Consider the following 72,089-nt stretch of genomic DNA (forward strand, 5'->3'; position numbering starts at 1 on the left):
TGAATAGCTGGCTTTATTATTCTATTTATATTTTATGTAAAGAATATATTTTCCCTTTGCATTTCATATTATATTTTCTTGCTTTTAAAAGTATGTTGCATGTTTTAATTATCAGCATAAGCATGGACTTTGGAGAAAGATGGACTTGAATTAAATTCCAATTCTGTACTAGCAAGCTCTGTGACTTTGGGTAAGTTACAATAATAATAATCTCTAACTTATAGGGATTTTGTAAACATAGTGCTTGGCACTTAGAAAATGTTCAATAAATATTGGCCTTTTGTGATGATGATGATGATTAATGATGCCTATGATGATAAAAATGACTGATGATGTGAGGCTACACTTCTCTTTTCCATGCACCTTCAGTTATATGGAAAGATAATAAGATGACTAACTAGTGAATATATAAAGTATCAGAAATATGCCTATTCAATAAAATTAGAGACAAATGTTATAGTATATATCCTTTTATTTGACATAAACAATTTGGGTCTAACAAAATCGTAATTTAAAATAACCACCATCTTATAATGTGTACTGACTTAGATTTTAAATAAGGCAATAATAAGTTTTTGAGAATTTGGTCTTTTGATTTGAGTACAAATGCTTATATGAGAAAAAGTATTCTCACTTCATTTTATTTTTTATTTCATAGATAACTCTTTTATATGTGAGCTATGTTTCAGTCTTTTGAATTCTCTGTGAGTTTCCTGTTTACATATTTTGCTCATTTATATCTCATTAATATTTATAGTTGTATACTGCAGAGATTAGGAAGGACTCAGGTATCCTGAACTTTACTGGAATGAAATCCCTCCCATCTTGTTAAAAAGCTTTAAACTGTTTTTTGACACAATTTGTGCTTTCTGGGATTTGGAATTTTCTTAATCCCCAATCCAGTGGTTTCTCTAAATTTTTCAGCCTGTGCTCAGGGATTAGTGTTCATTTGCCCCCATTCATTTAAACAAGGTGTAGGAGAACAGAGTAGGACAGACGACCAGTGGTGGAGGTGATGCTCTGAATGCTACTCCCTGGGTCCACACGTGGTCTAGTGATGTGGCCTTTCCTGCTCCCCAGGCTGCAATTTGTGGAGATAAACTACTGAAAAGAGGAAGTAAAAAAATGTAATTTTGTTTCAGAATTAAAATTTCTGTTAGCAAAAGTTGATTACCCTGCTTTATAAGGAGGTAAATCCTGCTGTAGAGAAGACTATTATACTTCTTTTTAAGACTGAGTGCCCTTAATAGTTCAGGTATTTGGATTTAATACCATATGTTTCAAATGTGCTTGATTTGTGTGATAGATATATTTAAATACAATATGCCTCTTCTCTGTTTCCCCATGATTTTGAACAGAGGTGATAAATTCTTTTACTCATTTACTTAACACACATTTATGAAATGCTTACTGTGTGCAGGTATTATTTAGACTTGAAAATCAGAATTCACTTAAAATCAGTCTTTCAGAGATCTCAAATGGGTCCAGTGCTTGCTATTGAATATTTAGTATAGTGAGATGCTTCAGCCTACACAACACACAAAGCTGCTGCCTGTGGCAGAGCAGTTATTTAGCATTGCCTTTTTTTTCTCCCAAAGGTAACCACAGGTTTGAACTATTTCATCCAAGCTATCAGTACTTAGGAACAGCAGTGAGAATGTCCCTGGCTAGGTACAGGGGTGAAATTCATGGCTGTAGAATAGGACAAAGGCAGTTGCTCTTAGGACCGGTATTAATACTGTGTTCTAATCAACTGAGCTAAACAATCTCAGACTTTGCAAAGAAGATGCTTCTTGATTAGAAGAGGAACAAACTCAACAGATTTCACAAATTTCAGTGGGTTCTATAGATTTTAACAACCCAAAATTTCAAGGTCAACCCGAAAACAGCTGTCTTTGTCTTATAGCTATTAATCTGAGTCTGCACTTCGGAGGCTATTTTATGTTGACTTTGAAATAAACCATCATCACTGATGATAAATATACACTTGGACCTGACCTGGCTGTACAAATAAAGTCCACTCTCCATAATAATCAGGAGCAGCAGTGTCTGACTGTGCAAGGTAGCTAGCCACATTCACAGACCGTACAATCTAATTCCTCCTTCCACAAATGTTGATTACACTGAAAGAGGATCCTTTGCAAAGCTAATTCAGTAGCACCGTCTCCTCTCCCAAAAGGCTGGAGGATGATCTCACTGTCATATAAGGCCATTAGCTTCCCCTGCAGCACAACTCGCCATCTGGCCTGGATTCTGCTGATTGGTTGGGAGCTTTTCTGGCAACCTTACTCTTCTGGTGGTTGGCGTGGGAGGTGGAAACTGGGAGGGGGCAGCTGGACAACATATGACTGCTGTTATCTCTTGGGGAAGCCAGGTGAGCTCTGAGCACTGTCTGATAGCAGCAGGACATGCCTGGTACTGATTGTTCAGCATTCGTCACAGATGACCTGGTCATTTATGATCAACATGGCATGGTGGACAGGTGAAAAAAGCAAAACAAAACAAAACAACTCTTCTTAATAACACTGGAATCTTTGACTTTTAATCTTGTCATTAGACAGCTGATCTAAGAGAGTCACTGAAGCATTGCTTTTATTAGCAATGCATCTTTTGAATAACAGCCAGCCTAAGCCTTGAATCAAATCTAAGTTTACTCCATTAATATTCTCTGTCAGTTCTGACAGTAGTTCCTGTTTTTAGCATCTCTTGGCATTACAGAGTTAGAATTCTGACTGAATTGTTGGGAATAGGGGGCAAAATTGAGTATTGTGTTGCCTTTGTTGAATTGCACTCAGGGTTAATTGCTGCTAATTATGCAGCTGCTTTTTGGGGCAGTTCTATCCAGTTCTATATCTGAACACTGGGGAAGGCATACATAGGGAGGCTCTGGAAAAAGTAAGACTCCAGCAAAACAGCTAATCATAGCTCACATGTAAGACTGAAAATGTGTTCTTTCTTTTGCCTTTATTTTATATTTTTTAAAGATTCTGGTTCTTAACGGAGCAAAATGTTAGTAAAAGCAACAACAACATTCAGTTGTCAACATCTGAGAGGGGTTGTTATGGCTACTGTTGAGTACAATGGCTAAGAATTACTTCTGTAGCGAATAAGACAATGAGTCTAATCACTGAAGACATGAAATAAAAGAAAAGGATAGGGAGGCTGGAAAAGGGCTCCTCAGCTGGTTCTGAGTGCTGTTAAAAAGGCCATGCTGACAAATCAGAGACTCAGTATCACATGTTCAGCAGTTTAGGTTTTGAATGCCACATGGTAGTTTAGCTTAATATGTTTGACAGAAAGTAGTAAGTCTTACTTGTTTGGCAAAATGATAAGTGTTCCCATTTTTTTGGATTGTATGTTTCTTCACTTAACTCTGCATATCAAGTGCAGGAGAAATAAAGTTCATGCAAAATTAAGCATCGGTAATTAGTGACTCTACTGTAATTGAATCAGCGTTCAGGGTGACATACCTAAAAGACACTGTGGGTTTTCAAAACATTAATTTACAACAAGGGAGGAGAAAAGGATGTATGGTAGAGACATCAACATGCTTTACATAGATGCGGTGGGGGAGAGGAGTCTAAATTGGCAGGATCCTTCCACTTTCTTCACTGTGCTCATTCTAACCTCACTCCAACGTGGCCTCAGGCTCTGGATTCAGTTCACATGAGAGAGGCTTGTGATGAGGTGGAAGCGGTTCAGTCTTGTTTTTCCCTCAACCAAGCCAAGTATTGTAGTTACGTAAAAGTTTATCCAACTGACAGCCATCACTTAGGGCCTCCTATTTACAATTCCAGGACAGGTAAAGGTCAGTTACGGTCAACAGAAATTCAGCATTGCTTGTGGCAAAGGCCGAACTGACCCACTGAACAAAGAGCTGTATTATCACCAATGGGAGAAAAGTACAGTAGCTCCAACTGAATACTTGACAAGTGAAGGAATGTGGTGTAGCAGAGAGCCTTGAATGCTGCTGCATAGCCAGTCAAGGATAGTTTTAGGAAAGGAGTAAATTTTAAATAGGATTTCATAGGAGGGTTGCCAATCCTAAGTAGGTAAAAAAAGGTTTTCCTATAAATGAATTAGTAAGCATCCATTGAGTGACAACTATATGTTAAGTGTTATGAGATTTTTCTATTCACTAACTCTTTTAATCTTTGCCATAGTCCTGTCAGATAAGGATTATTAGTCTCATTTTACAGAAGAGGAAATTGAGACTAAGATATTTGGTATCTGGGTTAAATGGCTGGAGAGGGATGGAAATTGGAGCCCAGGTATTGGCCCTTGTAGCTCTGTCCCCGTTCCACTTCCATTGCACCACAGGGGCCTGTCCTTGTAACAACCAAACAGGAGTAGTGCCAACACTGGAAAAGTGGAAAGCTAAAACATGGACCCTGATGTTTTTCCTGATCCCAGGGCACCTGATACGTTCCACAGTGTTTACTGTCGTCACTACCATTTCCTGCCCACTCTACCTCTGCTGGTCATAGAGGAAGCCATAGGTGTTCTCATACCCATGGGTTCCCCTGTGCAGGCACTGACAGAGCTTGATAAGTTGATTCATGCTCTAGAGCTCTCAGCGGCTCTCTTCCTCTCAGCTTTCACCTTCAATGTTCTGCACAGCACGCCTGTGGCAGCTCTGCTAATCTACTGTCAGACAAAGGAGGAGGAAAAAAGCAGGATGCTGACACAGAACTCATATTAGGAAAATCTTTCCCCAGCTAGTTCTTTCTATCCTTGATTATTTTGTGAACACAGATTTCGTTAGAAAGCGATTGATCTGAACATCTGGGGGCTCATGCAGCGACAGTAGCTCCTTCTAATTGCTAAGATGTGGTTTCATTCTGATTTCTTGCAAGCAGTGCAATCTTTATGCACAAACTATTGATAAATTACACATTTAAGGCATTTGAGAGTATCAGTCGAGTGCATTTGTGGTTCCCGTGGATTTTCTTCTTTATTTTCCCTGCCTGAACTTTTCCTTGTTCCTTCACCTTCCCACCACCTATTGCCATTCCAATTAGTCTCCAAAGCATTCACTTAATAAATAGAAAATCAGCATTGTGCTTTACCATTTATCTGCTAACTCACGCTGGGATTTGGGAGAGGGGCTAGTGTGAAGGATGACTCCAAAGAACATTATTTTTTCTTCTTACTGAATAGTCTCATGGAAATGCTTTTGGATGTGAGGACAGTATTTATAAACACCCATGGCCAGTTGGCTTAGCAGGTTGTTTACACGTGGGCACACGTGTGTGGCTTGTTAGTGCAGGGCTGTGCATTCCTCCAGGAGAGGTTCTGTTGTTATGTGTGCTATGAAATTTCAAATAAGGGAAGAACAACAGCTGTAATGGGCCCCATCCAATGATGGCAAAAGGTGAATAAAATTATTCCCTCTGGGAAGTAAGATGCTCATTTAGTGGAGGGAAATTATCATTTCCAAGTAGAACATTTGGCTTCCTGAGAGTGAAAGTGGCTGCACGGCTTGATAATAATAACACCTTGGGCTGTAATAGTACCCTTTCGCCTCTGAGAACTAGGCTCTTTGCTCCTAAATTCATCTTTACGACATCCTTGCAAAGTGGGTAGGCTCAGGTGTTATTGGCCATCTTTTATGGATGAAGAAACTGAGAGGCTGAAAAATTCAGCAATTTTTCCTTGGAAGCCCAGAAATCAATCTTCAGATTGGGGTTTCTAACCTTGTCGCTTTTGACATTTTTTGACCAGATAATGCTGTGTTGCGGGGACTGTCCTGGGCATTGTAGGATTTCAGCAGCATCTCTGGTCTCTATCCACTAGATGCCAGAATCACCTCCCAGTTGTGACAACCAAAAATGTCTCCAGACATTGTCAAGTGTCCCCTAGGGGGCAGAATTGCCTCTAGTTGAGACCCCTGATCACTTGGTCAACCTGGACCACCTCCTGTAGCCTGTAGGAAACCTTAGGCAAAATTGGAAATCATCAAAATTTGCTTCGACATCCGTGGTTCCTTCTATCTGTATTAACAGTACTTACGTAGGATTCACTGTTATAAGGACTTTATTATATTAATTTATTCCATTCTCACAGCCATCCTATTTTAATCTCATTTTACACCTAAGGAAACAGAATCATTAGAGAGATTTGCTGCCCATGTTTACACAGCTAGGCAGCTGGGTTGGCTTTATGAGTGTGTGACCTGTACACAGGGTCCATGTTTAGAAGGGCCTGATGCTAGGTTTAATGGTCTGCTGTTGCCATATTGAAATTCTTAATCATTTTTGAACAAGATACCCCACATTTTTATTTTGTATTGGGCTCCATAAATTATGTAGCTAGTTCTGCTAAGAGGTGAAACAACTAGTATTTGAATCCAGGCTGTCTAAAGACTGTATGTTTAATGTTTTCACCATACTGCCTCTTACTCTCTTCCTTGTTCATTCACTCATTTATTCATTCAGTAAATTGTGCTATGAGTTGATTATGAACCAAGAACTAGTCTTGGCAGTGAGGGAACAATCGAGACACAACAGATGCTGTCCCTCCTTTCATGAAGCTCAGTCTCAGGAGGAATATAAACCACTAAACAGGCATTTGCAATTCAGCATGGTGTGTGTTATGATAGGGAAGGCCCGGGTGCTATGGAGCATATAGGAGGGCACTTAACACAGTCTAGGAGGATCAGAGAAGGTTTACCAGCTGAGGCATAAGGACCGAATCAGATACACTATCAAAAAATGGAAACAAGTATGATCTAAGTGAACGAAAATGGTAGCACAAATGCCAGAAGTGTGGGGAAGTGTAACATAATTAGGGACTTAAAAATAGCTTAGTGTGGGGCTTCCCTGGTGGCGCAGTGGTTGAGAGTCTGCCTGCCAGTGCAGGGCACACGGGTTCGAGCCCTGGTCTGGGAAGATCCCACAGGCCGTGCAGCAGCTAGGCCCTTGAGCCACAATTACTGAGCCTGCGTGTCTGGAGCCTGTGCTCCGCAACAAGAGAGGCCGTGATAGTGAGAGGCCCGCGCACCGCGGTGAAGAGTGGCCCCCGCTTGCCACAACTAGAGAAAGCCCTCGCACAGAAACGAAGACCCAACACAGCCATAAATAAAATAAATAAAATGAAACTTAAAAAAAAAGAAAAATAGCTTAGTGTGGATGGAGTGTTGAATTAGTCAACTTTCACCATTACAGTGCAGTAACGACCTCACCATCCCTGTTGTTAACAACAAAGGTTTATTTGTCACACATGTTGCAGATGCTCCGCTATTGAGTGGTGGTGCTGCTCCCTGAGTCTTCATTTCAGGACCAAGTCTAGAGGGACAATTCCTAATTGGACATGACATTCTCACGATTGAGGAAAAAGATAGAAATGATTAAGTCACAATCCCATTGGCTCATATTCCATGGGTTAAACAAACATGTGGCCAAACTGGTCACGAGTGAAGCAGGCAAGTATTTCCCTCCCCTAGGGGGCACTACAAGTCACATGGCAATGGATGGGGATGTTATCAATATATTCCTTTTAATGGGAGGGCAGAGACTAACTGGGAACAATAATAGATTCTACCATGTAAAGTGAGAGGGAAGGAGTAGCAAGAGATGAAGTTTTGGAAATAAGCAGGAGCTAGGTTATGCAAAGTCTTAGCGATCATGTTAAAGAGTTTAGGCTCAACCTGTTACTCTTTTCTCCACTTTTTATTAGGTCCTAAGTGACTTACTCAAAATCTGCCTTTAGATTCAACAGAAATCATCATCAACAACAGCTATAGCAGCAATAAATGAAAGAAAAACCAAATATGATAAAATCATTATACATTAAAGTACAAATGATTCATATAGGATACTTATGTTTTTACAGAAACAAAGAAAAGACTCACTAATTGTGGAATGTCAGGCAATAATGTACAGGTGAAGGGTGCATTTTTATTTTATCTGTGGAGGAGGGAATTTCTTGGAGTCTCAGAAATGATACCTTTCTACTGCTGACTTCTAAGTGTGGTTCTACGGATGAAGACAGGTCCATAAATATTAACTGAGTACACTATATGCTTTAAAAACTGGTAATTGCTGAATATACATCTTCGAAATGCAATTGAGACTGATGAGACGGGAGCCTGGCACAGTGAAAAGAGTGTGACTCTTGACCTCCGAGAGACTTGCATTTGACTCCTGATTCATTTAGTTAATATCTGTTAATTTGAACACATTGCTGAACATCTTTGAACTTTGGTTTTCTCATCTGTAAAAGGGAATTTTAATACTTCCCTTCTAACCACAAATCCCACAGTAATAACAGCTAACTATTATTGAGTACTTCTTCTGTGCCTGGCACAGGGCTAAGAACTTTGTATTATGATACTTAAACTTTATCACAACCCAATGAAGTGAATGTTGTGATTGTACAGAGGAGGAAACTGAGAGCTAAAGAGGTTAAGCCACTTGCCCAAGGTCAAACATTAAGCAAGGCTTGGAATCCGAAAGTGAGTTCAGTTACATGACTAAAGCTCAACTCTTTATTACCATGTAATAGCAATAATGGTGATAACGATAATAGTAAGCCAGGCAAAATTCCAAGCTCTTTTAAAAAAATTAAGTCATTTAATTCTCACAAATACCCTTTCAGAAGCTGCAAGTGATATAGAATCTCAGTTTTAATATTATACGCATGTAACCATGTATGTATATATTGTTATCTGTGTATATCTCTTTGTTAATTAAGCATCTTTCTATTCTTGGTCTGTGATTGTAAGTAGGTGAGGTACATTAAGCTGTCCAATTTGTTAGACATAATTTTTTCAATGGAAAATGCGAATCTGCAAGCTTGAGAAAAACCCAATAGACAGCTTGTTAGTATTGTCCCTAAAATTAGAGTAAATAAGCTTTGAGTAAGGATGTCAGGTCCTCAGTCTCAAATTTAAGCTATAAATAATACCAGGTGGATTTTATCAAGGACTTTGACATCTCAGAGGCCTCTTTTTACTCCTTCTGAGTTCCTGGCTGTGTCCTGGAATATTTGAAATATTAGGTTAAATGACCTATGGATAAGTTAATCACTAGTGTAAGTTACTTTCACAACATTTTCTGGGTTCTATTTCTGTGATTTTTCCCAGGATTCAAGGATAGCCCAGATACATGTTTTCTTTTGCCTCTCTATTGGATTATCTGCACAGTAGAAGGTCACTGGCTTTGTCCTATTCCCAGGCCCATCTAACAAATTGAGTAACGTCCTATATTTTGCCTGGCATTATTTGAGATGTTCTGTGAATGGTTTCTCTTTATATGTGTTTTTTCCCCCCCAAAATCAAATGAAAAGAATTTCCAAGTTTGTAACAATCAGTCTGGATGGAAATGTTACTCATCTTTCAGCATAATATTTGACTGCGATTTTCTAATTAAAACATGTCTTCCAGAAGAGTCCTCTTATGCCTTCAACTAATTGGCTCTTGTGAGCTTCTTTTATAGTATCTTAATAAAAACTGAGGTTGAATAACTAAAATTTTAAGATTTAGCTATGAGGCTAAATGAATATTTATTCCACCTTCAAGCAGCCCTTCTGTGTTTAAAAAGGAGCATTATATTTTCCAACCCACAACAATAAAATGAACATTAATGGCTTCTTTTACCCATGCTAACAAAAGGATTCACCACAGCTTAGTGGGTATTTACTTAGAACAGACAATGTCTCCATCTCAGATCTTGAAGAGTCAATGATATGATGTAGTCTGTATTAAACCCAAATTAAAGTGCCTTTCGGGTGGTCCAAAAGGGTTTCATCATCATATGGCCGTGTTTCTCAGAGTGGTTGGCTCACCACCTGTGCAAGGATCACATTGAGGTGCTTGTTAAAAATCTAGGTTCTCAGGCTCTCCTCCATCCTACTGTGTCAGCCTTGGAGATTTGGACTTTGTAATTTGCACCTTTAATAAATTCCTCTGGAGATTCTTATACATGCTGATATTTGAGAAGCACTGTTGAGAATTCCCTGGCAATGTAGTGTTTAGGACTCAGTGCTGTCACTGCCGAGGCCCGGGTTCGATCCCTGATTGGGGAACTGCAATATCCTGCAAGCTGCATGGCCAAAAAAAAACCACTATTATGGGGAACAGGAAAAGAAAAAACATTTTGTCAACAGAGATTTAGCAGCTATTCTGCTGCTTGCATTCTTTCTCAGAGATTTTAGTTAAAAAATGTAAACCTTAGATGCTCCATTAAAAAAATAATTTTACTACTTGTTGTTTAGAGTTAAAAAGGAGTCTGAAGTCTGAGTATTCAATGTTTTGATTAGGTTAATCTAGAAAATTCAGCAAATCAATCACATAGGGCAGGGGGTGCTGGTCATCTTGTAAAACAGTGAAAAAAGTCTCCTGGGCATGTTCTAACATGTTGCATCTCTAAGTGTGGTCCATGGATCAATACATCAGTATCACCTGGGAGCTGATAAGAAATGCAGATTCTCAGGTCCCACCCTCAGTTACCAAAAATGGATGGTCCTTGCAATAACTAAGGCGCAAACAATGAACCCTTAAATGTTAAGATGGTTGGTGTTTAAGGACTGCAGCGTTCATAGTCTAAATTAGGTAAATATCGGAGCAGAATTGACAATGGTTCCACAGAATCATGAGGACAGTCGTTGAATGATTATTTAAAAAATTAAAAAAAAAAAAACTTTCTTCTCTACTGTGGACTATACAGAAAATAATGCATGCTAAATATGGAAAAATCACAGATGATAGGGGTGTCTGTGTGGTTAAAAACTTGGTGAAGGGTATAGAGAAAATGCATAATGGAATCACGGCATTTATGTTGATAAAGGAGAGCTAAAATATTTTTATAGCTTATTTTTTGTCTGATATAATAAAGAGAGGACTTTTGGAGACAGATAGTAAATCAAAATAGTTATGAAATACGATATGTAACGAGAATGAATAATGTGGTCTCGGGTATTTGTATAATCAAAGACAAATATCTCTATTAAATTCAGATCTAAGAAAAATAAAGTGTCAGGGTCCCTCAAGGGATGTAGGAGAACTCCTCAGAATTACTCAAATATGAACTGGAAAATCAGTTGCTTTTGGATACCTGGGGGTGAGCTAAATGTATCCTTATATGGAAATTTGATTCCATTCCACACTGCTCAGGTTGTGTAAAGTGGGCAACACTATTATTTGTGACCATGCAGCCAAATTACCTGGATTAAGCTTCGACTGAAATACTGATTAATTTGCCCTCTCTTGTGCTGGAAATGCTTATGTGAGGAGTGAAATACAGGATTTTAAAATCAGGCCTGTATAAGGCAGCACTCTTGTTGCAGAGATTCTCACAACTCTTCCCCCTTCACTTACTTCTCTGCCCAGCAAAAGCTCTTCCTTTCAAGGCCTGCCTCCCTCAGTTTTCTTCCAAGCCAATGTTTTTGGTAAAACACTAAAGAAAAGTGAGAAGGCTGCACGTAGATAAAACTTGGAGGCATTTGCAGGAAAGGACAAGAGTATTATTACTTAGGGAAGGCCATTTATGATTTATATCTATCACTGTAATTCCTAGTGTGTAATGGAGGGTCATTACAGTACAGAACTGGGGCTAGTTTCTGAACATAGAGATAAAATGTTTTAGTGGAAGCTTTAGAAGCAGGGGCTTGGATTCTAATCACAACTGCTCTTTAGTTTGCTCAGTGGCATTTCTGAACCTCACGCTACTCATATATAACATGGCCTCTGTTGATCTCATATGTTCAGTGGCTCAATATGATAATAAATATATAAATAATTTTAAGAGTCTGAAAGTACTCTTAGATATTAGGATGTGATTATGACTCATGAATAAACTTAAGGAATTGGAAAAAAAAAATCAGGCCTGTAATCACCAAGCCCAAACAACTTCATGGTCATCTGTCTTCAATCTAACTCCATGATTTATCGAGAAAGGCTGGAATATTGGCCACTGTGCAAAATTCAGTGATAAATATTTAAGGATATTTACAATATGGTTTAATTTACAGGTAATTTTGCTTTTTGTAAATCCCTGTTCTTAAGGGTAGTCCGTTTTCAGCAGGGGCTATTAATATGACGAATGTTTTAAAATTTTGAAAAGTAAATCCCTAGACAGGTCATTAATAGGTAAAGCAAAATGTAGATTAAAAACACAAGCAAAAAATATTAGAGCTATTACCCATTGTCACTTTTTCTTGGGAAAGATTGACCTTAGAAGAACGGATACAATGACACTGCAAAGCATAATATTCGTCAGATAGTGGCAGACTGTAGTCCTATAAACGCTGGTTCAATTTCTACTTACTCATGTAGACACTTAGAACTACAACACAAATATTTTCACACTATAGGTGCCTGTTCATAGTTTGTGATTTGATCACAGCAGGAGGGGACAATTTTAAATAGAGAATAAAGAGATATTCTCCCTTCTTCCCTGCTCATTTCATGCCTTCTTGAGTGAACAAGACCCATCTTTTCAGAATATATATTTAATAATATGTAAGTAATACACTCCCAAAGTGGCAAAATAGATAGACTAGGGAGAAGATCAGTCATCCCTGGGAGATCTTTAGACCAGGAAAATGACTTCCTATGCTCCGCCATTACGGAGAGACATCACCGTTCTTACCCCATACAATGCCCTCTCTCTTTTTCCTCTCTTCTACTTCCACCTGTGTCCAATAGGAAGAAAAAAACCCCCACAAAATCCTCTGAACCGTTTTAGAAAAATAATTGTCTTTTCTGGGACATGAGATGAATGAGTTGGCATTTTTATTGTCATTTTGGGTACAGAGGTCAAAGGTCATTTTCTAACAGGCATCCACATGGAATCAATCTCTCCTTCATAGATCCTGTCAGATGCACCTGAGCCTCCTGGGGGTTCATGCAGAGCGCTTCATGGTCAGAGGCAGAAATGGATATTGGCACTCCAGGGGAGGCTGTATTTTTCTGTCGATAGACAGAAGATTGCAGTGTCCTAGACAGGTAATCAGTTATCAAGCACCACGATCAGTTCACGTTTAAACATTAAACAGGTGCGGCAGGAGACAACTAACATTTATCATGTTTACTAGGTTTGCCAAAAACAACCAAAGAACTGCTTTATCCTTTTAATCAGTTCTAATCTGTGCTTCTTGCTATCAGTTTTATGAAGAAATGGAATGATTATTTTTTTTCTCCTTCTTCCTGGAAAATGCTTGGTAGATTCTCAAGGGGTCAAAAGTCTACACTTCTTTAAGTTATAAAAAAAAAAAATTCTTCCATTTCCCCCTTACCTTTCGTTAACTGGATGTTCACACATTCAGAAGTCAGCTCCGATGACGCCATTTCTGCGCCAGTTTGGTGAATGGTGAAAGAAAGAAAATGGAAAAGCCTAAAGCAAGGTTTCCTCTAAGATTGAATAGTGTGTGGTTTGTTAACTTTTTTCTATCCCACCATTAAAAGTAAAGAATAGCTTTTCTTTTTGCTCCCTGATTAGAGGGCTTCACTGGATTTGTGGCAAATAAATTGACAAGTGAGGGCACTGATGACAAGAGGGCAATAATTGATTGTGGCAGGTGGGGGCCTGGTGCTCTGGCATGTCCTGTGGAGGGTGAGCCAAGGACATCTATCAATCACATTGGTGACAGCAGCCAGCGAGACTTAATTGGAGACTCGTTGAACCTTTAATGATGTGACAGAGAAAAATAAGGACTCTTAAAAGGCTGCTGGGCCATTTCTTTTCCTTCATTCCAGTAATTCTCATAGAAAGAGTAGAAAGTGGACACTGCTCCAGGGTTGAACATTCATTGTTTCCATCAAAGTTAATCACATTGTTTGGAGAGGCAGAGTAGTGAAAGTATTTACCATCAGTCCAGTGTGGAATTAAATCTATACCGGGAAATTTAGAGACTTGACTGTCCCACGACTTTAGCATAATCACAAATGCTTAGCAAATGCTAGGATACCATATACTCAACACTGAGTTGCAACTAGTGTGCAGATATTGTCTGCCAGAGTGTGAGTTCCAAACACTATGAGGAAAGAAGTCCTTTCTCTAAGTTAATGATTTTTTCCCTCATTCTTCTAAAGAGTTCCCTGTATTACACAAATATTAAATATTTTTCAATTTTCTTTTTCTTTTTGCCAGAAGGTTCAAAATAATTTTATCTCTCATTTGAGAAAGGAAAGAGCCCTACAAAGGTATTTTCCCCTTTAGGAACAGGGATTTTTCTTATGGTTAGCAGTGAAGGAAAGAAACTTCAGTTTCAAGGCACTGTGCATGGATATAATGTGTGAAAAGATAAATAAGATAGTTTCTGCCATCTTAAGATCTTATATTTTCATATTTAGGAGTATGGACATTTGTGTATTCATTCTAAATTACAATTTTGGACACTTACCATGCACAGTGCTTTGTCTAAGGTCTAATGGGTCTGATTATTACTTTCATGAATTTTGAAGTCTGGTGATGGAAGACAGACAAGTACCTTACAGTGTTACACTGTTGTAGGTCAGAATGAAAGGAGGTAGTATGGCTGCTGCCCAGGAAGGAGGCACTGTAGATATAAAGCCACTTAAGTGACGTTTATCTTGTCTCTTGAAAATTCACTGTATTTATCAGAATGCTTGTTGCAAAAAAGGAGGAAACGAAGAAAATATCCTAGACTGGTTATGGCAGAGATATTACACTTAATGGTGTCCAAATTTAGCAAAATCTGCGTCATCTTATGCATAATAGAGATCATTCCACCCCTTCCTCACACTTTTAAATTCATTGTCGTGCCATAAATTTGTTTTTCCCATAAGTCAGTGACTACAAACATGACCCGTTTATACTCAGTGGAGAAGTAGGAACTAATTGTTAAAAGTTCTTAGAAGATCAACATCTTGTTCTCCCCAGGGACAACTTGCTTTTCCTTCTGCAGAGATCTCAGTTCTACAGTTAACACTTCAAGAATTATGACTGTTTGAACGTCCTCTGGGTGGTTGAACTCTACATGGGTTGCACACCACTCAGCAGTTTCCCCCCAGATCAGTCCTCCTGGAGTTGTGTCTGTTTCCCTACATATTCATAGATGCCTTTAGAAGACAACTCACAGAGATAAAAAGGACAATAATCAGGAAAATGCACCACAGCAAAGAACTTCCCTCATCATTATTGAGAACAGCTGCCACTAGCTCACTATATACTACACTTCCCAGGAAATAAAAAGTAGTCAAAAATAATTTGAGGCAAGTTTGTATCGTAGAAGAAAAACATGTTAATTATAAAATTTGGAGGATACACTTTGAAAAAGAAGACTCTACATTAAAATTTTGTGTTATGTTTTGTTGGGCTATTTTCACTGAAAATTTTGATTTTGAAAGAATTCTCTCATCTCTTTTTTTTCAGGTTGATCAGATATTGTAATTAATTTTCTTAGATCCTAGAACAATCCTGTTCCTAGGTTGGAAAATTATCTAAGGAATATAAGTTGTTCCTAAACCATCAGCATGGGCATTGAGCCATCTCAAGATCTCTTTAGAGATGGAAACAGACTGCCAAGGTTAGAATGATTCTTTATAAGTATTTTGGCCATATCATCAAAGTGGTATTCGAATCTCCTTTACAACATTCCCACCAAGTGGTCATCCCTTCCAAGCTGTACACTTGCAGAAAGGCAGACTTCACCTCATAAGGTAGCACATTCCATCTTTCAATGACTCTATTAAATACTTTTTCTTACATTGGTAGAAATCAGTCTCCTTGTAGCATCCAGTCTCTGGACTGGACTTATCTTCTCTCTTTGGATATTTAGATTAAGGAGAACAATTGCATATGAGAATTCTCCAACTGTTTGAAGACGGTTATCCTATGCCATCTAAGTCTCTCATTTTTTTAAAAAAATTAAACATTCTTATTTCCCTTACCCATCCTTCCCATGTTATGGCTTTAAGTCCTTTTATCATCAAAACTGCTTTGCTCTGTGCTGACCTGATTATGGTCCATTGTCTCTAGATTCATAGAACACCTTGCCAAGAGTTGAACGCAACCCCAGGAAAGGTCTGACCAGGTTTGAGCAGAGGGTAATTTTTTCTCCCATGCAAGCTACATCTCTAAAATTTTTTCGTTTTGTTCAGTTGCAAATGATAGCATGTGTATTTTGTCATCTTGATTGTGCCATCTAATATATTCCCTCTTACCACCAGCTTTGTGTCATCTACAAATTTGATAGCAACAACAGAGTTATGTGTATTCTCACAAGTGTATGAACAGTGAACTTTCTTCATTTTAATGAATATAACGTTGATTTGCTGGAAATGGTTCTTCACAGAGAAGCTTCTACCAATCATTGCTGATGACACTTAGCAAGTGAAGGATTGAGAACATTAACACTGCATCTCAGCTCCCTCTGGTGTACACAACTATCTCAGACATCCTTCAATAGTCTGAATTGCTGAGTACAGCAATGTGTATTATTGATAGAGTGTAATGGGACTTGGCTTACTGCAACCCTCCTTTTTAATATGGTACTTTGATAGCCATGGACTATGATACTCCTTTTGGGATTTTAACTATCCGTGAAACTCTGAGGCTCTCTTTCTCTTCACTGACAATCCATGATGACTTAGAAAAGTTGTATTATGAATATTGAAGACATTTAGGAAATAAATTGCACAGATCCAATGTAAAATAGTAATGATAGATTGTCTAAACTGGAACTAAAAGTAAACCCCAGTGGCTAACAAAATTTTCATTATAATAAGCAGTAATGAAACATCTTGAGTTTTATTTTTCTGATTCTGTTAGAGTTAGAAATCCTAACCTAATGCTTATCTATGATTAAGCTTTTAAAAGGACACGAATTAAACAAAAGAAAAAATCTTAGCTATCAGTAATAAATTTTATTATAAATATTTAATGACAATATATTATGTTATAGACACTACATAAAGTAGTTTACATAGGTTAATTTAAAATATTTTTATTTTATATTGGAGTATAGTTGATTAACAATGTTGTGTTAGTTTCAGATGCACAGCAAAGTAATTCAGTTATACATATACATATATCTATTCTTTTTCAAATTCTTTTCTCATTTAGGTTATTACAGAATATTGGGCAGAGTTCCCTGTGCTATACAGTAGGTCCTTGTTGGTTATCTATTTTAAATATAGCAGTGTGTTCATGTCAACCCCAAACTCCCAATCTATCCCTCCCCCCACCCTTCCCCCGGTAACCATAAGTTCATTCTCTAAGTCTGTGAATCTGTTTCTGTTTTGTAAATAAGTTCATTTGTATCATTTTTTTTAGATTCTGCATATAAGTGATATTGTATGATATTTGTCTTTCTCTCTCTGACTTATTTCACTTAGTATGATAATCTCCAGATCCATCCATGTTGCTGCAAATGGCATTATTTCAGTCTTTTAAATGACTGAGTAATATTCCATTGAATATATATGTACCATCTTCTTTATCCATTCCTCTGTTGATGGACATTTAGGTTGCTTCCATGTCTTGGCTATCATAAACGGGGCTGCAATGAACATTGGGGTGCATGTACCCTTATGGATTATGGTTTTCTCTGGATATATGCCCAGGAATGGGATTGCAGGATCATATGGTAGCTTTATTTTTAGTTTTTAAAGGAACCTCCATACTGTTCTCCATAGTGGCTGTACCAATTTACATTCCCACTAACAGTGTAGGAGGGTTCCCTTTTCTCCACACTCTCTCCAGCATTTATTGTTTGTAGATTTTTTGATGATGGCCATTCTGACTGGTGTGAGGTGATATCTCATTGTAGTTTTGATTTGCTTCTCTAATAATTAGCAATGTTGAGCATTTTTTCATGTGCCTCTTGGCCATCTGTATGTCTTCTTTGGAGAAATGTCTGTTTAGGTCTTCTGCCCATTTTTTGATTGGGTTGTTTGTTTTTTTGATATTGAGCCTTATGAGCTTTTTGTAAATTTTGGAGACTAATCCCTTGTTGGTGGTATTGTTTGCAAATATTTTCTCCCATTCTGTGGTTTGTCTTTTTGTTTTGTTTATGGTTTCCTTTGCTATGCAAAAACTTTTGAGTTTAATTAGGTCCCATTTTTAAATTTTTGTTTTTATTTCCATTACTCTGGGAGATGGATAGAAAAAGATCTTGCTGTGATTTATGTCAGAGAGTGTTCTGCCTATGTTTTCCTCTGAGAGTTTTATAGTATCCAGTCTTACACTGAGGTCTTTAATCCATTTTCAGTTTGCTTTTGTGTATGGTGTTAAAGAATGTTCTAATTTCATTCTTTTACCCATAGCTGTCCAGTTTTCCCAGCACCATTTATTGAAGAGACTGTCTTTCCTCCATTGTATAGTCTTGAGTTCTTGTTGTAGATTAATTGACCATAGGTGCGTGGGGTTTTTTTTCAGGACTTTCTGTCCTGTTCCATTGATCTATATCTCTATTTTTGTGCCAGTACCATACTGTTTTGATGACTATAGCTTTGTAGGGTAGTTTGAAGTCAGGGAGCCTGATACCTCTAGCTCCTTTGTTCTTTCTCAAGATTGCCTTGGCTATTCAGGGTTTCTTGTGTCTCCATACCAATTTTAAGATGTTTTGTTCCAGTTCTGTGAAAAATGCCATTGGTAATTTGATAGGGATTGTATTGAATCTGTAGATTGCCTTGGATAGTATAGTCATTTTGACAATATTCAGTTTTCCAATCTAAGAACATGGTATATCTTTTCATCTGTTTGTGTCATCTTCGATTTCTTTCATCAGCATCTTATAGTTTTTGGAGTACAGGTCATTTGCCTCCTTAGGTGAGCTTATTCCTAGGTATTTTATTCTTTTTGATGTGATGGTAAATGGAATTGTTTCTTTTTTATTTTATTTTATTTTATTTTTTAATTTTTAAAAAATGTTTATGGGAGTATAGTTGCTTTACAATGTTTTGTTAGTTTATACTGTACAGCAAAGTGAATCAGCTATACATATCATGTATCCCCTCTTTTTTGGATTTCCTTCTCATTTAGGTAACCACAGAGCATTGAGTAGAGTTCTCTGTGCTTTACAGTAGGTTCTCATTAGTTATATATTTTATATATAGTATCAATAGTTTATATATGTCAATCCCAATCTCCCAGTTCATCATACCCACCCCCACCCCCAGTATCCATATGTTTGTTCTCTAAGTCTGTGTCTCTATTTCTGCTTTGTAAATAATGTAGTCTATACCAACTGTTCAGATTCCATACATATGCATTAACATACAATATTTGTTTTTCTCTTTCTGACTTACTTCACTCTGTATGACAGTCTCTAGGTCCATCCATGTCTCTACAAATGTGCCTATTTCATTGATTTTTATGGCTAATATTCCATTCTATATATGTACCACATCATCTATATGCATTCCACTGTTGATGGGCATTTAGGTTGCTTCCATGTCCTGGCTATTGTAAATAGTGCTGCAGTGAACATTGGGGTGCATGTGTCTTTTTGAATTACAGTTTTCTCTGGGTATATGCCCAGTAGTTGTACTGCTGGGTCATATGGTAGTTCTGTATTTAGTTTTTTAAGGAATCTCCATACTGTTCTCCATAGTGGCTGTACCAATTTGCATTTCCACGAACAATCTTGCTACAATTTATGTCAGAGTGTGTTCTGCCTATGTTTTCCTCTAAGAGTTTTATAGCATGTGGCCTTACATTTAGGTCTGTAATCCTTTTTGAATTTTTTTTTTGATGTGGTGTTAGGGAGTGTTCTAATTTCATTCTTTTACATGTAGCTGTCCAGTTTTCCCAGCAGCACTTGTTGAAGAGGCTATCTTTGCTCCATTGTGTATTCTGGCCTCCTTTGTCATAGATTAGGTGACCATAGTTGCGTGGGTTTATCTCTGGGCTTTCTATCCTGTTCCGTTAATCTGTATTTCTGTTTTTGTGCAAGTACCATACTGTCTTGATGACTGTAGCTTTGTAGTGTAGTCTGACGTCAGGGAGCCTGATTCCTCCAGCTCCTTTTTTGTTTCTCAAGATTGCTTTTGCTATTCAAGGTCTTTTGTGTTTCCATAAAAATTGTGAAATTTTTTGTTATCGTTCTGTGAAAAATGTCATTGGCAATTTGATAGGGATTTCATTGAATCTGTAGATTGCTTTGGGTAGTATAGTCATTTTCACAGTATTGATTCTTCCAGTCGAAGAACATGGTATATCTTTCCATCTGTTTGTGTTGTCTTTGATTTCTTTCATCAGTATCTTATAGTTTTCTGCATACAGGTCTTTTGACTCCTTAGGTAGGTTTATTGCTAGGTATTTTATTCTTTTTGTTGCACATTATTGTGAGTGGGATTGTTTCCTTAATATTTTTCTGATCTTTCATTGTTAGTGTATAGAAATGCAAGAGACTTCTGTGTATTAATTTTGTATCCTTCCACTTTACTGAATTCATTGATGAGCTGTAGTAGTTTTCTGGTAGCATCTTTAGGATCTTCTATGTGTAGTATCATGTCATCTCCAAACAGTGACAGTTTTACTTCTTCTTTTCTGATTTGTATTCCTTTTATTTCTTCTTCTTCTCCGATTGCTATGGCTAGGACTTCCAAAACTATGTTGAATAAAAATGGCGAGAGTGGACATCCTTGGCTTGTTCCTGATTTTAGAGGAAATGGTTTCAGTTTTTCACCATTGAGAATGATGTTGGCTGTGGGCTTGTCATATATAGCCTTTTTTATGTTGAGGTAAGTTCCCTTTTCGCTCACTTTCTGGCGAGTTTTTATCATAAATGTGTGTTGAATTTTGTCAAAAGCTTTTTCTGCATCTGTTGAGACGATCATATGGTTTTTATTCTTCACTTTGTTGATGTGGTGTGTCACACTGATTGATTTGTGGATATTGAAAAATCCTTTTATCCCTGGGATAAATCCCACTTGATCATGGTATCTGATTCTTTTAATGTATTGTTGGGTTCTTTTTGCTAGTATTTTATCGAGGATTTTTGTGTTTATTTTCGTCAGTGATATTGCCCTGTAATATTCTTTTTTTGTGGTATCTTTGTCTGGTTTTGGTATCAGTGTGATGGCAGCCTCATAGAATGAGTTTGGGAGTTTTCCTTCCTCTGTAATTTTTTTGAAGAGTTTCAGAAGAATAAGTGTTAAGTCTTCTCTAAATGTGTGATAGAATTTAGCTGTGAAACCATCTGGTTGTGGACTTTTGTTTGTTGGAATTTTTAAAGTCACAGTGTCAATTTCAGTACTTGTGGTTGGTCTGTTCATATTTTCTATTTCTACCTGCTTCCGTCTTGGGAGAGTGTACCTTTCTAAGAATTTGTCCATTTCTTCAAGGTTGTCCATTTTACTGGCATATGGTTGCTTGGAGTAGTCGCTTATGATCCTTTGTATTTCTATGGTGTCCGTTGTAACTTTTCCTTTTTAATTTTTAATTTTACTGATTTGAGCCCTCTCCCTTTTTTTCATGATGAGTCTGGCTAAAAGTTTATCAATTTTGTTTATCTTTTCAAAAAACCAGCTCTTAGTCTCATTGATCTTTTCTATTATTTTATTTGTTTCTATTTCATTTATTTCTGCTCTGATCTTTATGATTTCTTTCCTTCTACTAACTTTTGGTTTTGTTCTCCTTTCTCTAGTTGCTTTAGTTGTAAGTTTAGATTGTTTATTTGTGCTTTTTCTTATTTCCTGAGGTCAGATTGTATTGCTATTATATACTTCCCTCTCAGAACTGCTTTTGCTGTGCCCCATAGGTTTTGCATCATTGTACTTTCACTTTTATTTGTCTCTAGGTATTATTTGATTTCCTCTTTGATTTCTGCAGTGGAATATTGGTTGTTTAGTAGCATATTGTTTAGTCTCCACGTGTTTGTGTTTTTTAAAGTTTTTTTTTTTTCCTGTAGTTGACTGCTAATCTCATAGCTCTGCCATTGGAAAAATTGCTTGATATGATTTCAATTTTCTTAAATTTACTGAGGCTTGTATGTGACCCAACATGTGATCAATGCTGGAGAATGTTCCATGTGCACTTGAGAAGAATATGTGTTCTGCTGCTTTTGGATGGAATGCTCTATAAATATCAATTAAGTTCATCTGGTCTATTGTGTTATTTAAGGCCTGTGTTTCCTTATTGATCTTCTGTCTGGATGATCTTTCCATTGATGAAAGTGGGGTGTTAAAGTCCCCCAATATTATTGTGTTATTGTTGAGTTCCTTTTATGGCTGTTAGTATTTGCTTTATATATTGGGGTGCTCCTATGTTGGGTCCTATATATTCACAATTGTTATATCTTTTTCTTGGATTGATCTCTTGATCATTATGTAGTGTCCTTCTTTGTCTCTTGTAGCAGTCTTTATTTTAAAGTCTATTTTGTCTGATATGAGTATTGCTACTCCAGCTTTCTTTTGATTTCCATTTGCATGGAATATCTTTTTCCATCCCCTCACTTTCAGTCTGTATGTATCCCTAGATGTAAAATGGGTCTCTTGTATACAGCATATATACGGGTCTTGTTTTTATATCCATTCAGTCATTCTATGTCTTTTGGACGGAGCATTTAATCCATTTACCTTTAAGGTAATTATCAAAATGTGTGTTCCTATTCCCATTTTTCTTGATTGTTTTGGATTTGTTTTTGTAGGTCTTTTTTCTTCCCTTCCTCTTTTGTTCTTTTCTCTTGTGATTTGATGACGAATTTTAGTGTTGTGTTCGGATTCTTTTTCTTTTTTTTGTGTGTATCTATTGTAGATTTTCAGTTTGCAGTTACCATGAGGTTTTGATATAGCAGTCTATATATAAACAAGATTGTTTTAAGTTTCTGGTCTTGTAATTTCAAATGCATTTCCAGTATCCAGTAGTTGTGCTTTCTTCTTCTCACAATTTTTTGGTTTTGATATCATATTTGTGTGCAGATTATTCCCTCCCTTTACTGTATGTTTGCCTTTACTGATGAGCTTTTCCATTCATAACTTTCTTGTTTTTAGTAGTGGTCTTTTCTTTTCTGCCTAGGAAAGTTCGTTTAGCATTGTTACAAAGCTGGTCTGGTGGTGCTGAATTCTCTTAGCTTTTGCTTGCCTGTAAAACTTTTGATTTCTCTTTTGAACCTGAATGAGAACCTTGCTGGGTAGAGTATTCTTGGTTGTAGGATCTTCACTTTCATCACTTTAAATATATTGTGCCACTCCCTTCTGGCATGCAGAGTTTCTGCTGAGAAATAAGCTGATAATCTTAATTGTCTTGTATGTTACTGGTTGCTTTTCCCTTGTTGCTTTTAATATTTTTTCTTTGTCTTTAATTTTTGTCCGTTTGATTACTATGTGTCTTGGTATGTTCCTCCTTGGGTTTATCCTGCCTGGGACTCTCTGTGCTTCCTTGACTTGGGTGATTGTTTCCTTTCCCATGTTAGGGAAGTTTTCATCTATTATCTCTTCAGATATTTTCTCAGGTCCTTTCTCTCTCTCTTCTCCTTCTGGGACCCCTATAATGTGAATGTTGGTGCATTTAATGTTGTCCCACAGGTCTCTTAGACTGTCTTACTATCTTTTCATTCTTTTTTCTTTATTCTGTTCTGTGCCAGTGATTTCCACCATTCTGTCTTCCATCTCACTTATCTGTTCTTCTGCCTCCGTTACTCTGCTATTGATTCCTTCTAGTCTATTTTTTACTTCAGTTACTGTATTGTTCATCTCTGTTTGTTTGTTCTTTAGTTCTTCTAGATCTTTGTTAAACAATTCTTGTATGTTCTCGATCTGTGTCTCTATTCTTTTTCCAAGATCTTGGATCATCTTCAGTATCATTACTCTGAGTGCTTTTTCTGGTAGATTGCCTATCTCCAGTTCCCTTCATTGTTCTTCTGGGGTTTTATCTTGTTCCTTCATCTGGGACATATTCCTCTGCTATCTCATTTTGTCTAAGTTTCTGTGATTGCAGTTTCTGTTCCACAGGCTGCAGGATTGTAGTACTTCTTTATTCTGCTGTCTGCCTTCTGGGGGATGAGGCTGTGTAAGAGACTTGTGCAGGCTTCCTGGTGGGAGGGCCTGAATCTTTGTGGTGGGTGGAGCTGGGTCTTGTCCCTCTGGTGAGCAGGGCTGTGCTCAGGAAGACTTTAAGCAGCCTGTCCGCTGATGAGTGGGGTTGTGTTCCCACCCTGTTGGTTGTTTGGCCTAAGGCCTCCCAGCACTGGAGCCTACAGGCTTTTGGGTAGGGCTAGTTCTTGGTGGGGGGAATGGTGGCCTCTAGGAAGGCTCACAGCAATGAGTATTCACTAGAACTTCTGCTGCCATTGTTTTTGTCCCCATAGTGAGCCACAGACACCCCTGCCTCTGCAGGAGACCCTCCAATACTAGCAGGTAGGGCTGGCCCAGTCTCTTATTGAAGTCACTGCTTTTTCCCCTGGGGCCTGGTGTGCACAAGACCCTGTGTATGAGCCCTCCAAGAGGGAGGTTTCTGTTTCCCCCAGTCCTGTAGAATTCCTGTGATCAAACCCTGCTGGACTTCAAAGCCAGATTTTCTGGGGACTCCTCCTCCAGTTGCCAGATACCCCCCCACACACACCCCAGTCTGGGAAGCCTGATGTGGGGCTGAGGACTTTTACTCCTTTGGGAGACCTTCTGCGGTTATAATTTTTTCCAGTTTGTGGGTTGCCCACCTGGCAGGTACAGGATTTGATTTTATTGTGATTGTGTTCCTCCTGATGTCTCATTTTGGCTTCTTCTTTGTCTTTGGATGCAGGGTGTCTTTTTTGGGAGGTTCCAGCATTTTTTTTGTCAATCGTTGTTCAGCAGTTAGTTGTGATTTTGGTGTTTTTGTACGAATGGGTGAGCTCACGTCCTTCTACTCTGCCATCTTACAATTCTCCATACATAGGTTAATATTAATGCACTTCACACTAACTCTCTAAGCTAATTTTTTTGATCTGCATTCTATATTTCAGGGGTTAGCAAACTGTGGTTTGATATGGTCAGATCCCAGCTATCTGTCTTGTAGACCAAATATAACCTTTGTGTGGATAGATTTTGCACCCAGTAAGTTCAGAGTGGTTTTTACATTTTAAATGGTTGGGAAAGAAAAGAACAATAATATTTCATGACATGTTAAAATTATATGAAATTAAAATTTCCGTAAATAAATTCTTTTTGGAACATAGCTACACTTATTCATTTATTTGTTATCTATGGCTAATTTCATGCTTCAGTGGAAGAATTGAGTAGTTAGAGTATAGACCAGATAGTATGTAAAGGCCAAATGTTTACTGTCTGGCTCTTTACAGAAAATAGTTTGCTAACCCCTGCTATAGCTGATGAAAATGAGGCTTCACATTTTTAGGTGATTTCTTCAAGAAACATTAGGTTTATTAAACCAATAATTTCTCTGGAAACTGCTTTCTTTTTACATTCCAAGTAATTTTATAATGAAATATCAACTAAATATTAGTATATGTAGAGAGACAGTTGGAGATAGGAAAACAAATTTATTTTTTATACACATTTTAAACCTTAGGATTTACAAGTATTTTGTGTGTGTGTGTGTATACAAGCAGAAGTATATATTGACAGAAAGAGAAGCATCTGGAGAATGTAAGAAATAAAGTGGAGATGGAGTGGCCAGATGTGAATTCTTAAGTCCATAACTACCATGAAGATTTCATGGTTAGTTACTCTGTGTAGTAGGAAGTCTTCTTGTCCTGTTCTGGATTTATGTTTTCCCATTTCTGAACCTCAGTCATTTAACCTTCATAATATGACATTGAAAATGTCATTTGAGAGGGAACATATAGGGATTCTTAGGAATGAATGACTTCTGTGTTAGTAAAGTAGAGATCTGAATTAAATAAGATAATCTATGTTAAGTGCCTGTCAGAAACCCTAGAATAAAGTCACTAAAATATGGCCATCACTATAGATTTAGAAAATCATAGTTGGAATATCTATAATCATCAGGGTATTCCCAAAAATCTAGACACTTTGGGGCAGTCTTTCAGATCTTCAACATATCTTATTGCATGTTGCCTTATGCTAGATGATGAAGATTCAAGATGATTAAAGCAAAGAGAAATTATTTTATTTTATAGGAAAACACTGATTAGATATAATTTTCCTTTTATAAAAGCTACTAACAATTAGAATGTAGACATAAACATGCTCTCTCCTTCTATACTTATTCTCTGGAGCCAGGAAGGATTAAGAAAGAGAGAATTCTTCCCTTAGTTTGGCAATCATACAGAAACCAGGAGTTGGAAGGGGCCCTTCTTATCATTGGGCACAGTTCCCTCACCTGAGGGATGAGGAAACTGACCTAGAAAAGTAAGATAATCTGCCCAAAGCAGAGTCAGAGGTAGCATTGGGCTCTGGATTCCTCTATTATACCACCATGCCGTTCTCTTCCAAATTCTTCTTATGAAGTGTGAGCCTCATTTATCCCTTTTCTTTCGAGTTTCTTAATTGCCATAGGTAAGTAATTTTAGAACCTCTAAGCCTCAGCTAGTGTGCATTGCAAATTCTTTGACACCGTAATGTGCATCTTAGGGCTTCTCCTAGGATGTCCAGTCCTTGATGATAAAACCTAACTCTGGCGCAATAATAGAGAAGGATTTATTTGTACTGGGGAATGCAAACTCAAATACCAAGAGGTACCAGACAAGTAATGACTGTTAATAAATTAGTAAAGGTGTAGGAAATGAAAGACAAGAAGGGAATGTGCTCAACCGGAAAAGAAATGACTCACAAAGGGGCAGCTGTTACTCAGTTGGCCTGATTGTTACTATGTAAGAATGTCATTCCAAATTTGTTAAATTCTCTGATAATTCAAAGACTTTTATATGTGGAAATGTCCTGATTTCCTTGTTACTCTGTAGTTCAAGCAAAACATGTCTGTGGCCCAGTTTGGACCTTTAGGAAGGATCTCTAGCAATGAAAATCTGTGATATTAGCAGAAAAAGGTCAGAGTTTTATATCCAATTTGGGTTGGAGGGTTTACAGTTTAATATTTTATGATTTTTTCCCCTCTTTTTTTCATTCTGGGAACAAGAGCATGCTATGATTAACTTTCGGATTCAGTGTGGTTTTTGTGGCTGAAACGTTAGATTGCATCAGGCGGCTCTGCTTTTGTTTTCTGCTTGATAAAACTGACACTTGTTATGGTTACGCTCATTGTGTGAGCCATCCCCTGTTGACTTCTGGACAATCACTATAAATCTCTGTTATTCTGCTGTTATTGTTATACTAGCGCTGTTGAGGCATCTTCTCAAGGGAAGTGAGCCCAGGTGTGTACATATAGAACAAGGAATGCTCTCCTTTAAACACATAAATAGCTATTTTATTTGGTATGACACACATAAATGTTAGTATAGCCAAAGGAATCTTGAACAGATATTTGCATTGCAAATATTTCAAAAAATGGAGTAAAGGTATCAGAGCTCAATCTGCTAGCCATCTGAGTTTCGTTAGATCAGAGAGTAATCCATCTTTTATATTTTCCCCAGTAATAAGAGTTGAAAGAATTGAAATGCAGTCACTTACAGTTGGGCTCCAAGGCATAAGAATTTCTCATAAAAAAGAATATATTCTTGTTCCCCCATGAAAGTCAGTTATATAGACCTCCTTTTATGGGCACTCTTTCTTTATGGCCTTGTTCAGATCAAATGTGCAGAGTTAAGCTCTTTTTGTGCTATACATTTCATTGTTTGGGTATCAAACTGATGGAAGACTGGAACAGTGCTTTCTCAGATATCTAGACATGATGGCTTGAAGGGCCTAAAAGCAAAGTTATACCAGCTCCGTCAACTGAATGTGTGAACAGGGCTGCCCTTATTTCTGGTACTTGCCAATTAATGAGGTGGCAAAAAAATTTGTATAGAACATGAAGTGCAGGTGGGAGGTTGTATTTTGGAGATATGAATAGAATTTGGGAAATATTTAATAAAAGAAACAGTGTCATAAGCTAAATCTATATTTCTAAGAACAGAGTAAGAAAGAAAGCAGAGCTTTATGAGTAACAAGTTTTCTGTTTATTTATTTATTTATTTATTTATTTTTAAACTAATGAATCAGATTTTAGTTAATGGAATCCATGGTGAATTTCTGACTTTTTTTCGGTCTAACTTTTATTATTTTCTAAATTTACTAAAACAAAAAAAGTAAGTGAAATTACCTATATGCTTAAAACTTTTAGGGAGAAGTTACAATAAACTGAAATTCTCCCTCTCCACCACTATAGTACTATCTCCAAACTCTTTTACATTAATATGAGTGAAAATATACATCCAAACATGCAAATATTTCTTTTTATTTTATGAAAAACAGTATCATCCTGTTTAAATTATTATGCTGTTTTATTTAACATGTAGAATGCACAGTGCTCTAAATTAATATGTATAGAGATGCCTCATTAATGATGGTATTTTATTTTTTAATATAACTGCGGCAAAATAAGGAGCTGTGACCCAGGCAGTTTGGTGACATGAATTTCTATGTGTCTTCTTCAAACCCTGAGTCAAAAGAAATGATAAAAGTCTGTAATCCTCTGACTTAAAAGACTTTGTCCAAGATGCCAGGGCAAAAGAAATTTGAGCACTCTTGCTCTTTTCCATGAGGAGCAAAGAGGATCCACTGGGAAATTTCTGCACTCACACAGGTCTGAGAAGGGAGGGTGAAAGTGTACAGAAATAGAAACTTTAGCAAGCATATCATAGGATAATTTTAGTTGTGATTGTTACGAAAAAATGTAAACATGGTGGTGTTATGGAGGGTGAAGGGGGGTTCTTGTTAGATTGCCTGGAAAGGGAAGGTCCAGTAGAGAAGGGTACACTTATGTTGAATTCTGACTGACAAGAAAAAGCCAGTCAAGGGCATTGTAGATAATTCCATGCAAAGAGTATAGTGCGTGCAAATCCTAATATGAAGCAAAAATCCTAGATACGTTATTCGCAAATAGTATCCAACAATGTATTATTAGAATCATGGCATGTGATGTTATTCCAGCAATGCAATGATTTCATTAGGAAATTTCTGAATGTAACTCATTAACAATAATAATTTAATAATAATAATAATAATAATTCTTAAAAGCATCCAGGGAAAACTAATTATATAGAAAAGAATGACAACTTAAATGGCAGCTGACTCTTCAATAATAACAATGGAAGTCAGATGATAGTAGAATGGTATAGCCCAAATAGGAAGGGATATATCTGTTAATCTAGGATTCTGTACTGAACAAAATCTTATTTTTGCAAACCAAGAGTGAAATACTTTTTCAGGTAAACAAAAACTGAGATTTTGCTAACAATACATTTTAACTAAAAGGATGTCTAAAAAATCTTCAAGAAGAGGGAGAATGATAATTGTGGAAAAATCTGAAATTCAGGAACATTTAGTAGGCAAAATAATGGCAAACCCCTGGGAAAGTCTAAACAATGACTGACTATGTAAAACAATAATGATATTGTCTAATTTGTGATGGTAGAAATCTCAAGGCAGAAATAAAATATTACCCAATAATTTTTTATAAACAGGGAAAGAGTGTAGTTATTGGAATCAAGCATTCTAAAGTCATTGTATTACTCAGAAGGAAAATAAAGATATTATATATTTAGAACTGGTGAGGTTAAATAAGCATGCCAAAATTTCTGGAGACACAACTAAAAAACTAAAAGTATTACAATGTGCTTTAAAATGAGTAGAGGAAAAAATCAAATGGTGGTGAAACCAAATCAATCTGAATAAAGGGAGGAAGAAAGAAAGAAAGAAAAAATAAAAAGAAAGAGAAAAAGAAAGAAGGATGAAAGAAAGAAAAGCAAATAGAAAAGGGGGAGGAAGGACATATAGAGAATACAAAATAAGATGGTAGCAATAAATCCAAATTTATAATCTATATGAATGGAATAAACTTTTCACCTAAAGACTGATCATCAGATTGAATTAAAAACCAAAGTACAGTTACATTCTGTTTATAAGACATACATCTAAAAAACAATACTTAAAAAAATAAGTCTGAACATGTCATTCCATTTTTCAGAACCCTGAGATGCATCTCTAACTTACAGAGTTAATGTCAACACTTTACAATGGCTTACAAGGTCTTACACGAACTGACCCTTCAACTCTAAATTCCTCTCTCTCTTGCTCACTCTCCAACCCCACTGGCCACTTTGCTGTTTCTGGAACTCACCAGGCACATGACATCCTTAAAATTTTTGCCCTTGTTGTTCTCTCTACTTGGAATGTTCTATCCCCAGATAATTGCTTAGCTAACATTCTCATCCTTGGGTCTGTGCTCAAACTTTATATTTCCAATGAAGCCTACTGAGACCACTCTATTTATTCTTGTAACTTACTCCCTTTCACTTACTTCCTACTTTCTTATCCTGTTGTAATAATTATGGGCACCTATCAACTTCTAACATGTTCTATAATTTAACTTTAAAAATTGATTGTTTATTTGCCTTAGAATATAAACTCCAGGAGGGAAGGAATGTTTTTCTACTTTATTCACAGATTCCTAGAACAGTTCCTGGCACATAGTAGGTGCTTGATAAATATTTATTGAAGGAACAAATGAATGCTATTTTTATCCCTAATTTATAGCACAACATCCGACACTGGTGAACACTCAGTAAATCTTTGTTGAATAAAATAATAATTGAATAAATACAAAGCAAATAGAAAAATTTCAACTTCTGTATTTTGTTTCATATTCTAGAATATGCTGGGATATTAGGGTAGAAGGAAGGAATGGGAAGAAGGCAGAGATAGATGAACCTTTCCCACTTTCTGCCAGGTGAGATGGCTGAACTGCAGGTCCTGTCTCCTAGCACTAATGAAGAATTCTCTCATCTCTTCTCTCAGGGATGATCCTTAAAGCAGGATCTATACTATACAGCTTCAAAAATCAACAGGTATATAATAAATTACAGTTTAGAGAATTATGACCTAACTAATGATGCAAGGACCATCAGTTTTCAAGACCTAATAGGAAAATTTGACATGAAGAATTAGCCTTGCAGTCTGACTTGCAGATACAGCAGTTGTCTTCTGCTGTGGGCTGAATTGTGACCCACCCCCTCAAAAAAAAAGTCATATGTCAAAGTCCTAACTCCCAATGTGACTCTGTTTGGAGACGGGGTCTGTGAGGATGTGATAAAGATTTGAAGTCAAATGAGATAAAAATGGTGGGGTCCTAATATGATATGATTAGTGTCCTTATGAGAAGAGACCCAAGAGTGCACCCCCCCCCCATCCCCTCTTCTGCCACATGAGGAAACAGGGAGAAGGCAGTCCTCTGCAAGCCGGGAAGAGAGTTCCCATCAGGAACCTAATCAGCTGGCACTTTGATCTTGATCTTCCCAGCCTCCAGAGCTGTGAGAAAATAAATTTCTGTTGTATAAGCCACCCGGTCTGTCAGACTTTGTTGTGGTAGCCCAACACTTTCTAGGACATCTTCCTAAGGTCTTCATCCTCTGAATACATTAAAAAAGAAAATTCTGTAAGAATATACTATCTAACATATATTTATAAGCAATTTAAGCTAATTTTTTTTCACTTTGACATGTTCAGTATAGAAGTGAATGAGAAAAAAATGCCTTCTTTTCTAATTTAGCACTATCCCACACATCAGAGTTTTCAGCTGCAGTTGGTAAAACTAGCACACCCCACACTCATCTGTAGTAATAGGATATTGAACGGGAAAAATAATGGGAATAGGAAATTTTTGTAGTTCATAAAGATACTCAATGATGTAATACCCTAGAGAATTTTGTAGCTGAAATTTTACTTAGCATTTCACCAAGAATGTGTAAAGGCATTTAAAAAAATGCTTTAAATACTTTTAACTCTCTAAGTTTATCTGTTCTGTGTTTCTCAGAAAGGGTCATTTGCTTATAAAATTGATACTTTTCAGACTTTTAAACAATTACTACTCCTGGGAAAAATATTTTAGTAATACATTCTTACATTTACATTCTAGTCACATTAAATAATTCCAACCCAATTCTTGCTGACACCAAGTACACATCAAGAATATGTGAAAAAAAGTGTTATAGGAAATAGTTTTACAAAGTTATTTACATTTTTGTTAATTAAAAGAAAGAAGAAAGTTTATATTGTTCATGATTTTTCAGGCTCTTTTCCACAGGGTATATCCTAAGTGCTGTGTTAAGTCATGCCTGCAAAATTTTACCTTCAGTTACATATGCTCAGGTGAATCTTTCTTGATCAAATTTTAGGTTTGTTTGTCTTTTTCTACTGTATTGTGATTAGTCAATGCTGCATAGAGAGTCATAGAAGTTTGTGTAACCACAACACACTATATAGATCAAGCTTACCTTAAAGAAATTGGTGAGGTTTGTAAAGATCTAAGCTTTTGGCTTTCACTGTCTTTCAGTATTCCTGCTATGGACTGAATTGTATCCCCCCAAATTCATATGATGAAGCTCCTAACCCCAATATGACTATATTTGGAGATAAGACCTGTAAAGAAGTGATAAAGATTAAATGAGGTCATAATGGTGAGGCTCTGAAATGATACAATTAGCGTCCTTATGAAAAGCGATACCAGAGACCTACTCCCCACTCCTGCGCCCCACCCCCCCAAGTGAGGACACAGCAAGAAGGCAGTTGTCTACAAGCCAAGAAGAGACCTCTCACCAGGAACTGAATCAGATGGCACCTTGATCTTGGACTTGTAGCATCTAGAACTGTGAGAAAATAGATTTCTGTTGTTTAAGTCTCCCAGTCTGATATTTTGTTATGGCAGCCTGAGTAGACTAATACACTTCCCCTGTCCTTTTGGCCATTTTTCAAATGAGATACATTTTGTTCATGGAGCCATATCATATAGAATAAAACTGACAAAAACAAGGAACAACACAAAGTTATATGAACAACTCAGGTTCTGAGATACGTTGGTTCCTTTCTAAAACTGAAAAATATAATTTACCCCAGAGTGATATTTTTAAGAAAAAAGAAAGCGAAGTGAAAGCCGTGCTTTCTAAACTGGAGAGATAAAAATAAAAATAACATTTTTTCCCATAGGTTAAAACGCTTCCAACAAAAAAGTCATATATAGTATAAGCAGTCTATTTTTTCAAAAGTACTTCTCAGCACTATGTATAATTAAAGGCTAATCAGACACTCAGTGGGAATATAAAATACAAGAGCATATTAAGAGCTTTTGATATATTTAACCCTGATCATATTGCATCTGAAGGAAATTATTATTCTGTAGGGAAATCTATGTGCTTCTTGAGGATATCCAAGTAAAAAGAGTATGAGAGTGTGGTAGTTTGTGGAAGAAATGCCCTCCATAATTCACCTCTCTCTATGTACGCTCAGGATTACTCCTTCACATTCTTACTCTGGGCTTTACAGTGTGACTTGCTTTGATCAATAAGATGATAGCAGATGTGACAGAAGCTGACTTGAAAAGTCACTGGGCTTTCCCTCTCTTGCTGCTCCTGGGACTCCTGTGACTACAGCATGTGTGTGCACCTGGGCTAGCCTTATAGATGATGAGATGCACGAGGCCAAATCATCTCTATGACTTCCACTGATATCAAACCAACTACTAGACAAGAAAGAGGTCATCCTACACCATCCTGCTCCAGCTGGGATGACCTAGACCAGAAGTACACCCAGCTGACCCATAGATTTGTGAGAAATAATAATTGTTTATTATTTAAGTTACGAATTTTGGACGTAGTTTGTTATGAAGCAAATGCTAATTGATACGAAGGGATGGAAAATAGGATCAAAATAGAGCAGAGACCAAGTGAAAACAGAGGACCACAAAACAATTGTAGATATCCATTTATACCTCTTGAATCCAGTAGTGGTCCTATTAATTCAATATATCACAATGCCCAAGATGAAGGAAAGAAAAAAAAAAAAACCAAATCTTTATTTAAGTTCTAAACCTATCTTAACTGAGGGAAAATTGTTATATGCACCGAAAGATAATAATACCTATCATTTCTGAAATGTCTTCTGTATGCCGAACACTCTATTCACTTCTTTACATATTTCATATCACTTAGCCCTCTTGAGTGCTTTGCGAGGGAGGTGTTTATAAAGTCTTTTGACAGATGTAGAATCTGAGGCTCAGGGACGTTTAGAAACTTGCCCTAGGTCACCCAACTGCTGGGTGAAGAAGATGAAAGATCTGTTCAGACTGTAGTCTTTTGAGACAACACACTATCTGAAGACCATCAGATCTGTGAATGGCAAGCTAAGGAATTCAGGCATGATTATATGAACGGTATCCACTCTAAGCATGGTTATACTTTAATGCAATATGTATGACAGGTCAGCCAGAGACTAAAAAACAATCATCAATTATAAAATGGAAAATCTCTATTTTGATGCAAAAGGGTTTTCACTGGTTTAAGGAAATTCTACAAAATTAAGTATCAGAATTGTTTTTTTTATTGGCAACTATTGATCTCTGACTGTGCCACGCTGTCTCATTAACACTTTTATTACCTTGTCAATCAAAGCTCCACCTGCATCAACCAGGGACTGAAAGGATTTGCCATTAATAACAAGACTGTCTGGTGCCTAGAAGCAAAGAAATCCTGCTGAAAGTGTAAGGATAAATCAGCAGGGATTTAGATAGCTTTCTAGATGCAAAAAGCAATTCAGAAGTTTAAAAAATAGGAGTATTCTAAAATCATTTAAAGAAACATAGGACTTTAGTACTAAAAATACTTTTACTTTAAACTATTTTGGGGCACTTTTACTGTACGAGTTTGCTGAGTTGCACTGATTTCAGGGCAAAAATAATATGTAGGCAATAAATATTTCTTATGTGTATAGCTAATTTTATCATTTCCTCTACTAGTGGCCTATTAGAGCAAACAGATTAGCGGTTAATTGGTATCCAACAAAGAATTATTTTGGCCCTTACTTGCTATTCTTTTCTTCATTAGTGATCTTAATCAATACTAACACACAATCCTAGATTCCAGTGCTCGCCATTACCTTATAAAAATGCTGTATTTAGAATGTCATTATGTGCTAGGTGTTCAACCAATTACAAATAAATTCACTACTCTGAAGCTTCCCCTACTTGCCTCAATATTCAACCATCAATAATTTCACGGTGATTACTTTCACAGTATATAGGCATTTTCAAACGTGTGAACAGCTAATTTTGTTTGGGTCTCACATTAGCTTAACAATATATATTGAACAAATAACCTGTACAAAATACCAATCTAGGCCCATTTAAGGATACCCAGATGAAGATAAATGACTTTGTTAAGGTATACACACAAGCAACCATAATACAGAGCAGATGTGCTAAATGCCATAAGAATGTTACACACAAAACATCACAGAGTCTAATGAAATGTCAAACTCAAGTGCTTGAAGAATCAGGCAAGGTGTCATGGATCTTAACACATGGTTGGAACTGGCCACGATGAGATTATGGCAAAAAAAAATAAAGCAAGGATGAGTGAAGGTGTTGTGTATATGTGCATGTGTGGTGAGGTAAAGTTTAGAAAATAAAGATGAGTCCTGGTACAATGGAGGAGAACATATATATGGGAATGCCAGATTCATAAATTTGAACTTAATTTTGCAGGCAATGAGAAACTTGTAAAGATTTTGTATCAGAGAATGGTATAATTGTGAGCTATGCTTTAGGAAAATTAACCTGGCAATGGCATATTGCAACACATCTCAAGCTGAAATAATGTACGGGACACTTTTAAAGAAACTACTGCAATTCTCTTAGATTCCTAATGTGGATTCAAATTATTTTTAATACTACATAAATACATGCAACTATAAATTAAGTATAAATCCCTATACAATTATTTAAAAAATTAAAGTTAAATACCAAGTAAACAGGAAAACTAAGGTAATTCAAATTAGTAACATTAGACACCAGACCGAGATGATGACATAGGAAGCTCCTGAATTTCCCTCTTCCTATGGACACACCAAATGTATAGCTACACATGGCACAATTCCCTCTGAGAGAAATCCAGAAACAGCTGAGTGATTCCTACACATTTGGTGAATGAGAAAGCACCCAAATTGAAACAGGTAGGAAAGATTGAGATATATTCTTGCCATAAATCCCACCCTTGGTACAGGGCCATATATTCAGGAGGGAATCCCCAAATCCCAGTTTCTCCCTAAGGAGCAAAGAATTTGACTTGCACATTTTGCACCTCAAATTTTAAGGGTCCCACCTGAGGGATGGACCCCCAAAACACCTAGCTCTGAAACCCAATGAGACCCATAGGACTATAGAAGATAAAGAAGCATTTCTTAATGGGTGCATTAGCACTCACCATGGTTGTCCTTGCCAGGGATCAGTGCAGAGGGAGCAGGCAAAATACCTGTCTTCTGGTCTTTACCTGGAAGTTGTTTGACTTCATAGTTTACAAGCTACTGCCTGAAAGTCCAATTTCTAATCAGCCAAAATCTAGGTGCTGACTGCAACCCTTCTCTTTGGGACCCTGATGGGTGTTGGCACACCCTCAACTACTGGGAACCCACTAATAACGAAGACAGTGGCTTGGACAATCACAAAGGTTTGAGAGGAAACCAGGAGCTCAGGAAAGCTGATTGACAAGGTTCATCTCCTACATGAGACCAGTCTGTCAAGCCTGGGAAGGTGGCTATTTTATTTAATGAGCAGAAACAAACACAGAGAATCAATGAATGAGGAAACAAATGAATATGTTCCAAACAAAAAAACAAGCTAAATCTCCAGAAACCAATCTTAATGAAATAGAGGTAAGTGATTTACTCAATAGAAAGTTCCAAACAGCAGTCATAAAGATGCTCATTGAGGTGAGAAGAGCAATGTGTGAACAAAGTGAGAATTTCCATAAAGAGATAGAAAATATAAAAAAAGTACCAAACAGAAATCATAGAGCTGAAGAATACAATAATTGAACTGAAAGATTTAGTAAAGGGGTTCAACATCAGACTAGATCGAGTAGAAGAAATGATCAGTGAACTACAAGACAAGGCAGTAGAATTCATTCAGTCTGAGGAACAAAAAGAAAAAAAGTTTGAAATAGAATGAAAATTGCTTAAGGAACTTTAATTAACTCTCCTTCAGCCATTATAATGGTTGACTTACTCTATGTTCACTTGCATGGTTCAACTGCCTGGGGCCTACTAGCTATACTGTGGGGCATGGGATAATCCTTCTCAAGAGGTTGCTAAAGGATAGGATGCAACCCAGAAGTACGAAGAGTTAAGTTCTAGTGGGAAAGCTTCAAATATCAGAAAACAAGAGATGGGCAGGACCTGTGAAGATTCATACCTTCTTTTGTTCTTCCGCTGACTGTTCTGAGGCACATTTCTTTTCTCTTACAACTTTCCAGAGATATTCTTCATGCTGTGCAGAAGCATCTACTGATGTGTCTATTCATGGCTCCTCATGAAGCACTGGCTAGCCCAGTAATCATCACCTTGCATTGCTTGCCATCCTTCACGCTTAACTCCACTTTCCCTCACTCTTACTGCCCTGGATTGCCATCCCGCCCACTGAATCTGCCCCCAGATAAGCACTAATACTTAATCTTTGCTTCTATCTCTATTTTCCAGAGAATTTTGAACTAAGAAACATTTAGAGCTTTTAGGTTTAGTCTATGTTTTCCTCAGAATTATGCTCCATTGGCTACTTTATTGATTGGTAAGCATTCTGATGTCAAAAAAGTAACAAAAATTAGAGTAAATATGCACATTTGCTTAATAATCTACACTTCACCTACCATTCAAATAGATACAAATTACCTAAATATCTTAAAGCTAAATTTTAATATATGTATTTCTATTAAATTTTAAACATTTCATTCATTTTTAATATTAATATCTAAATGATTAAAAAATTTAGGTAAGTTGATTTGCAGTATCTAGAGACTCTATCAATTTCTAAGAAACATTGCAAATAATTCTTTCTTTAGTTTTATGATACTAAAAAGAAAAGAATCTCAGGGTCAAAAGACATGGATATGAATTCTAGTTCCATCATTTATTATTATGTGATATTGATTTCCGTTTATTCCTATGTATATCACCTATTCAAATGTATGGTAGCAAAAATAGAATATATGAGCCCATTGTATATAATGTTACTATGCAAATTCAGTTGAACCTTGAACAACGTGGTTTTGAACTGCATGGGTCTGCTTATATGCAGGTTTTTTTCAATAAATACATACTGTAGTACTATACCATCTGCAGTTGGTTGAATCCATGGATGTGGAACAGTGGATACAAAGGGGCAACTGTAAAGTTATACATGGATTTTTCAACAGCCACAAGCTTGGCACCCCTAACCCCCAGGTCGTTCAAGGGTCAACTGTAGGTTTGTTTATAGAATTTACATGACTCTAAGTGTCCCAGGTTTACCCTGTCTCCTCTCACCCCCAGTTTGTCACATTTTCTGTTTTCTCTTAATCAGAAACCCTTTCTCTTCTTCACCTACCTAAGGTTCAGAATTAGACTACAATATGAAAATTTGACCATCATATCCAAATATAATGAATGTCAGTTTCTGAGTCATCTGGGGTAAGTCACTGAGCCTATTTGCATCTCTATTTCCTCAAGTCTAAAATGCAATGGAAACATTTGTTCTTTCCTTATTCCATAATGATTTTTAAAAAGAATGAAACAGTCACCAAAAGAGTCATTTTTTAAAACTTTGGAGTATGTACATCATGGATAAAATTATTGTTATTCTTATATTTATTTTGCAACATTAAGAAAACAACAAAAATGAAGAAGAATACAATTACCTGATGAACGAGGAGATGAAAAAAATCACAAAAAATTAGGAACATTGTTTGTCCTCAATGTTGCAAAAATCTCATTTGTATTATCTCTTTTCATAAAATCATATAACTGGTTCTAATAGAAGGATGATCATACATACAGTATAGGAGAAAACCTATTTAACATAATAGCCCCCAAGGGCAAATTAGCATATGGATACGATTTGACTGATATGTTAACTGGAATGGATACATTTTTTTCTAATAGACATGTCTTTATGAAGTGAATATTTCTTACATAAAGATTTTTAAGATTTAAAAAAATAATGCCTTAAGAATGAACAAGTTGGTATTTGAAATTTAGCAAATGACTAAATTTGCTAGTCTTTGACGCATATTAAGTAGCCAAATGTTTTTATGTTTTTATTTTTATAAACGTTGTTCTCTCATGTCATTTCTCCCCTCCTCCTGAAGACATGTTTTGGGTCAGGTAATTTATGCTTTGTCTAAACACGTATTCAAAATAGAAAGTATATGGTAAAATTTCCAATTATCCACCTACCAGGAGGTAATTTAGCAGTAATTAAGAGCAGGGACTGCGGGGGCAGGCTGGCTAGAGTGTGAATCTCAGCACCACTCCTTAGCTGTGGCACTGAGCAGAACTGCTTAACTTCTTTACACCTAAGGACATCTCATTTGTAAAAGGAGGATAATGATCTCTTTGCAACAGAACTGCTCTGAGAATTAATTTAGTTGAAGTATGTAGAGGGCTTAACACAATGCTGGGCACCAGTAGGAGCCATATCGTAGCCTGAAGCAAAAAGAAAAATCAGTAATATGTCTTTAGTTGTAGAGAGAAAAGAGCTTTTCTTTAAAATGTTAGTATTTTGTTCATCATGGATTTTTTGCAAGAATTTTGATTTTTTTGAACTATTGCATTAAAATACTATAGATCTTAATTACATAGTTTTTTGGCACCCCCTTAAATTTTGTTCTCAAGGCGAGTGCCTCACTCACCTTACCTTAGTCCCTGCCTTGGGGGTGCTCATAATAAGCACTCAGTAAATATTAGGTAACATTAATATTTGGCCAAGCAGACACAGGTTATTTCCAAGAATGATGGGTTATGAGTCAGATTACAGGGGGCTCTGTGAACATACAGTAGGGGGACTCTTACCTAGTATAACGATTCACAGGAGGTCTCCCAGAGGAAGTGAAATACTAGCCAAGACCTGAAGGATATGCCGAGTTTAACAGGTGAAGAAGCAGGAAAGATAAGGAGAGAATAGTGCACGAAATTGGTAGGAGAGAGAAAAATCTAGGACATGAGAAGTTGACATAATCTAGTATGGCGATGGCATAGAATGTCCGGGGAACTTGAGTATAGGATTAGGAAGAGTATTTACGGCCAGATTAATGGTAGTTTACAAATAATATGCAGACTTAGAGATGGCTTCATGGGTGTGAGACTTGTGCAGTTGCACAGTGCTTCTTGTTTAGAAGAATCCCATGCTTGTTTCCATGCTCCGTTTTCACCATTTGAAATTCTTAATAAGTTTTGAACAAGGAGCCCCACATTTTCACTTTGTACTTGGACCTAAAAATTATATAGCTGGTCTTACGTAGACTTTATCATCATGGCCTCTCAAGTGAAGTGACAGGAACAGATTAAAATTTATAAAGATTATTATTGTTGCTGTTTGGTCTGGGCCAACATTGAATGCACCATTACCATTTAGAGATAGTTGTAGTCCCCCAGGAGAGAAATACTGTGGCTTAATGTGAAAGAGTGCTGAAAGGGATAGAAAATGTAGAAGGATATTCAAAATTTTTAGAGGAAAGATCTCCAGGATATAGTGCAGAAAAAAAAAGTGCTACCTTTTGTGTAAGGGCAATATATTTTATCCTTTTTTTTTATATTTGCACATGGAAACATTGGAAAGATACTGTGTATAAGAAATTAATAAAAGTGGTTACCTGAGTCTCAGGTGATGGTTGGGGAACAGAATGATCGAGGCATAGGTGAGAAGGAAACTTGTGGGTGTATATTTTGGTTTTTGTGATATATTTTGATTTTTGAACCATGTGAATGCTTTTAGGACTCAAAAGATGAAATACAAAATAAAAAGAAAGGCATGCAGACGAGATATTCACAAACCACAGTCTACAGAACTTGGTGATTGAATGTGAGAGTGGTAAGGAAGAGGGAGAAGTAAAATGTAACTATATAGTGGTCATTGTGGTTGAGTCTCCACAGTCCATTCCACCACAAATGACTGGTCTAAACCAACGGTTGTAATCCATTTTCCCTGCCAGTGATTTGTTTGGGAAGAGACTTGTGACCCATCCTGGAAACATGACCCACAAGGAAGTAGGCTTCAGGATTGTATTCCTTTCCTAAGGCTGCTGTAACAAATTACCACAAACTGTGTGGCTTAAAACAACAGAAATGTGTTCTTTCACAGTTCTGGAGGCTAGAGTATAAAATCAAAGTGCCTGCAGGGTTGGTTTCTTCTGGACGCTCCGAGGGAGAATCTGTTCCATGCCTCTCTCCTTGCTTCTGGTCGTTGCCCACAATCTTTGGCGTTCCTTGGCTTGCAGCTAGATCACTCCAATCTCTGCCTCTGTCTTCACATGACCTTCTCTACTGTGTGTTTTCTCTGTCTCTCTGTGTTTACATGACGTTTTTATAAGAACACTAGTCATTAGATTTGGGGCCCATACTGATCAATAATACTGTCTTTATTTAAAGACAGTAAAGAGCCTGGCTTTAATTAAACTATTGATATTTTGTTCATCATGGATCGAACATGACACCATTTTAACTAATTACATCTGCAAAGATCCCATTTCCAAATAAGATCCCAATCACAGGGGACACAATTCAACATACACCAGGGGGCTTCTGAACGTTTTTCACACTCCTAAGTAGGAGAAGCAGGAGCCATAATCCGTTTTCCTTTTCTGGGTATCGTCATGTATGGAACTGATGCTTGAACCTGCTGCCACCACCTTCCTGCCAGTCTGGGGGTGATGCCAACATGTGAGGGAAGACTTCCAAGAATATAACAGAGAAGAGGAACTAGTGCTAAAGAGAAGTGTTATGTGAGATACATTTATTGTGTAAGCCAGTTTTACTCAAGATTTCTATTAGTTTCAGCCAATGGCATCTTAGGGGATATAATAACTCTCAGATTTCTTATTAATCAATCCGATGTGGTGTTATACTCTATGGGAGTATTGAAGCAAAATAGTTTTGGTGGAAAAGATGTCACAAGTGTACCTTCTGGAATAGTGTTACTTCATCTTATAGAAAATACCTGATCAAATGACTGATTTATGGCTTATTAGTTACTTTAATTAATCTAAGGGTTTCTCTACAGGACATTCCATCCAGAGCCAACTTAAGATTAGTTTGTGATTCTGCATGACACTTGTGGAGTTTGACCAGCTTGGAGCTCTATTGTCATTAAAACATCCACAGAAAATAGCATAATTGTGTGAGATCTGTAGTGTAATCACTTAGTCACTTGTAGGCAACCACTTGGTCCTAAGTACTGAAAAGTGAGGGTTTGGTAAGGAGGCTGCTGTGGTGGTCCCTAAGAGAGGTCTTGAGAGCTTGATATAGAACAGTGGAAGTGACATTAGATAAGTTGATATACTTTCAGAGGAGGAATGTAACATTCTTGGAAGTACGATTAGAAATTGGAAATAGACAAAGTAGGCAGAAGAGCCAAATCCGATGCCAAGTGTTTGAACCCCTCAATAAGTCCTTTCTTTATATGCTGTCAAAACAATCAGGGCCATTGGGCATGTGAAATTGATTTGAGGACATTTTGTTTGATGTGGTATTTGAGTTCTTCTTTGATTTAATTTCCTGGATAGTAAAAAAGAAAATCGCTTTTATTTTAGCTTTAACATTAATTTGTGCAATGCTGGATCCAGATGGAAGAACAATGGGTCTCCTTTTATCTCCCATTAACCTAGAATATCTTTAAAAATGTGTTGATCATGCCTAACAGTTGGGCTTTCTTAATGGCTCAATGACTTGGATATGGTTTGTTGGTGATGTGAATTCTTTGGTAGGTTTCCCTAAAATCATGAATAAAATGCATTTTTATAGAAACTGTACTGCACATTTAAACAAGTCACAGTGATACCAATAATGATTACTATAATTCTTAAGAATCATGAATATTATTAGTTTGTATGACAATGTTTCTTTTCATGAAAATACAATGGAAAGCATCTTTATTTTTGACATACCACAAGTTGTTTTAACCTCCATTTTTGCATTTAAATTCATTTCTGAGAATTAAGAGCAGCAAACACCAAATCCCAGTGAACACAGATCTGGCACCATTCTATGCACTTTTAATTTTATATTTGTGCTAAAACTCATGTGCTTTCTTGCTGCTTCAGGGACATTGTTCTGTCAATAATTTCCTTATTTTCCTATGTCTTCAACATTTTACTTTCTTTTCTCTCTTTTCCATCAGTACATACACAGGTTCTGGTATTGTCCATATTTATACAATCCTTCCATGAACCTTTACTTCCTCCATCTAATCTCTTTCTTTCTCTTGACATCCACTCTTTCATTTATTCAACAAATATTAATTCAATACTTTTTATGTGACTGGCATGTCCTAGGTGCTGCAGATACAATGGTTCATAAAGCAGATACAAATCCCTGCTCTGATGAAGCTAATGTTATAGTGTGTGGAGATAAACTAAGGAGTAAATAAAATAGGTAGAATGTTATATGATAATAAGTACTATGGAAAAAGAGAAAAGCAGGGAAGAGATGTAGAGAGAGGTCTGGGGGAGGAGTTTGCAATTTTATATTAGATGCTCAGGGAAGACTTTACTGAGGAGTACTATTTGTGCAAAGACCTGAAAGAAAGGAAGGAATAAATTACAGAGATACCTGAAGGGAACAGTATTTCAAGCAGCAGGAACAGCATGCACAAAGGCCCTGGGGCAAAAGAAGATCTGACTTATTTGAGGAATATAATGAGGCTACTGTATCTGAAACTGAGTGAAGGAAGTGGGCAGTTGTAGAATTTGAGGTCAAGGAGGTGGTAGCAGGGGACAGATCACATAGGTTCTTGTGACTATTCCAGGAATCCCTAGATGTAACCATATTATTGCTGATTGAAAGGGAAGCTCTTGGTGAGTTTTGATTTGAGAAGTGATATTTTAATTAAAATAGTCTTGCTCTTTGTGGCATATAGACTCTAGGCAGACAAGAGTGTAAGTGGAATGGCCAGTTGGGAGGCTACACTAACTCTCCAGAAAAGAGATGGTGGTGGCTTAGATTAGGGATAGCATTGGAGGGGAGGAGTAATGGTAAATGTGGATACATTTTCAAGGAAGAACAAACAGATGGTTTCTTGATGGCTTCAGTGTGGAGGGTGCAAGGGCCAATTTATTGGAAAAAGTGGTTTATACATGCTGAATTTCCTTCTCACCTCTGATCACTCTCCAACTTGCTGCAATTTGGGGTTTTGCTTCGTTTCTGTTTTTATTTGTCCCTGCCTTTCCCCTGAAACTGCTATAAAAATCTTGAAAACCATCATGTGTTTCCTCAGTCTTGATCTTACGTGACCATTCTGTAGCATTTGTCACTGTTCATCCTCCTTCCTTCTTCAAACTTTCTTCACCCTTGACCTGTGTGGCTCTCAGTTTCTCTTGGAATGGCAATCTCAGCTGGTCTGATTTCTCTTTTTTAGGCTGCTAAATGAGCTTCACTTTTCCAGTGAGGTCTTCCCTGACTAACTGATACAAAATTGCAAACTCCTTCTTCCCTGAAAACTCTTCGAACCCAAGAGATTAGTAAAGTTACATTTCTCACTTTCATTCCAAACTTAACAAAATCATTCAGTGATGTTAGGAGCATGTGTCTCTATTATAGAGAGATGATATTGGCCTTATTTTTGAAGTTGTGGGAATTTCTTAGATTACTACTATCATTATTATTGCTCTTAGACTATTACAATTGTAAAAGAATATATTATATATATGGACTCTTCACAATGAAATCCTCAACTGGAGTCTCTTGACTGAGTTACATTTAATGTTAATAATGGTCCACAAGTAGACAATAAACTGTGAGGCTAAATCATGTCTCAGAAACTAAAGAGCTATCTATACGGTAAATATTGGCTTTTCATTGCAAGGGGCAGAGATTCCCTTATTAGTTGAAGAACCGTTACTTGAGCAAGGTAGTTACTTACCTTCTCTGCATGGTAGTTTCAACTTTAATAGCTTTAAAATTGCTTACTGCACAAGATTATTATACAAATTAAGTGAATTGTCATGTAAAATCTAGTTCAACAGGAAGTTATTGAGTTACTTGAGAGTCAGGCATTGCTCTAGGTGCTGGAGATATTGTGATAGATAGGATAGCCCTGCACTCAATTCTATTGTAATCTGGTTGAGGCAACAAACCTTAAAACCAAGGATTACTAAACCTTTTATAGGTACTCTATTAAAAGCTGACAGAAGCAGAGGAGGAGTGAGTGAGTCAGAGTCTCACCTGAGGAGATGATGCTTTAGTTGAGTCTAGAAGTCAAGGTGTTATTTTGGTAAGGCTGAGAAGGGAGCCCAAATTAAGAACATCATGCTCAAAGGCATGTATTTGAAACAGTACATCTCATTCATGTTGTAAGAAGCTCAGTATCGAAATCAAAAAGGCTTTTAAAGAGGTTGCAATACTGAGAATAAAGATTTAGGTAGTGGCTTGTGCAGTAAAGCCACTATTTCTTATTCCTAAGAAATCTGAACCAAAAGTCAGCGTTACTATAAAGGATTCTAAGCAGGGGATTTTTGTGATTATATTAATCATGTTAAAAGGTTACATTGGGAACAGTGAGGAGGATGGATTAGAGGGAGGCTGAGCTAAGAGAACAGGGAGAATTCTAATGATGTAAATCACTAAAAAATGATGAGGTCTGAATTAAACAGCAGTGATAGAAATGGCATACATTTGAGGTATTTATAGCAGGTAGAATTGACTGACCATAGTGACCAATTGCATGTGGTAAAAGATGGAAGTTTCCATGTTTCTGTTTTAGATTCTGGATGGGTGACATCATTCATGAAAAAAATAAGAAATAAGGAAGGAGAAATCAGAGTCCAAGGTGAAGACAGTTTCTTTTTGCAACATATTGCATTTGAAATTTTATGGAATATACAGTGATTTTTGGATAAAGACAAAATTCTTTAACATGGCCCTCAAGACTGCATGGTTTTGTCCCCCCCTTCCATTCCAGGCTCGTTCATGTGACCATCTTCCCCATTTCTCTCTGATGGAGCAGCGAGCACCTTCTTTTTGTCTCTTGTATTCGCCATCACAGAGCCTTTGTACATGATGTCCCCTCAGCCTGGATCACCCTTCCTTCTCTTCATTGCTTAGTTTTTTTCCTACTCATATTTCATAGCTCAGCTTCAGATTAGATTTCCTGGGGAAGTCTTCCCCGACTTCCTTAACAAAATCAAATCCAATAAGCTTTCATAATACTCTGAGGCCCTCAAGAATATATTCATTGTGGAAGAAGAAAATACTAGAAGAAAGACAAATGTGCACTGAGCAGCCAAAACACAACAGATTTCCTTACAACTTTTATCTTGTTCATCAATGTGTGTCTGGTCTCTCGGTTCCAGGAATTCCTAGATCAGACCATGCTATTGTTGATTTTAACAAATCCAAAGGCAGAGCCTGGATCTGAGAAATATCCCAAGGGAAACAATGATAGGATTTGATGACTGAATGGTTCTGGATATTATGTCTAGATTTTTCTTCCTGAATGAGTAGAAGGATGATTGTAATATTGACAGAAATAGGGGAATCAGGAAAGTGAGTTCATTTTTCAGGGAAGATGGTTAAAAATAATTGTGAATATTGAGAAAGTTATAAAGGACACCATGCTAGCTGTGAGAGATATAAATTTTTTAGCCACTGTACCTCTTCATTAAAATCTAATAAAAGCTTTATAGGTTGTTAATTATTCCTTTCTTCAGTAAGGTAGATGACTCATGGACAAGGAAAGTCTTTTTGTGTAATCAGTGTCTGCCTTGTAACTTCTAACCTCTTTTTATCAGATCTATTATAGAAAATATTAGTTGAAAGAAGTCATGTTAGGTGATGATTTTGTTTTTCTTTCTCTATTGACAGCATTAATTAACCTATTAGGCGGGTTATTCTGATGCCAGTTATTAGGACATATTAGAGGAGTTTTATTGCACCGAGATGTGCTCAGCAGACATGACCTCTTTCTCTACTTTTTCAAACATCTGTTCTTCAGAGTTTACCCACAATGTCACTACCTAATTAGACTCTAACAGCATGAAAGGTTTTTTGTTAAAGTGGCTATGCTAAACTCTGACATAGGAAAACTAGAGACTTAAATGAAAAGTTGTCTCCAAGTTTAAATCTTTCATTAGTGAGTAGGTAATGCTACTTTTTGACCAAGACTATTTTGTTCAAGTTTAAAGATTACTCACACAATTTATTTTTTTTAAGAGAAAAATAATATAGAAAAACCATAGTCAGGGCTATGACCTAGATTCTGTGGGATCCAGAAAGAGAAGGGGACTCCAGGTTTCCAGCAACCTGTCATGGAGTCGGTTCTAATGCTTCTACATAGTCTATTTAAGATGTGGTCATGGCTATTTCCAAGGCTTCATTAGGATTTCATTCATATGTAGTGCTAAGTTTTCAGTTTCCTTACATTTTGGGGAATTATTATTTACATAAGCACTCAATGATAATATAGTCATGACCATACAGACTCTGATTTAGTAAAATTTACCAGTTAATATTTGGAATAATATATTTTACAGTTTTTTAGTAATGTGACATAGTGTTTAAAATTCAGTACTGTTTGGTGGTAAATGTGGTTGAGGTACTATGGAAAATTATCCCAAAGTAAGTTACTATAACCCCATAATCAGATTACCAAACTCTGATCACCAAATATATATTTGTTCATTCAACAAATATCTGTCAGCATCTATTAGACAATAAAATACATTGAATAGAATTTTATCTCTGACTTTTTCTATTTAGAATAATAATTTTTACTTATAGCTTATGCAGCAAATCCTAAAGATTCATGCTTTCTTTGAGTATTATGATATTTTTTCCCACCAATATTAGGCACCCCAGACCTAATAAAAATTTGAATTTATACAATCTAATCCAGAATAAATGAATGTGTTCTTTAATATTTATAATCAGAATTATTTTTATTAATAAGTAGGAAGTTGTTATTGGTTATTCATTCAGTTATTTATGAGTTTTCTATGTACTTCACAGACTTTATATTGATAAATATATATTTTTCAACATTAACAAAAGCTCGAATTCTGTTTCGATTCTCTTAGAAGCTATCATCATGTTATATTTTAAAACACAGTAAAAATCATTTGTGATCCCATTAACTGTGGTACAGACTGTTGGCTGAGTGTAAATGTACACTTATGAGAATATGTATTAAGTAAAGTTTACCGTAAAAATAAATTTAGGGCTTCCCTGGTGGCGCAGTGGTTGAGAATCTGCCTGCCAATGCAGGGGACACGGGTTCGAGCCCTGGTCTGGGAAGATCCCACATGCCGCGGAGCAGCTGGGCCCGTGAGCCACAATTACTGAGCCTGCGCTTCTGGAGCCTGTGCTCCGCAACAAGAGAGGCCACGATACTGAGAGGCCCGCGCACCGCGATGAAGAGTGGCCCCCGCTTGCCACAACTAGAGAAAGCCCTCGCACAGAAACGAAGACCCAACACAGCCATAAATAAATAAATAAAAATAAAAAAATATATATATATATACAGAATAATTAAAATTTTAAAAAAAAAATAAATAAATAAATAAATTTAGTTTTTTACCCTACTGTCTGAGGATTGTTATAAAAATTGATCTCAGGAATATTTGTCTAAACTATTTCCAACTTGCGTTTAGAAGAAGTGAGGAGGGTAAAAGAATAGCGAGGTTATTCAGAGGTCCCAACAGTTAAATGTCTCATAAAAAGGATTCTTTCCTACACATGTTCTTACTCACTGCACATTGCACACAGATGGTCCTAATCACTGCTCCTCAAATCACCTGATGCCTCAATTACCTTGGCTTCAGTGAACACATTCCAAACTCCAGCGCACCCATATACGTACTCTGATAATAGGCTGCCAATTAAGTTATCTTTCTCTGGAAGCTTATTATGGCAGTTCAGTGAATATAATATCATTAGCACCCTTATATCATAGCCTGGGCAGTTGCTGACACTGCATGAATATAATTGCTAAGCTATCAAAGTAGCTGTTCAACCACAATAGCCTTGAAATTAAAAAAAAAAAACCAAAAAGCCCTGTAGCTGTGTGTTCTTGTTTACATATGTGAAGCAAGCACGTTGTGAGTGTATGCATTTATGCATGTGTGTATAAGTAAGTCTTTTGTATAAATATTTAGATGAGAAAAATGATGGTCATACACAAAGAAAGCACAAATACCTAGATAGAAGATAGAGGAATTATTAGTAAAAATTGCCTATAAAGCTCATGCAACTTTGCCACCAATAAAAATGACATCAGTTGTAGCTATGTTCAGTATTTCTGTAACATGGAACACTCCCGGATTGAATTATGTCTTGTAAAAATATCCTATAAGGTATGCTGTTTCCACATGGGATCTGGGAATGAAATTAACACTAATTTGAAACTCTAAGAAAATTATGAAATAATGTTTGAGAATAACTAAACTGTTACTCTATAATTAGACTACATACATTTTCTAGAAAGTTAAGCATAAGGTTACACAAAAATTATGAATATTATTTACCGAGATTGCAATGTAAGCTGGAATCATTCTTATTAATTAATTAATTAAACTTATTCTTATTAAGAAGCTGGTAAAAAAAAAGAAGCTGGTGAAAGCCATCAGGAGAATAATCTGCTTTACTGGACACTAGTTCTCCTTAGAGTAGTGATAAAGAGCCTGATAACCGGAGTCATTCTGACTGGGTCAAAATCTTGTTTTTACCACTTATACTTGGCAAATTCTTTGACCACTCTAAGCATCAATTTCTTCATTTATAAAATGGGCATTAAATAAGCATGTGTCCCATAGGTTTATTGTGAGGATTAAATAATGCAATACATAAAATATTTAGCATGGTGTCTTGAAGATGGTAAATAATCAATATATAACTTTTATTTCTATGATTATTTATATTTTTAATTATTTTAAAATTTTCCAAGTTTTACTGACTCTTTTAATGGCTCTTATATAAAACTGGCCTGTGCTGATTTGCTGCAATTTAGATTAGAGCCATTACTACAATTTGGTCTTTACTTTTACATACACTCAGTGTTTCTCTTAAGTAAGGTATTTATCGATTGTATTAATAAGGAGAATCGCTTCCCACAAAATGGATGCTGTTTCACCATTTAATTTAATTTATTTATTTGGTTGCACCAGGTCTTAGTTGTGGCAGGCGAGCTCCTTAGTTGCTCCTTAGTTGCGGCATGTGACCTCTTAGTTGCGGCATGCGACGTTTTAGTTGCGGCATGCATGTGGGATCTAGTTCCCTGACCAAGGATTGAACCCAGGCCTCCTGAACTGGGAGTGCAGTCTTAACCACTGTACCACCAGGGAAGTTCCCACCATTTTATTTTGTTTGTGAGTTTTTTCCCAAGCTTCAGTTCTGTTATTTAAGCTCCCTGGCTCTTTGCCTATATGTTCAGTTCCTTTGTTCTCTGCTGTGTTACAACAAAAGGAAGTGTACTTAAGATACCTCTTGGAGAGAATGAGTAACTTCCTAATTGAGGTTTTCATTTGAAAAACCAATCATCACTCTCCCACTTCCTCCCATAGAAGTTTGGACTCCATAACGCTTCCAGATTAAACCATTAATGTTACTCTTTTGGTTGCATCAATTCAATGTATCCTTGTGTCTTAAGATAATGCATGTTATTTCTCATTAACCACTTCATTTCTAATATTGTGTAGACTGTATTCAACTTTCCTACCATTTATATTCTATGTAATAAGAAGATATTTTAAATGTTTCCAACCACAGAAAAGAAACTGTACAATAAAAGAGAACATTTAAGTTAAAAATAATTCTCAAAATTAACACAAATTCTTAAAAGCTGAGACTGATTTTGTACCATTTATATCCTTGGACTACTAAATTATACTTTGAAACTAGAATATGGTTAGGGAAACAATGACTGGTGCATGGCTTTCTGCAAAACTATCATACTAGAAGCACAGTGTGTGATTCATTATTCTGTGAAAGGAGCATCTTGAAAAAAGCTCTATATGTGGAAATCAACCGCCTATCAGAGAAATCAGGGAAAGTGGTGTGGTGGGGGAATCAGAAGCTGTTTCCTCATCAGATTGGGCTTTTGTGCCTTGCGTTTGAGAGCTCTCGTAATGGAAGTCGTGCAGAACATGGAGAGACAAGAACAAAAATACAGGTCCCACTAGGCAGTTCTTTTTCATAATCATTTCATCAGTAATAATTCAGGGCTCTGTTCCTTTCAGCGTTCAGCGATCTGAATGTTACAGAGCATGGCAGTACTGTTCATGGGGCTAGTGGAAACTTACTTTACCTAATCTCGATTTATGCCTCTTAATTTGTAAAGGACTGGCCTTCACTCTGCTGAATCCCCTCCTGCTTCCTTTGGTGCTCATGCATGAAAGTCTGAACTCTAGCTAAATTCCCCCTGTGGCCATACAGTATATGGAACGTCTGACTATTATTTTCAAGAAATAGTGGAATACCAAAATAATAAGGAAGCAAGTAGAATCCTTTTCTGAAAACAATATTAAATGTTGATAGCAAGGGGAAAGATAATTGTTTTTTGAGGTAAATTTAATTTCAGAGGACTTCTCTTTATGTTTGACCTATATTTTCAGGTGATATGGACCAGTGATGCTGGGATTTATTCCATTTCCCTAAAGATGAAGGTGAGGTACTGGAAGCAACTAAAAAGCACAGGAGGCAAGTGCGGGAGAAAGGCCAGATCCGAGCTTTGTAACTGGATCATTAAAAAGTACTAAACTGAACTTTCCCGAGGAAGGTTTTTAAGGGTCAGAACTCCGTGAGGAGGCCCAAGATTCTGATAGGAACTTGCTGTGCAACCTTGAGGAAGAAAGGCAGTGCACTATATATTTAATGAATCCTTGGGTAGACATCTTGATATTGGGTATTATTTGGAGAAAAGAATTCTGGTTTTGGACATTTTAATATCTAATTATAAGAAGTTAAACAAAAGGGAATTAGAAAGAGGGCATGAAAAATGATCCTATGCAGGTGTACACACACCATCTAAATCCTGTACATACGGCTACTTAGGCAGGGACCCAAGAAGTCTCCGTCAGAGACCTTGGAGTCACATCTAATCAATCCTGAAATATTCTTGATTCTATTCCTTCAATAGTTTTAAAAGTCATTTCTACTTCTCTCTAGTCTTAACTGAAGTTCTTTTAGATTGGGGTGCCAACATTCCTCTTGGGGATGACTGTAATAATCTCCTCACTCCTGCCAGCTAGCAACCCTCCCTCCAGCCCCTTCTGCACACTGCAGCTGGAGGGGCTTTTCTTTTTTTTTTTAATTTTTATTGAAATATAGTTAATTTACAATGTTATGTTAGTTTCAGGTGTGCAGCAAAGTGATTCAGATATATATATGTGTGTATATATATATTTTTTTCTTTTTTTTTTTAACATTCTCTTCCATTATAGGTTATTACAAGATATTGAGTATAGTTCCCTGTGCTATACAGTAGGTCTTTGTTGGTTATCTATTTCATATACAGTAGTGTGTATATTTTGGAGGAGATTTCTAAAGTGCACATTTGATCATACTCCTTTTTCCCTGAGAATCCTTTACTGTCTCTCTATTGCCCACAGAATGAAATCCAATTTCTTAGGGTAGCAGGCCAACCCCTTCATTGTTTGGCCTCTGCTTACCTCTGAGATTCATCTTACCCAATCTGTGGTTCATGTTCAGTGGTCCATGAACCACCATGTTTTTACCTCTGGGCCTTTTCATGGGAGTACCTTCTCCCTCCTTAGCTTCAAATCCTCCTTTAGTTATCAAAATAAGTGAATCTTCCTCTGGGCAATATCTTTCAATCCCTCAAGACTGTGGGTTCCCCCCCCCCCACACCGAGTGTTCTGATAGCATCCCATGCTTACACCTTTTGAAGCATACAACTACTGAAATGGCCTGTGACCTCATCTCTTTTCCTCATTAGATTGTAGAATTCTTGACAAGATCTGTGTCTTGTCAATTTTTTATATCCTCCTACATGTTAGAGAATATTTGTTGAAAAAAATAAATTGAAATAATAAATGAATTACTTGTTGAATCAGCCTGTCACAGTGTAGCTGATCATCAGTCAACAAACTTTCTGGACCAGCGCACAGAGTGTGAACTAGACTGAAATGGTCCCTGCTCTCATGGGCCTGTGAGGAAGAAAGGAAAATAAAGACAAGAGTACAGACTATTGAAGAAAAAGAGACGTGCAGGGTGAAACAAGAGAAGATGGGGGAGGGTCCTCAGGAAGTGCAGGGCACAGCGGTGCATTCTTAGGAAAATTCCCTGAATGGGTCTGAAGCCAGAGGCACAGCTGTAGAAGTATCTTTCCTTCTTAAGAGACTAAATGAGACTAAAGTACAATTATCATGATTTTATGATATGATATATACATATTGCTATGACCTATGGACATTTACACTGAAAGAGAAGTAGTGTCTGCATTATTCTCCACTCTGCTTAAAGCCAGTTTACATAAAACTTGTATAAAATCCTGCTTGCTTGCCTTTTATGATATGTACAAATTGAAGCAAACTTGTTCCTCTGAATCTCAAATAGGCCAAAAAACTTTTAAATTGGATTTCAACTTTGGCTCATAATTTCTGCTCCAAGGAAAGTAATAATGTCATCATAGTACCCCTTGACCTTTTTTGGAAGTATTGTCTTGTGCTTTTCAAGACCCTAAGAACCCCTCTGTGATTCACCCTAAGAACCAGTGAATCACACCAACTTTGGGAACCTATGAAACTGGGTAACTGAAGATTCTCACTTTCAGATAAGAGGCTGTAAGCAGTGCAAATAGTATTTGGATTTGATATTGCTTAACAGGGGTAAGGGCCTAGGAAATCTGAGGAATCTTTCTCTTTTAGTGTCCTGGAATTTCCATTTCTCATTGAAATAAAAAAATGCTATATTTTCTACCTTAGAAAGATGAGGTATCATGGTGTGTCACTGGTTAAGAGCATGGGACCTGGATCAGGCTGCCTGTAGTTTGAAGCTCCACTCCTCAATTCCTAGCATTGAGACCTTGGTTGAATTTTTCATTGGCTACAGGAGTCCTTATCTGTAAAATGGAACAATAACGGTATCTGTCTCTTTAGGTTATTTTAAAGATAAATTGATAAATATGTGCAAAATATCTAGAACAGAATCTGCTACAACAGGAACATCCAATAAATGCTACATGTTATTATTGTGGTTGTGGCTGCTATTATTGTTGCTGTTGCTATTGTTATTTGTATTATTTCCCAATTTGGCAGTCCTGCCATAAAGGCATCAGGAAAGGCTTTCCTGAGGAAATGAGGTTTAAGTGACAAAAGGAGAGAAAAGCTTTTCAGACAGAGCTCAGAGCAGATGGGAAAACCAGAGAGAATAGAAACCATGGTGTGCTCAAGAAATGGAAAGAAACCCCGTCTAGTCGCACGTCTAGAGCGAGGAATAAATTAGTGGGGAGTTGAGACCGGGGAAGGAATTGGAAGCCAGATCCTTTATGGTCTTGGAGATCATGTTCAAGATTTGTCCTTTATTCTAAAATTAGTGGGAAGCTCTGAAAGTTTTTTTTTTTTTTTACCCCCACAGGAACAACTTTATATTTTGACTTCTGTATCCACTACAGTGTGCTCACCCCAAAAGTTAGGTTTCCATCCATCACCATACAGTTAACTCCCTTTACCCTTTTCTCCCAACCCCTTCTTCCCCTCTGGTAACCACTACTCTGCTCTCTGTATCTATGTGTTTCTTTTTGTTTGGTTTGTTCATTTATTTTCTTTGTTTGTTTGCTTGTTTTTTATATTCCACACATGAGTGAAATCATACAGTATTTGTCCTTCTCCATCTAACTTAGTTACTTAGCTTAATGCTCTCAAGGTATTTAGAGTATTGTTGCAAATGGCAAATTTTCATCTTTTTATGGCTGAGTAGTATCCATAGTAGTAGTAGTATTAAAACCTAATATATATTTTATATATAGATAGATAGATATTTTATATCTATCTATCTATCTATCTATATATATATAGAGAGAGAGAGAGAGACATGTTTTAAGTGACAATGTTGGTAAATAACAGAATGGCTAGAGATTGTGTACACCCTGGAGTAGATAGCTTAATCCTGTCCCAAAGACTGAAGGTGAGGGATGTGGTTTGATAGAATGAATAGGAATCTGTAACTAAAATGAGAATTGGTAATGTGTCCATTGTGGTTAAGTCTTCAAACTTGAGGCTAGGGGTTTTGTTTGAATTTTAGAGCCAGTGTAGAGCCATTTGAGCTGTTTGAGAAGCAAACAACATAAGGAGATGTATAAAGAATCTGCTGATGAACATAGGGCTGCACCCGTTCATGCTGCTAAATTCAAGTCAGTTGTGCTCAACACAGCACACCCTCCTGAAAGTGAAGAGGAGAGCTGGTTACCTTGCGAAACTTAAACTTTTTCTATCACTTAAGGTGTAAGATATGGAGAAACATTTTATGAGTTGTATAGCTTTGGGACTCTTATTTGGAACTTTTCATTCCAACTGGTATAAATTGAATTTCACTAACAGAATATCACTTAAGAGCTAACTTGTTTTGGAGATCCGAGAGTTAGAGTTTAAATGAAAAATCTAGAGGACACATTGTTTTCAGTTTATGAATAATTTTAATAGAAAATATAATCACCATTCAAGTAATTCACTTCATCCAACCCCCAAAATACACTGAGACATGCACATGCAAACCCAAAAGCAAGCAGGCTTTTCCTACCCTCAATATGGAATCTGCACGTGGCTGAGGATTCCCCAAGTCAATCTGTAGTCACAATCTTGGCTTGGCTCTTTCTCTCCCTGGGCCTGTGGCCTCAGGCAAACTCTACTCCTGAAGCTTAACTTTCATCCCCTTCAAAGTGGGAGTCAGAAACAACAATATTTGTGGAAGATTTTGTAAACATTGGGGAAGGAGGCCTTTGTGTCAGGCAAGTGTGTCTGTCAAGGTTCCATAGGAGAGGTAGGATGAGCAGCCATCAGGCCTCCCCCTCGGGCTGGCCCTGCACCCTCAGCCCCATCTGCTGCCCCTGGGCCAGCCTCGCATGACTCGGTGGGACCTCTTCTCTGTGCTCTTCCCCCAATTTCTGACCCTGTTTATCAATCACTTCTTCATTTTTTGTAATGATCTCTATGTGTCTATCTCTCTACTAGTACCACACAGTTTTGATTACAGTAGTTATAAGTCTCGAAATGGGATAGACTGATTCTTCCCATTTTCTTCTTCTTCTTCAAAATTATTTTAGTTATTTTACTTTCTTTGCTTTTACATCTAATTTTTGGAATAACCTTGTCTATACCTATAAAAAGCCTTGCTGGGATTTTGATAGGAATTGCTTTAAATCTATACATCAATAATCAACTGACACACAACTATCTTCCAATTAAAGAAATCCTTACTGAAGACAGAGCTGCTCTTCGGGCATGACAAGAACCTATATAGGATATGAATAATTTTCTCCTTAGCTGTTTTATAAGAACTGGTATTCTAGAATAGTCTCCAAAATTAAATGGAAAGAAATAGGTTAGAAGAAAATGGAATTTTCTCTTTAGTTTGCTAGGTTCTCAGAGGTGATCTCATTTCTGAAACGTCTACCTTAGTGCCAATTTGTCAGATTCTCCCAGCTCCCGATCCAGTGTTGACAGGGACAACACATTTGAATGATAAAGCATTAATGTTTGCAAAGGGAGGCCTTGGAAAGACAGTACTTCTTCAATTTTTTTTCACAAGAACAACCTAATTACATCTCTTACTTAATTTTCTATAATTCTAAATGTAAACTGGACGGAGCTAGTAGATTTTATAAGGCAGTGTCCTTGTTTCAGTGATATAATGATGAACCATGCTGAGATAATGGCAGGTTTCACTTTATTACAACACTGTTTGCTGTTTTTAACATTCTACAGAAAACATGGGACATATGGCATTTGAAAGAAGATTTCACTGCATCCTTATCTGACTTCCAGAGACCCTTTGAAGCAACTGCGTAGTGGCCTTAACCATGAGCCCATTAAATGAATTTTAATTTTAATGGAAATTAATGAAATTTTGATATTTTATTAGCTGTTTAACACTGTCAAGAAAAAAATGTTTTTATTAGTCACTAATTATTTGTATTTAGTATATGAATGCTTCACATTTATAATCACGAAGTGTAGTAAATGGTAGTCAATTATGCACAACAAATACCTTTTCAGATATAATGCTAATAAAAGCTAGGTGTGCATACTTACTGCAGTTTATAATCAATAAGACCATGCAAAATAAAATTACAAAATTATGTTACTTAATGGTTTTATTAACCAGCAGCTTTTTTTTTTAAATTGAGAGTCATTTATATTCATAGAAAAAAATTCAAGCATTGCAAAGTTGATACAATGAAATTAATTCCTCTCTATCTAGAACCCTCCAGCAACCGATTCTGTAGTGTGGAGGGATAGCTGTAGGTCCAACTGCTATTTACAGTATTTATGTGATAAAAAATAGTTTAAAACCACACTAACTGAAAGGAAGGCCATTACAACTTGATGTAAAATCTGAATTATAGTATATTTCAAAAGAAATACAGCTTTACAACTTTGGGCTGTAATGAGTTAATGCTGACTAAGAAAGGGGAGGATGGAGCAGAGCATTTATTTAAAAGTGTCCATTTGTGCTTTTCAAACCAATATTACCCGTATTAATTCTTTTAATAAAAAGCTATTGATATTGTGGTGCTTTAAAAATAGTTTGCTGCTCTTCACTGTTAAGTATGCTAAGTATTTGCCATGTTTACAGTATGCTTTGCTTATCAAATTCTATTTTACAGGAAGCACAAAAATAAATTCTAGCTCAACAGCCTGAATTGCATTCATGCCCATTCATATATCAAACATTTCAAAGTACTGAACCTTGCTATGTTCCTATTAAGGACTGTATAGTTTACTTGTGAAAATACTCGTGGAAACATGCAGGCCTCATATGTAATTCTTTTTAAAGATTATAATGTGTTTTTGAGCATATTATTTTATCCCAACAAATCCCTCTGAGTTTCATATGGCCAGCATTAGGAGGTTAATCTCTAAAGCAATTGTTCTTCTTAGGGAATGTTACTGGGCAATTATGATTTGAAAAAAACATTGATAAAGAGGAATGAATCCTTTTTTTTAAAAGGTATATGTACTACCAAATGTAAAATAGATAGCTAGTGGGAAGCAGCCGCATAGCACAGGGAGATCAGCTCTGTGCTTTGTGACCACCTAGAGGGGTGGGATAGGGATGGTGGGAGGGAGATGCAAGAGGGAGGAGATATGGGGATATATGTATATGTATAGCTGATTCACTTTGTTATAAAGCAGAAACTAACACACCATTGTAAAGCAGTTATACTCCAATAAAGATGTTAAAAAAAAAAAAATCTCGGGCTTCCCTGGTGGCGCAGTGGTTGAGAGTCTGCCTGCCAATGCAGGGCACATGGGTTCGAGCCCTGGTCTGGGAAGATCCCACATGCCGCGGAGCAGTTGGGCCCGTGAGCCACAATTACTGAGCCTGCGCGTCTGGAGCCTGTGCTCCGCAACAAGAGAGGCCGCGATAATGAGAGGCCCGCGCACCGCGATGAGGAGTGGCCCCCACTTGCCGCAACTAGAGAAAGCCCTCACACAGCAACAAAGACCCAACACAGCCATAAATAAATAAGTAAATAAATAAATAAATAAACTTATTAAAAAAAAAAACTCATATTTATTATTTATTTATCTATTTATTTTAAAAGTTTATTTTCTTGATGTATAGTTGATTTACAATGTTGTGTTAGTTTCTGGTGTACAGCAAAGTGATTTTGTATACACACACACACACACACACACACACACACATATATATATATAATAGTTTGCATTTGCTAGTCCCAAACTCACAATCCATCCATCCCCCGCCCCCCCACCCCTTGGCAACCATAAGTCTGTTCACTATGTCTGTGAGTCTGTTTCTGTTTCATAGATAAGGTCATTTGTGTCATATTTTAGGTTCTGCATATAAGTGATATCATATGGTATTTGTCTTTCTCTTTCTGACTTACTTCACTTAGTATAATCTCTAGATCCATCCATGTTGCTGCAAATGGAATTATTTCATTCTTTTTTATGGCTGAATAGTATTCCAGTGTGTGTGTGTGTGTGTGTGTGTGTGTGTGTGTGTGTGTGTGTGTGTGTGTGTGTGTGTGCATTTTATATCTATCTATCTATCGATCTATCTATCTATTTATCTATCTCAATCATATCTTCTTTATCCCTTCATCTGTCGATGGACATTTAGGTTGTTTCCATGCCTTGGCTATTGTAAATAGTGCTGCCATGAACATAGGCATGCATGCATCTTTTCCAATTATAATTTTTTCTGAATATATGCAGAAGAGTGGGATTTCTGGATCATATGGTAATTCTATTTTTAGTTTTTTGAGGAACTTCCATATTGTTTTCCATAGTAGCTGCACCAATTTACATTCCCACCAACAGTGTAAGAGGGTTCCCTTTTCTCCACACCCTCTCCAGCATTTGTTATTTGTAGACATTTTAATGAGGGGCATTCTAATCGCTGTGAGGTGGTACCTTATTGTAGTTTTGATTTGCATTTCTCTAATAATTAGCATTGTTGAGCATCTTTTCATGTGCCTATTGGCCATATGTATGTCTTCTTTGGAGAAATGTCTATTTAGTCTTCTGCCCATTTTTTGATTGGGTTGTTTGTTTGTTTGCTTTTTGATATTGAGCTGTATGAGCTGTTTGTATATTTTGGAAATTAATCCCTTGTCAGTTGCATTATTTGCAAATATTTTGTCCCATTCTGAGGGTTGTGGTTTCGTTTTGTTGATGGTTTCCTTTGCTGTGCAAAAGCTTTTAAATTTAATTAGGTTCCATTTGTTTATTTTTGTTTTTATTTGTATTGTGTTGGGAGACTGACCTAAGAAAACATTGGTACAATTTATGTCAGAGTAGATGTTGCCTGTGTTCTCTTCTAGGAGCTTTATGGTGTCATGTCTTATATTTAAGTCTTTAGACCATTTTGAGTTTATTTTTGTGATGGTGTGAGGGTGTGCTCTAACTGCATTGATTTACATGCAGCTGTCCAACATTCCCAACACCACTGCTGAAGAGGCCGTCTTTTCTCCATTGTATTTTCTTGCCTTCTTTGTCAGAGATTAATTGACCGTAGGTATGTGGGCTTATTTCTGGGCTCTCTATTCTGTTCCATTGATCCATATGTCTATTTTTGTGCCAATACCACACTATTTTGATTACTGTAGCTTTGTATTATTGTCTGGAATCTGGGCACATTTGCCTCCTGCTTTGTTCTTTTCCCTCAGGATTGCTTTGGCAATTCTGGGTCTTTTGTGATTCCATATAAATTTTAGGACAATTTGTTTTAGTTCTGTGAAAAATGTCATGTGTAGTTTGATAGAGATTGCATTAAATCTGTAGATTGCTTTGGGTAGTATGGCCATTTTAACAATCCAAGAGCATGGGATATATTTACATTTCTTTGAATCATCTTCAATTAGAAAAATGAGTCTTGATGGAAAGGTATAAGTACAGAAGGAGGAAGATGTAAGATAAGTTATAGAAGTAAAATTTTACAACCCAATGGCACAAAGGACTAGGGGAGGGAGCAATGAGAGTATACTGTTACTGAGTTCTTACATTATTCAAAATGATACAATATTGTTTGAAGGTAGATTGTGATAAGTTAATGATGCAAATATAAACAACCATTATAGAGCAACCATTAAACATATAAATATAGAGCAAACATTAATCATATAAAATGAAACAGTATAAATAATAATATAACAGTGAAGATAAAATGTATTTAAAAAACCTCAGTTAATACAGTTAGGGCAGGAAAAGGCAAAAAGGGAACAAAGAACAGATGGCCTAAACAGAAAACACAGGAAGGTGGTGGACTTAAACTCAACTATACTGAAAATTATATTAAACATAGGTAGTCTAAATACTCCAATTAAAAGTCATAGATGATCAGATTGGATTAAAAAAAAAAAAACTACAAGTTTTTACCAAAAAAAAAAGAAAAATGTACTTTATATTTAAAGACCCAGGTAAGTCAAAGTAAATGATGGAAAATTTACACTGTGCAAACCCTCATCATAAGAAAACTGAAATGTCTATATTAATAATAGATAAAATAGACTTTAAGCACAAAAATATTTCTAATGTTTATTTATAGCAATGAAAATGTCAATTTATCAAACAGACATAAAAATCTTAAAGCTATATGCAGCTTATAACAAAATTTTGAAATACATGAAGCAAAAACTAAAGGTGTGAAATAAGAAATAGATAAATCCACAATTATAGTTGGTGATTTCAGTAGTGTTCTTTGAGTAATCAATAGAATAGGAGGGCAGAAAATTACTAAGGAGCTAGAGTATTTGAACCATACTATCAAGAAACTCAACTTAATTGACAATTATGGAATACTGTACTTGTTGACAGCAGAATACACATTTTTCCCAAGTGTACATGGAACATTCACTAAAATAAATCATATACTAAGCATAACAGGAATGTTAATACACTTATAAATGAAGTTATACATAGTATGTTTTTTGAGCACAAAGAATATAAATTAAAATTCTTCAACAATGAAAAGGAAATTTCTTCACATATTTATAAACATCCTCAAATAGAAAAAAACACAAGGAAAATTAGGCAATCTTTTGAACTGATTGATAATGAAAATAATATATTATTTTTTTCATTAAGCCAAAGTAGTGCTTAGTGGGCAATGTAAGCTTTAAATTTATATACTAAGTCAAAGTTATAATTTCTATAACCATTTTCCAGGACAGAAGTCTGGCAGACTTGGCTGGGTACACTGCTTAGGGTCTCAGAAGGCCAAAATCAAGGTGTCAGTTGTTCTCGGCCCTTAACGGGAGACTGAGGGAAAGTCCATTTTCAGGCTCATTAGGTTGTTAGCAAAATTCAATTCTGTGTGGCTGTAGGACTGAAGTCCTCATTTCTTCACTAGCCTTTGCCCAGAGGTCATTCTCAGTTCCTAGAAAGGAACACTGTCTAAACTCGTTTATAAGGTTAAAATTATCCTGACTCTAAAACCAGACTGATACATTACAAAAAAACAAATAACTACAGGAGAGAATCTCTTGTGATCATAAATGGAAAAAAAAATCCTTAACAAAATCAAATCAAACAATATATGAAAAGGAAATACATCATGACAAGTTGAGATTTTCCCAGGAATGCAAGTTTGTTTAAACATTTGAAAATTAATAAATGCAATTCACTAAGTTAATAGAAAAATGAATATTAACAATATGATCATCTCAAAAGATACGGAAAAAGCATTTGGCAAAATTAAATAACCATTCATTAATAAAAACTCTCAACAAACTAGGAATAGAAGTAAACACTCTCAATCTGATAAAGGACATCTATGAAAACCCTAAAGTGAAGGTTATTATTAATGTTGTTACTTTCCCCTTAAAGTTGGGAACAAGATAGGAATATTTTTTTCACCACTTCTATTCAGCATTGTAGTAGATGCCCTAGCCAGTGTAATAATGTAAAGAAAATTTTAAAAAGATTAACAAATTTAATAGAAAGGAGTAAAACTATTACTTTTATTCACAGAGGCATGCTTGTGTATGTAGAAAGTCCCAAGGAATCTATAAAAAAGTTACTCGAGCTAATAAGTGAATTTAAACAGGTTGTAGGATGCAAGGTCGGTATACAAAACCCAGTTTTATTACTATGAAACAAACAATTGAAAATGAATAAAGGTACCATTTACAAGGGTATCAAAACAAAATATTTGGGGATAACCTTTAAAAAAATATATGTAATGGTATAGATGAACTTACTTGCAAAGCAGAAATAGAGTCACAGATGTGGAGAGCAAACTTATGGTTATCAAGTTTGGGGTGGGACAAATGGGAGATTGGGTTAGCTATATATACACTACTATGTATAAAATAGATAACTAATGAAGAACCTATTGTATAGCACAGGGAACTCTACTCAGTGATCTGTGGTGACCTAAATGGGAAAGAAATCTAAAAAAGACTGGATATATGTACATGTATAACTGATTCACTTTGCTGTACAGTAGAAACTAACACAACATTGTAAAGCAACTATACTCCAATAAAAAAAAAAGAAAAAGAAAATGGAGAGAAATTACAAGAAAAAAATATTTATGTAAATCCTACATACTGAAAACTACAATATATTATTGAGAGAAATTAAAAATGTAAGTAAATGGAAAGATATACTATGGCCATGAATTAGAAGACAACATTTAAAAATATAAATTGTTCCCACATTTAGATATATATGTACATATATATATAAAACAATCCCAGTCACAATATCAGTGGACTATTTTTTTTGGTGGTAGAAATTAGCAAGAACTTTATAAAATTTAAAAGGATATATAAAAGCTAAAACAATTTTGAAAAAGAAATACTTGAGAAATTTGGAGAATGTACACTACCTGATTTCAAGACTTATTATAAACCACAGAAATCAAGACAGTGTGGTAGTGGTATAAGAAAAGGCATATAAATCAATGACCAGATGGAGTGTCCATAAAAATATAGAGACACGCATATGGTTAAATGATATTTAATTAGAGTGCCAAAAAAACTCAATAAGGAAAGGATAGTCATTAAAGCAAATGGTATTGGAAAACTTTTTATTCACATGGAAAAAAGTGAACCGTTACTCTTATTTCACCCCTTATACATTTAGGTAAAAGCAAAACCCATAATTCTAGAAGAAAACATAGAATTAAATCTTCTTGATCTTTTCTTAGATAGACCACAAAAAAACATGAATTATCAATGACAAAAATTAACAGATTTCATCAAAATTAACAAGTCTATTCTATAAAAGACTTACACAAATGAAATGGCAAACCACAGATTGCGAGAATGAAAAATGGATTGGTATGTAGAATATATCATGAACTCTTACAATTCAGTAAGACAAATAACCCAGTATAAAATCTGCAAAAGGTTTGAACAAATAGTCACAAAAGAAGATATATAAATGGTTGGTAAGCACATGGAAAGGTGGTCAACATCATTCATAGTCAAGGAAATATAAGCTAAAACTACAATGAGAGTCTATTGCATATCCATTAGAATAGCTAAAATTTAAAAAGACTGAAAAAGACAAAATGTTGGTGAAGATGTGTAGCAACTAGAACTTTCATACACTGCTGAGAGGAGTGTAAAATATTGCAACCACTTTGAGAAACTATTTGACATTTTCTTATATTATTAAACATAGAAATTCTATATGATGTAGTAATTCTACTCATAGGTTAAGATGAGGTCATACTGAGTTATGGTGGGCCCTAATCCAATGACTGGTGTTTTTATAAGAAGAGGGATATTTGGACATAGAGACATGCACAGAAGGCAGACAATGTGAGACATAAGGAAGACAGCCATGTGAAGACAGAGGCAGAGACTGAAGTGATTTATCTATAAGCTAAGGAATGCCACCAAAAAGCAAGGAAGAAGCAAGAGAGTCTCTTCTCCTAAAACTTTCAATGAGAGCATGGCCCTTTCAACACTTTGATGTCAGACTCCTAGCCTTCAAATCTGTGAGAAAATTCATTTCTTTTGTTATAAGCCACCCAGTTTGTGACACTTCTTACAGCAGCTCTGGCAGACTGATGTAATACTCAATTTTTAATGTGTGATGCAAGAAAATATTATGGTGCTATGGAAGAGCTAAAATAATGCTAGTTTGGATTCCTAAGGAACATCTATTAATGAAATGATCTCTAGTTCAGATGGAGGTAAGTAGCAGTTAGCAAGATGAAGACGAGGGCAATGAGGAAGAGAAGGGTACCCAGGCAAAAAACAAACAAACAAAAAAACAAAAAGCAGCATTTACAAAGTCTGAGTCTGGAAAGATCTTGCCATGTTTCTAGACTTGGAGAGACGGCAGCTTGCTGGAGACTAGAGAGGGAAGGTCAGAGATGAGATCGGAAGGAGAGACTGGATTCAGAGCATGCCTTTTAGGACACATTAAGGAGTTTGAATTTTATTTTAAATGTCATGGAAAGCCATTTTATGGTTTTGAGCAAGAGATTGATGTGATCAAATTGGATTTGGTTTTTCAATTGATCAGCCTAACTTCTCTATAAAGGAAACATAGGAATACAGGAGAATGGGCAAAAAAGAAAATTAGGAGAAGTTAAGAGGGTAACTATTGTAGTAATTCAAGGGACAGACATCCTGGCTTAAACTAGGGTGGAGAAATGGTGAGAGGCAGACTTATTTGAGAACATTTTTGGAGGTAAACTCAACAGAACTTGGTATGGGTTGGATGTCAGGCGAAAGAGAGGAAGATATTAAGAGCAACTCCCAGGTTTCTGGCACAAACAATTAGATGGTTGAAAATTCTATTAGCTGTGATGATAAGACTGAGGGAGAAACAGGTTTGGAAGGAGATCAGATTTCGTCTTGGACCTTCTAAATGTGGGATACTTGTGAGATATATGTAAGTGAGTATGTTTCTAAGAGATAGATAAGCCTGGAGTTTAGAAAAGCTAGAGATACACATTTAAGAATTATGAATACATAGGTAATATTTTAAGTCATGGAGATGAATAAGAACATTTAAGGAAAGAGTGTATGGCAATGAAAGGCCTTACACTAAACCCTGAGGAATTCCAAACTTCCGAGGTTAGATAAGAAAAGTAGTCAACAAAAGTGGCTGAAAAGAACAGTCAGAGGGGTAGAAGGAATATCTGGAAAGGACAGTGTCATGGAAGCCAAGCGTTGAGAATGTTACACAAATGAAAGAGTATTCAACTGTGGAAAAATAGTTGACATGCCAAGTTGACATACTCTTCACCAATATTCACTGCCCCTCCCTGTTAAAGTCACACATAGCAATGGACTTGTTTTCACTAGAGGAGACTTGAGTCATTTCCCGCTAGCACATACCTCACTTACCCTTTTTCCTTTAGCCATGGCACAAGCAATGCTCCAGGTAGAGGATACTCCACCAGCAGAAGCCTGACTTCTAGAGTGAAGGCAAGGTGGAGCATAGCCATAGCTGGTCTGTGATGGACCCATAACATGAATGAAAAATCAGCCATTGTAGTCGTTGTTGTTGTTTGGGTCTTTTTTTACTGAAGGAAAAATCTAGCCTATTTTGAATGATAAACCAAGTAAGATACTAGCAAAACAGAGGACTTTGGATTTAGCAACATAGGTATTTGGTAACATTTGAAAGAGTATTAACAGAAGTATGGTAGGAGTAGATAGCAATGTGAAATTACGTGAAGAGTGAATGGGAGATGAGGAATTGGAGATAGTGTAAACTCAAGAATCTTTGTGGAGTGGAGCAGAGAAATAGTGTGAATACTCAGGGTGGGGGATATGAATTTAAGGTTTTATCTCTTTAAGATACAGATGGAATTAAAGCCCATTAGAACATTGAAAGAGGTGATTCAGTAGAGAGGAAGAAGACTGAAGATGCCAGAGAGAGAGAGAGAATGACCAGAATATAGTCTCTGAGAAGGGGAAGGAGAGAAAATGGGGGTAGATTGGAATCTGATAGGACCTGTGCTTCAACAGGGGGGAAGAAGAAGCAGATGGGGTGCATGTCCAGAGTTGGGAGAATTTGCAGTTCTAAACAAAGGTAAATGTCTTTTAAAAATATTCACATTTTGGAACCAATCTTCAACTCAATTTTTTAGCTCCATTTTACAATGTAGCAATTTGACAGTTTCTTACGTAAACCCTCAGTCTGAAAAACTAAATTTGGTTTAAAAAATTCTGTTAGGTTTCCATCTACTTCATTCAGATTTATAGGGTAATTCTACTTGAATTTATAAAATTCTTTTAAGATACTCAGGCCAAAATCTAGGTGATGCTGGAAATTTTTCATTCTTGTGAGTCAGTGATTCATCCTTTAAACAAAGCTTTACTGATTATATTCATTTATGCATGTCCTGCTCTGCTCTATACCTCTAAGCATCAGAGCCTCCTGATCCTCCCATCCAAAAGCATTTCCAGAATTTCCTTAATAGCTTATAGCACTCTTTGCTTTGGGGACTGATGGACAAGACACTGCAAGCTTTTTGGGGAAAGTGTGGCTATAATTTATTTTGTAGGGAATAAGTAGTATTGCACACGTCATGATAAAAATGGATGAGCATGAAATTATTTATTTCCTAAAAGAATATAGGGATGTTTTACAAGATGCAGTATAATTGTTAGGATTTGTCCCTGGCCCAGTCTAATGTTGACAGGGACATAGCCAGTATCTGTCTGAAACATTTTCCTCAGGACTCATTGAATGGCAAATATAATTCCTGGGGGAAAGCTTGATGTTCATAGTCTCTGAAATACTTCCAGTTGAAAGTCAGGATAAAAGCTATTCTATGGCTCTGACAGTTTGGTGGATATATTCATGCTAAATCGTATGGGTTCTTAACATTGCGTTGGACAAAAAGTTCATTCGGGTTTTTCCGTAACAGCTTAACAGCTCTTGTTAATTTAAATTGCAGTTTTAATTTTTGGGGACCATTTCTGTCTTGAAAGACTCTGGTGAGATCTCTATATTCACACTTCTGGGCTTAGTAGCAGGGAGGATAAGTAAGTGATCTTTCCTCTTCCTTCTCTTTTCTACCTCTTATTCATCATTTTCTTTTCTAACTTATATGTTAGCTAAATTAAATATTCAGTATAAATAATCTTTCAGACTCCATTCCTCCATGAATTAATAAAATTACAGCATTATACATCTATTGATGCCAGACATTCAGTCAATTTCAGGTGTCACTCACACCCATTAGGATATTATCCCTTGTTGGTATATATGAGTGGCCACATACATAAGGTGCTTAATAGAGGACTGATTCATGATAAAACTTTTAAAAAATTATAAATGCCTAACAATCTCCTCTCCTTTTTAAAACTGATCTTGATCTCAAGTATTGTAAGACCTAAAACTTCAAGGGCTTCTTGACATCTTTGAGCTTCACAGGGCCTGTGAGTTCCCCTGCCCTTGTCAGATATATCAGTACTTCCCACAGGCAGGAAAGGCTCCCCACCCAGATAGTTCCCCTATCAACTGGACTAGCTTTACTCTAGCTGGTCCTCAACCTAATGGATTACACTTCCCTTTCAGCCCATAAAATTGTACAACAAGCCGTTCACATCGTACAGCAAGAACCAGGGGGCACCTTACCCTCTTGTTACTACAGACTTTCCACCCACAGCCAGTGTTGGTTCACTCTGCTCCTGAATGCAACCCCTGTGTTGACCTACATGGTGTGTAGTGCAGGAGTATATGTGACTAACAAACTTCTGTCATTCTCATGTGTCCAGTGTTGGGTATCTTGTAATATTTAGGGTGGGAGATAGCTTTTTCACCAATGGGGTGAGTAGGAGGTAATCAGAAGCATCTCATTTCTATCCTTATAGAATAAGAACAAACACCATATGCTGCTGGATTTGAATCAGGCTTAAAGTCCTTATCATTAACCTAATTTCACTTTTTTTTTGAATTCTTGAATTTTATTTCATTTATTTTTTTATACAGCAGGTTCTTATTACTTATCTATTTTATACATATTAGTGTATATATGTCAATCCTAATCTCCCAATTCATCACACCACCACTACCCCACCCCCAGCCACTTTCCACCCTTGGTGTCCATATGTTTGTTCTCTACATCTGTGTCTCTATTTCTGCCCTGCAAACCGGTTCATCTGTACTATTTTTCTAGGTTCCACATAGATGCGTTAATATACGATATTCGTTTTTCTCTCTCTGACTTACTTCACTCTGTATGACAGTCTCTAGATCCAACCTAATTTCACTTTTATTTTCCTAAACAAACTTTAAAAGAGTGGCAATTTTTGGGCACTATTTAAAAATTTGGATAGATTTATGCTATTGCTTTTTTCTTTTTCAGCCATTTTCAATAATTTATATACATATGCACACATGCATATTTTAAGCTTCTATAGCTTTTATCATCGTTTTGAACATGATTAGTATAAGTTGCCTTTACAACAGTTTGACCAAAAAGAATATTAAAAAGAAAAAATACAAATGATCAACTTATTAAAATATTATTGCCTATAAAAGTGATTGTTCAACTCAAACAAATCTGTCACTCAGGTTTTTGTGTATATAGCTAACTGTGACACTGTTGTCTAGAAAAACTTTTGAAATAAAAAAAATGTTAGTGGGTCACTTTTAAATCTAAGTAGAGTAATGGCTAAGGCTTTCAATAGCATAAACAGTCAGTGGAGGTTATAACTACATTTCTCTACCCAAAGTACACTTTCTAAGTCGATGAAGCTTTAAATTAATGAATTCATTCATTCATTGATTCAGAATATACTTATTATGATCCTATGTGTACTAAGTTAACTAGTTTGGTGGGTGCTGAGAGGATAATAAAAATTGCTTAGACCATAATGCCAGGCTAAGAATTTAAGCCAACTCATAAAATTACAAAATTGTAGAGCTGGGAATGACTTTAGAATTTCTATATCAAGGCTCAGAGAGTCAGAGGGACTTACCGAAGATCACACAAACTCTGTTAGCCTGATAGGCCGCAATGTGTGTTATAAAAGAGATTCAATGAATGACAGCGATATGAAAAGCAGTTCTCCAAAACATATGAAATAATAAAAAAAAGTTATAGGAGATACAGATATATGTAGGTAGTCCTTATATATGAGAATCCATGAAGAAAGGAGGCTTTTAGCTGAGCCCAGGAATGGTTTAATATAACTTTCACATGCAAGGGGAAAGACTAAGGACATTTTTATGAAAAGGGATATTGGAAGCAAAATTCTCCATAGTTAGGAATGTGGTAAATGTATGCTTGGGTCCATAGAGTGAGTGACTGAATTAGTGGTTAAATTGCTTTTTAGAAATAAGAGTAGATAGTAAAAAAAAAACAAAAGTTGGAAAATATTAGTACAGTAAGTTAGCAAGTAAAAAGTAAAGTTCTAATATTTCCATGATTTTTGAGAGTTAATGTGGTTGCAGAATACTTCTAAAATAAAGAGGAAGAATCTTAGGTACCTGAGAAGTCAAGCTTAGCATTGTTTGTTGTCTGCCTAGTGAGAAGTTTGAAAGACCGATTTAATTTCTGTGGGTGTGAGAAAAGTTGCTCCAACCTGCCTTATCATTCTCCATCCCACCTCACCAAAATTGATTCCTGCTAATGACCAGACACGTTCATGATTGTTTGAACCAATATTAATAATGATTATCATTTATTGAACATCTACTGTATGCTCATACACTGTGATGCAAATGAAAATAACTTTTTCTTATATTGGAGAAAGTGGTATCTTGTTAGTATAGATATATGCTTCTCTCTTTTTGAGCTAGAAAATGAAAGTTATCCATCATTCATGTCTAGAGGGAGGAAGTGGGGTATACATTCTGTACCAGCATCTTGAGAGTAACTCACCTTGGAAATTGACTCATATTTGGGCTTTGAAGCTGTCATTTCCCCTATGAGAAGATAATTGTAATAGGGCCAGAACTGACAAGTGGTATTTTGATGTAAACAATGAACAAGCCAACAGATCAATAAATGCTGAGCAAGGCATGCTTCACCTCAGATTATATTGACTTACTGCAAAAATAATGGAGTGACAAAATGAAAATGTGTTATGTTTTATCTGAGTTATGGTCGTAGCAATATAAAAGGTAATAGATTAACTCAGATAAGACTTGCTGCAAAAGAAGCATCAAAAACAACTATAAGAAAATCAATTTGCAAACGCCTTCATGAAAGCAAGTTTCTAAGGAACAATCACCATACTTTACTAAGGAAAAAGACCTGTCACACTTACTTGTTCACTATCTGTAATAGAGGACCAGATTGGCCAAGAATTACCTTTTTATTTTAGCTAAGGATTTGACCTTCAACAGAGGTTATTTTAGCAATGTTATTACTCAGGGGCATCAGGTCAATATCCCAGAGTGTCCAAAATTCACAATCTTGAGTGCTTTTTGACAAGGTCTTAGAAGTAAAACTGGGACATTGATATGTACCTTTGAACTAGTATGGTGAGTAGACAGCCTCTGGCTGTTAACTCTTTCATTTCCACCTTACCCTTTGAGTCAATATCACATGCTTCTTGGGGTGTCCTTAATCAATGACTAATCCAGACTGTGCTATGAGGGCAGGCTGCTTTCACCCAACATGGGACTGCTCTAACAGGCAAGTTTTACACCAGAGCTCCCTGTTGGCTGATGGAGACTTTGTCAGAACCTCCTGCTCAGTTCACTTTTTCCTTTTTGCCTTTCGTGGGTGTTGCGTGCCAGTAAAACTTCTGTACCTTAGCTCTGTCTCAGGATCTGCTTCCTGGAGAACTCAATTAACACAGTGGTACTAGCAGAGGTCTCATAAAACAGCCAATAAGGTGGAATTTGTGGTCTGGATTGCTCACCATCTCGTTGGCAATAGGATCCTATCCCAGGTAGTATCCCTGGCAAAATACCTTATTCTTGGCGCAAAGTGGTGGCCTAGTTGCTAAATTTTTCATTGATAATGACTTTGGAGAATTTTCTTTTTTTTTTTAAAGACTCTGTGCTTTTTAAAAAATTTGATTAATTAATTAATTAATTAATTATTTTTGGCTGCATTGGGTCTTCGTGGCTGTGCGCGGGCTTTCTCTAGTTGCAACAAGCGGGGGCTACTCTTCATTGCAGTGCTCCGGCTTCTCATTGTGGTGGCTTCTCTTGTTGCGGAGCATGGGCTCTAGGTGTGTGGGCTTCATTAGTTGCGGCACGTGGGCTCAGTAGTTGTGGCTCACGGGCTTAGTTGCTCCGTGGCATGTGGGATCTTCCTGGACCAGGGCTCAAACCCGTGTCCCCTGCATTGGCAGGTGGATTCTTAACCACTGCGCCACCAGGGAAGCCCCTGGAGAATTTTCTAAGAAAGGAGACACAGTGGGAGAGTACAAAATGCTGATGACCAAACTCAGGATTTAACAATTACCAGACTCCAAAGATGATTGAATGCTCAGCCAAGGCAGGACTATTATGTTGAAGTCAGCACCCTGCTTGGAAAA

This window comes from Balaenoptera borealis (genome assembly GCF_965194805.1).
Source record: "Balaenoptera borealis genome assembly, chromosome: 4".
NCBI lineage: Eukaryota > Metazoa > Chordata > Mammalia > Artiodactyla > Balaenopteridae > Balaenoptera > Balaenoptera borealis.